Raw genomic sequence first — 71,813 nt, 5'->3', positions numbered from 1 at the left:
GAAAATAGAGCCTCAAATCAATAATGAAGAACACACAGACAGTCCTGCTCATCCCACTGATTGATATAAATGGGAACTTGCACTTGAGAGAGAAAAAAAATAACTAAAATGTGGAATTTTTTAATGTGGAGATTAGGTTTAAAATAGAATTAAAGCTTGCATGATAAAAATAATTAAAAATAAATCCAGTTGGATGTATAGGAAAATTTTTAACTGTAAAAAACTCTCATTTGAATTATATACCAAAAAATTATTATGGTCCCATAAAAACCTAACAGATATGAAGGAATCTTAGTTAAAATTCTACCAATATCTTTCAAACCCCATTAAAACACGCTAGTGAAGAATCAATAACTGCTGCTGCTCCTGCTCTCACTTCAGGGATGTTTCAAGCCTCTTTGCCAGTGCTGACACCCTCCAGCAGCAGCTTTTAATAAAGCAAACATTTCCCCAGCAAGGCTGGGACTCCTCCCTCGGTGCCTAAAACGACTTTTAATTTATACAGGCTCTTCACTTCAGCATTTCATTGCCTTCCTTCAATTCACAGCAGTGCTTTGGATGCTGAGATCTGTGGGATTATCCCTGCAATTCCAGGAGGATCTGGAATTGCTAAAAATGCTGTTGGTTATTGTCTCTCCCAGCTCCCAGTGTGCAGCTCCTCATGCCAGGGCTGGCTGGAGCACCCCTGAGGAGCAGGGGCTGAGGGGATCCCTCCTGCCCAGCACAAATCACATTTCTGAACGGTCAGGGGTTTTCCCTGTAGGCTGGGGAAGGGTGGATGGAGGAGCAGGAGGCACCAAGGCCAGCCTGGAGCAGTGGGAGGTGTCCCTGCCACCCTGGGGTGGCAATGGGACAGCTCTGAGCTCCTTCCACCCCAATCCATCCTGGGGATGCAGGGGGTGATGGCTGCTCCTGGCTTCAAGGCTAATTCCTTCCCTGAGTGGAATTTGGCCCCTCAGGAGGCTGAGAAATCCACCTGGGCTCTGGGTGACTCCAGGGGACCTCTGGGGTTATGGAACAGAAATCCTGCCCGTGAGTGTCCCACATCCAGGTGATATCCTTGCTTATGGAAAAGCAAGAAATGGGGAGAAAATGCAAACTCTGGGGTGGGGATTGGGGAGAGGAACTCCACTGCAGCTTTTATTCCAAGTGCTGACCAAGGGAACACAAAGATCTGCTGTCCACTCAGCCTGGGGACGTCTGCATGTGGCAGGCACAGCAAAAACTGTGACAGCTCCAGCTCTCCCCATCCATCATCATCATCATCATCCCTCTGACACCCTGAATCATCCATTAGCACCTGCCAAACCCACAGCACGCAGCTCCACTCATCATTTACCCAGTTTTGGCCCCAGAAACCACTCGTGGAGAGGGAGAGAATAAACATTTCCCTGCAGGAAGGGGATGAGCCTGTGCCTGGAACACCCAGGGAGGGAAATTCCCTCTGGCAAGCTGCTGCGTGGACTTTGGTTTAACCAGTTTGTAATTCTGTTTGTAATCAGGCCTGCAGAGCACTGCCTGGCTAGTCACATCTTCTGGAGCAGAGTTTGTTCAGGATGGAAATGTCTTCTAACTCCATGGGAAGAAAAACTCTTTAGCTGGAAGAGGGATGGAAATGTGCTTGGACCTAATTCTGCCACAAGAGACAGAAATCATCTCCTCTGCCTTTCCCCTGCCCTTGAAAAGGCCATTTCTGTTCAGAACTTTGTGTTGTGGCTCCACAGATCCATCAAAGTTCTAACTATGCAGCTACTCCGTATATTTATTTCAAACACAAACATTCAGGAACAGAATAAACTGAGGATTCAGAATATTTCAGCAGTTAAGGAATCATTTCTCCCTGGCAGCTGAAAGCCTGCCTCGCTCACACATTGCAGGAGTGGAAAGCAGCAATTTGATGTTTCAGCAGCTTGGCTGTGAAAGCTTTTTGATTTTGTTGTGCTTCCAAAATAATCCCTGAGCTTAAAAGGTCTTCTGGAGGTTAAAAAGGAGCTCACCTGTTTCCTGTCCAAAGAAACATTCACTTTATTGCCCTGTGCAGAGAGAAGAGGTCACAAAGCTCCTGGGCGTCCAAGGTCAGCTCTCCTTGGCTTTTCCTCTCCTGGTTTGAATTCTCCAGGCAGGATCAATATTTGCTGTGAAGCCCAGCCCAAAGCAGTGGTTCTGGATGGAGTTCCGTGGATTGGATCCCCCTGCACCCCCTGCTCAGATCAGATCAGATCAGATCAGATCAGACCCTGGCGCTGGCTGAGCCCGCAGCGTTTCGGGTTTGCTTTCAGGATCACCCCGCAGAAGTGACACTCCTAATTAGCAAACCAGCAATCAGCTGAGCTCAAATTCCTCTCAGTCAGCTCCTTACAGCTGATATTGGATGGCCCAGCCTGAGCAGTGTCAGAGCACCAGGAAACTCCTCAAGCATCAGAAGGAAAACTTGGTCAACACTCAGTGAGTGCCAGGGGAGGGTCATTACTGCCCTGGAGATTTATTGCTCAGCTCAAAGCAAAAAAAATTAATTATTTATAAATAAAAAATTATATCTATATCTAGATAGATAAATAGATTTGAAAAATATATGATTTCTCTCTTCTCCGGCTTTGTCCTGGCAACATTTTTAATCTCCATCCTTCCCTCACTTTTCCGTTGTTTTGCAGAGATTTTGCTATTTTGCTGTTTGGATTGTGGGCTCACCCAGGGGGTCTCTGGTCGGTGGAAATTCTGAAATTGTGGCAAAACACCTCCAAGAAATCAGGCTGAAGGTGTGTTCTGCCACTGAGAGTATTTACAGCCCCTCGTGCTGCCAGCCCGTTAATCCCTCTGGGGGAAGGCAGCTCAGGAACAAATTGGCAATGCTAAAACTCCAGCAAAGCTCGAGGAAAAAAAGAACTGTTTCTCTGTTAGATGTATAGATCTGCCTTCATCCCTGCTGCAGAAACAGTTTAGGGTTCAATTCCGAGCCAGGAGCTGTAACAATACATCTTATTATGGGATTGGGATGCTGTGCCAGATAAATCTGCAGGGCTCCTCCAGGGCTGCTCCTGCTCCACCCGGGGCTTCTCCCATCCCACTCTGCCCAAGGCCAGTCCCTCAGGAGCTCTGCCCACCTCTCCCCCTTCCAGCCCCTCTGCTCAGTTATTTGTTGAACCATTTCTGTCAGGATAATTGGACTTCCCAGAGAGGGGAGGATTTGCTGTGTCTGAATCAATTCCCCTCCTGGCAGCCTCCCTCTAATAAAAACATTTTTCTCTCCTCACACTTAAAAGCTCATAAATATCTCTTTGGAGGAGGAAGTCTCTGACCTCTGGGGCTTGCAGCTGCATCTCTGTGAGTGACAGAATGAGCTCCCCAAAGCTGCAGTTTTTGGAGAGATGAAGTGTGGATTTCAACAAGTCTGCCTTCAGCATTCCCTTCCTTTCCCTATTTTTCCTTCTTTACCTTTTGCCTCCCTCTGCTCCCCTTCCTCCTGCCCAGAGCATTTCAGAACAGAGGCCAAAACTCCCAAAGTTCTTTTCTCCCTCCTGAACACAAATATCTGCTAATGACAATGTGAATTATCTTTGCTGCTGTATTTTTTTGGGGTGGATTTGCAGGAGTTGGACAAGCCCAGGGTTCATTTCTGTTCATTCTTGCAGCAGCACCTGAGACCTTTTCTGCTTTAATTCCACCTCCCAGATTTTTCATGTATTTAACTCCTTCAAATTGTTGCTGTCATGGATAATTTATCTAAAGAAATAATAAAATCCACAAGAAAAGATTTGAACTCCTACAGCTCCCTTGTTTTTCCTAAAACAAATACTTGGAAAACAATTGTTTGGTGGTTTTCCTTCTGAAGGGACAACGTAATTCAGGCCCTCTGAGTGGAATTTTTCCAGCTCAAGAAGGATTATTTAAAGCAGAAAAGCATCAAGAAATTTTTCATTTTTTTCTGAGTTCTGTCTTTTATTTTCCATTTCCACTCTGTATCAGAGGGGTAGATAACTTAAATCTCCTGATTTTGCAGAAAAACATTTTATTTTTCAGTTATTTCCCCGTTCCCTACACCTGTTGAAACACATACAGTGAAAGCCCTGAAACACTTCAGAAAATTTCCTTTTATGCATTTTTAAGACAAAATTTAGTAAAAAAGAGCAATCAAAGACTCACATTTCATTCAAGTGTTTTTTAAGGGAATAAAAGGATTGAAAGCAACCTGATAAATGTTCCCAAACATGCTTAAAAATATTTAATTTGCAAAATTTGTGTGAATTTTTTACTTGTTTCAGGGACAAAAATAAAGTTTCATTGACCCAGTGGAAGAAAAAAACCCAGTTTTTTGACATTAACCAGTTAGAAAGCAAATAAAGTAAATGTGACAAGTTAAAACAGCAGGAGCTCCGCAGTGCCTGGCAGAATCTGGGCTGTGGTGATTCTTCAAATGAATTCATCAGATTAGCTGTGATTATGCACTACAGGGGGAAATTTTGATTTCCAGAATAAATCAATGCAGAGCAGAGCTCAGTCCTGAGCTGTTACACAGACCCCTGCAGAGCACCTGCAGCTTTACAGGGATGTTTGGGTAACACAAAATATCCATTTTAATGACTCTCCTCATCAGAAAGTGGCTCTGAGAGTGCAGCAAAATATCCAGGAGCACTCTGGGAACCTGAGTGAGCCAGGTGAAATGATGGTTATGGGTAAATCCAAGAGCAAATTATAAAATAAAATCTAAATTTAAAGCCAGCAGCCCCCCTTTAAGAGCTTTAAGTATGAGTCCAGGTCTGCATTATTGGAAAATTAGTATACAAATGACCTACTAGTGGGAATATGGAAAACATTATTTATGGGTGCTTGGTGTTAAGTAAGGAAATATTTCAGTAGGAATAAATTATGTATTATATATTTCAGTAGGAATAAATTGTATATTATATATTTCAGTATGAAATAAAAGAATAGAATATAATATATTTATATTATAAATATAATATAATATCATATATTTAGAATGTATTATATATTTCAGTTAATATAATATAATTTGATACAATACAATATGTATATAATATAATTTGATACAATACAATATGTATATAATATGTATATAATATATTATATATTTCAGTAGGAATAAATTTACTCATTGGAATAAAGAATGATCCCTGCCAATGCTCAGTGAAATTGTGATGCAAACTGAGTCTGGTTTTTTTTCCTTTTTAAGGCAAAATGTTTGTGAAAGCAGATCTGAACTGCCTGCAAAGGTGCCGTGTCAGATGTGTCACACAGAGCCCGTGTTTTCCTGGGGATGGAAAGTTAAGCCCAGCTTAATTTAACATTCCAAAGCCCAGCTTTGGGTCTGGGGATGGATGGGGGAGCTGAAGGGAGACCCCAAGTGATGCAAACCTCACCAAGGGGATGAGTTTGTCAGGACAGGGCTGGGAGCTTGCAGGTGAATTAATTTGTGTGGCAACTCAAATGAAAAAAATGCCAGTTTTGGTCTGTGGGAAGCAGCAAAAGCAGGAGGGAGGGAAAAACCCGAGGTGCCTGCCCAGAGGGGCCTGGAAGTGCAGCAGAATATGAAAGTCAAACACTGGGATGCTCTCCCTGACATTTCAGGGCAGGTTCAGAACTCCCGAGCCGAGCAAATAAAGCATTGCTCAAATGCCAGAGTGATTTTTAATTAAAAAGCGCAGCCAGAGGAGGGAATGGCTGTGCTGGGCAGGGCCCAGCTTTGGGTGGGCTCTGCTCCACACTGGTGGGAGGGGGCAGAAATTCAGAGCAAACCACCCTTTATCCTCCAGAAGGATCACTCATCGCACATGCACTGAGCTAGAGGTGCTAAATATCTTCACCATGCTTTAAATAAAAGTTCAATTTCTCAATTTCTTGGGGTTTTTTTTGGTTTTTTTTTTGGTTTTTTTTCCTTGATTGCATTTTCCACTGGAGTAAAAAAAAACCCAAACCCTATGACACACAAAAAGGAATAAAACAAATGAAAGGTTTCATTTCAGGGCTTTTTAAACCCAAGTCTGTGTATTTCTTTTCCCTGGATTGATCTGGACAGCTTTGCTTTCAATCCACTTTAATTGAAAATATGAAAATGAAACATTACACGTTTTCCTCATAAATAATTCCAATTTGCTGCTCTGCAGATGATTGGAGGGTTGCAGCTTCTCTTGTTCTGGCTGTGTAAAAACCAAATATTGATATGATGTAAATGTCAAGTTTCATTTAAAACAAAATAGATCCTGAAGAGCTGCAAAACCATTACAAATAATTTTAAAGTAGCAGACACAGGATTTTAGGGATTTTTTTAAAACTCAGTGCTGACTTTGGCACGTTGCTGAGGGGCTGAATTTGGAAATGCAAATTTCGGGTGTCTGCCATGGTTTGTGATTGTCCAGCTGGAATTTCCCCCGGAAGGTTTCACACTCATGAAAAGTGAGGGCTGGGCTTGGTTTTTCCCCCTGGGACTACCAGTGAATAAAAGCTCTGAGGGGAAAATGCCAAAATCATTTGTACCATAAATTATTAAGGCGTTTACATCATGGTGTGGCTAAAGCTGAAAGGCCAAGAAACCCTCATAGTGTAATTAAAAAAGGTAACTTCTGATTGTGATGGCATTAATTGTAACATCTCTATTGTCTCCCCCTTGCCATAAGACTGAAAATAAAATAAAAACTCTTAAAACACCTCTCAGTTGCTCCATCTTTGGGTCAGAAAAGGGCACAATCCAACACCACAGCCCTGGGAGAAACTGAATTTTAAACACACTGACTTCTGCTGGGTAAATTCATTTTGTGGCAGCTCTTTGCAAGGAGAGGTTTCCAAGAGAGCAAAAACCCAACGTTGTCCAAGGTCCTGTTTGGAGATCACTTGGCAAAGCTTGGTAAAACACAGCTCTCTCCATGGTCCTGGGAATGCACTGAAGGAGAACAAACCAGAATTAAAATCAAGGAGAATTAAAGGGGAATAAACCAGAATTAAAATCAAAGAGAATTGAAGGAGAATGAAACCAGAATTAAAATCAAGGAGAATTAAAGGAGAATAAACCAGAATTAAAATCAAAGAGAATTGAAGGAGAATGAAACCAGAATTAAAATCAAGGAGAATTAAAACAGAAGGAGAAATAAAGGAGAATGAAACAAGAATTAAAATCAAGGAGAATTAAAGGAGAATAAACCAGAATTAAAATCAAGGAGAATTAAAACAGAAGGAGAATTAAAGGAGAATGAAACCAGAATTAAAATCAAGGTTAATGCAGAGTGAGGGATGTGCCAGCAGAGCTTGGACAGGACTTGGTATTTCCCAAAGAGGACATGAGAAATAAAACCCAAAGTTGTTATTGCAGCCTGTGAAGGATCCAACAGCTCAGGAAATTCCTTGGATTCCCTGGGACATAATTGGGAGAATTGGGCACCCTGGTCTTGTGCTTCCACTGCTGAAAACAAAATCTCTGTGTGCAGGGAGCTGCTCTCTCATTAATTGGGCTGCTTGGGCTCCCTGAATAATTTTATTAGAGTGCCCATTGACATTTATTTAGTAAATCCCCTTTTAATGAGTTTTACACTCATGTCTACCCCAGCTAAAACTTTTGGCCAAAAAAGCAAACTTTTTGGGGGGGGATAAAAATAAAATCAGGAAATGCCAAAAAAGAAAGAAGTTATTTATTTCTAGGATTGGCATTATCTATAAAGATTTCTGCACAAAGCAAAGAGAAGTCAACAACTTCATCATCCCATTTATTGTCAGATGTGTGTCAGCTTTTCCACAATTTAGGACCATTATTAATTACATCACTAGCTTGTAATATATATATATAAAACACATAACTTACCTAAACAATATAGAATATACATTATATAAAATTATAAATATATATTATAAATTACATTAAAATATTTTCTATATATATAAATAAAACAATCCATATATATATAACATAACTTACATAAAATATAGAGTATATATTATATAAAAATTAAAATAGAGAATATATATTATATAAACATTTTACATATCTATTATAATTATATAAAATATTTTATCTTTATATATATATATAAATAAAAATAATCTATATTATATATATATATATGGATTGTTTTCATTTTAAACACTATCTGTGAAATTCAAGGTCCCCTGTTATTTTTCAAAGGCAGCTCTCTGTCATTTTTATGAGGACTCCAGAGAAAATTTACTATCCTGGACAGTGACTGAAGTCTGCAAAAAACCCTCTGAAAATGGAAATATTTAGCACCCCATCAGGTGGAGAGATCTTTTTGAAGAGGAGGTCTCACTGCACAGAGATTTACAGCAGAGTTTGGTGTTATTGGGAATTCAGGACTGAAAATCTGCCTTGGAATGGATTCACCTGAGCTGGGCACTGCCTGCCCAGGGGAGCTCAGCAGCACAGAACTCCCGATGAAAGATTGTTTCTGCAGAAAAGTGAATTGTTCTCCACCCCCAGCACTGGCTTTGCCTCCCCAGGGGATTTTTGGGATCATTCTGGGATTCTGCCAGGCCAGACCTGCAAATGCAGAGTTGGCTCTGACTCAAGGGAACAGACAATGGATGGCGACCAGAGATAACAAAATCAGCTGTCAGAGCATTAAACACATTTTTCCCCTGACTGGTCATCACAAAATATCATCAGATCTGCCCCCGGAAAGGGCAGCCTGTTATTAATGGGCTGATGAGCTGGGGAGGATCAGATCTGATTTATTTGATCATTATCAAAGCCGATGCAGAGTTCAAAGATGCAGAGCTCTTTGTTGTTCTGGGCTTGTTTTCCTCACTTTCACGAAGTCAGGGTGAAATTTTCATACCCAGACCCAGAATATTTCAGGGGCTGTTGGCTAGAAACTCATATTTCACTGACTACAGGAACTTTGAAGGATAACCTAATAAATATCATGACCTAAAAAGCTTTTTGCCTCTAATGAAAGCTGGAAAAGGACTTTGAGATTAACTTTGTTCAGGACTTCCTGGGATGAATATGGGAAAATAGAGAGGGAAAATAGAAAGTAAAAAGGAAAAAAAACCCACTGATTTTTATAATCCATATATAAAACCCCATATAATCCATCTGTAAATTCATGTACCATTCATATTTAATCCACATATCTGTCATGTCTCTCTCTTTACTTGGCCAAAGAAAATTCTTGTCCATCCCCTTGGAGGATTTGTCATTCAAAAGCTGCACAATATTTAATAAAGGCATTAACTGAGTTTGCAGTGCCTCCCTCTCCATCTGCCACCAGCTTGGTGCAGGCAGGACAAGCTCATCCCTGGCTGTGGGACACAGGGAGATTTGTGTGCAAGATTTAAACACCTCCGGAAGCAAACAAACCACTCAGACACCTCACGTGAGGTGAATTTGTTTGCTGCTACAATAATTTAGTAAATGGTTTGATGTTAGAGGGAAATTACAGCCTGCAGATGTTGGATCACTGCTCGGGGCATTTGGACACTTCAGAGATGCATTAAATCCCCTAAACACCTGTAATTAAAGCAGGGATGGAAATTAGGTTCAAATTTATTTGTTTTTGTTGGGAAGTCAGATATATTTGGACATTTTTTATGATTTAGATACTAAGCAGGATGTCAGGGATTTACTTAGTGATGCACTAAGTTCTTTTCTTCAAAATTAATTCAACACCTGTTTGATGGCTTTGCTATGAATATTCCAGTGTCTGGGAGATCCTCAGCTGAAAAATAGATCTGCCCAGAAATTATATTTGGTATTTTACAAATATTGGTAAAAATTCGGTATTTACAAATATTGTGACATAAAACTCCCATATTTTCGCCAGAAATGTTAAATTTTGTGTTCCAAAAGCAGCCCAAAATTCAGCCCTGAAAATATTGAATATTGAAACCTGAAGAATTTATCAAAATTCACCAAAAACTAAAGAATTTATTTTTTATTGCTCATAGCAGTTTAAACCAGACTCTGCTAATTGGCTCTGACCTTGATTAACAGAGGGTTACAGGCCAGAGCTGCTCCAGGAGGATTATCCAGCACAAATAACCAAATGTATAAAGCTAATTTCAGGCCATGCTTTCCCCAGCTGAAAGGGCAGAAAAAAAATCCATATTTGTGCTTTTGCAAAAGCATAAACCCATCACAGTTTGTGTTTTGGCTGTTAATTAATGACTACACATTAATTAGAGACTCCAGCAACCGTGCTCTGAGATGGGAATCACAGTCCTGGGCTGAAAATGCCATTTCCACACTTTTTACTTCAAATATTCATTTCTTTGCCACATTTTTTTTTGCTGCTAGTATCAATTTTGATTAATTAGGAGGAGAAAAGGGAAGTTTTTTGTTGGAGGGAGCCGTGGAAATTTGTACAACCTTGGTGCAGCCGAGTGTGGAGGACAGAAAGCCAATTAACCCGGGGCAGGCTGGAGCAGGGCTGGAGAAGGGGAGGATTGTTCTTTTTCCAGAATTTCCTGCACATTTCCAGCTGGAAATGAGGGCTGGATATTCATCTCTGCCCTCGGAGTAAACTGGAGGCTGCTGGATTCCCCCCTGGCTGCAGCTGGTGAATAAATGGTGTTTTTGGAGGCCTCGTTAAGGCAGGGAAATAACGAGTGAGACTCCAGCCAGTGTGGGAGCACAATTTCCTAAAGAAATGTGAATTTCTCTCAGCGCCTCCATAAGATCCAGCAGGATTTTCCATTCATCCTGACAATGAGAGCAGTGGTCCTCAGATAACCAATGCCACTAAAATATTTTCATTATATCAAAATTTACCCAGTATTATGCGAGACATTTTAACTCAGTTCTCCCTTAGCTTATTTAAACTCTTTTTTTTTCCTTCCTTAAAAACACCCAGCTCTGGGAACACATTCCTGGATCACATCCCAACCTGAGTGCAAAGTGAATACAATTAAAATCAATTTATTTTTAATAAAATCAATTAAAATAAATTTTTTAAATCAATTTTTCTCCCAGTGTTTGGATTACAAGCATGTGAAGGTTGTCTTTTTCCAGCCCTGCCAGCCTGGCCTTGGGAACTGCCAGGGACCCAGGGGCAGCTGAGGAATGTTCATTTTGTTGGGAATTTTTATTATTTGAGTTGGTTGTGGATTAGGTAAGGTATTAATTATGTGTCTGTATTTTTTGCTGGGATTTGTAAAAGCTGAGTTTTGAAGTAGATGAGGATGTGAGGTTTTATTGTTGTGTTTTTTATTGTTTGAGTAAGGTGATTGATGAAAGAGGTGAATGGTTTATACACTTCTTGTTTTATTTCTGTATAAATGTTATCACATAACAGGCAGCCAGAGCTTTTCTGGGAATTCTTTCCCAAAATCCCACCCAGCCCTGCCCTCGGGCAGTCTGAATCCATTCCCTGTGTGCTGTCCCTCCATCCCTTGGAAATCCTCTCTCCATCTTTTTCAGCTCTGGCAGGGACTCAACCAATCCAGGTATGTAAGCAATATCAAACCTGGGAAATGTTTATGTTAAACGTTTATGTGAAAATGCTTTATTCCTCAGCCCTGGTGGGTTTATTCCAGCACCTCTCCTGCTCTCCTCACCCCAGCACTCCCCAAAAAGAGCCCGAGCTGGATTTATCCCAAGGAAACTTTGCACTTTAATCACTCCACCGAACACAGAGACCCTGAAAAAACGGATAAAACCTGATTTTTGTAAACACCCCACATAATTACATCTTCCAGGGCATCCTTTCCCCTTTTGGGGCTGCTTTGTCGGGCTCTGACAGCTCAGCAGAGCAGAGGAAAGGATCGGGAGCCTGGGCTTGTTCCTGCAAATTGAAACGTGGAAATTGAGCCTTCAGGGGCAGCAGCAGCTCCTGGTCCTCGTTGTGTTCGGGGTGGGGATGAAGTGATGGATGGATGTATAATTATAGATGGATAGTGATATAGATGTATATAATATATAGTGATCTATTTAGGGCTTCAGAAGGTAAATGGGAAGTTTATTAGACACGTGTATAGAAGTATATTATATTATATTATATTATATTATATTATATTATATTATATTATATTACATTACATTATATTACATTATATTATATTATATATATTATATTATATTATATATATTATATTATATTATATTATATTATATTATATTATATTATATTATATTATATTATATTATATTATATTATATTATATACTATATATAATATATATATAATATAATTAAAGTATATCTTCTATATATTATATATATTATATATAGCACATTATAGTATAATATCATATTACATTCTATTACATTATATTACATTATATTATATGCATGTATATTGTATTTTATTAGACACAAATTATGACACATTTTTTATAGATAGTTACAATAAAGTTGGATTAGATTGGTTTTTAATTAATGCTTTTTAACACTTTTTATACTATTGCTTTATTAGGAATAATACTTTATTTTATTTATAAATAATAACACTTATATTATATTATATTATATTATATTATATTATATTTATTAGACACAAAATATGACACATTTTTTACAGATAGTTACAATAAAGTGGGATTAGATTGATTTTTATTTAACACTTTTTATGCTATTGGTTTCTTAGAAATAACACTGCATTTTATTTATCAATAATAACACTTTATAAGTAAATAACATGTTTCAAACACTAGTTGTGAAGATTAAGGGTTGTTTCAATTTTTTTTCTGACTTTTCTCAAAGCTTCCTAAAGTAAGGCTTGGGAAAGTTTATCTGACTCTTTTTTTGACCAGGCTTTCAGTTTCTACCTCACCTTACAGATAATTTTGTAGGAAAGGAGCTCCAGAGGGTTTTTATTTAGGAAAAGCACCGAGTTTCTAACCCCTGCACAAGGAAATGCCCCCGTGGCAGGAGCACAGATCAATTCCAGCCCGGCTGGGTGGGGAGAGCTCAGCTCCCCCGGGCAAAGGAGGGGTGGTAAAATAAAAGATTTATTTTATTTCTTTTCCGTCCAGCCCCAGCAACTCTCTTCCTTTTTCTTTGTTTTTTTGAAGTTCTGAAGTTCAATATTGAAAAGGTTTTACTTGTCCAATTTAGTGTTGAACTTGAACATTTCATCACTTCTGTATTTCTCACTCCATGAATGCAAAAGAATTCCAGCAAAATACCACTGAAAACAAACTGAAAATGACCTTGGCTTTCAGGGACTGGCACCGAAATAGAAAAAAATAAAGAAAAAGAAAGAAATCATGAAAAAATAAAGAAATAAAGAAGTAAAGAAATACAGAAATGAAGATATAAAGAAATAAGCCGGGCAGTGATTTTTCAGGCATTAAATTTGGATTTCCACAATATCACAGTGAATAAGGCCCTGCCCCTATCCCTGCCCACTGTAAATTGCCAGGTTTCCCTATTTATTTCTCTTTTTTCTGTTTGGTATCTTTTACATAAAAGACAGAACCACTTCATCAGTTTTTTGAAAGCCTCAAATTCCAACTGGTGGAAGCAGTTCCTTATCAATTCCCAAGCCCTCCTGACTGCTCGCTCTCTAAAATTGATAATTTCACCATTTAGAAAGTATTTATCCATTTTATACCTCTTATCATCCTCTCCCCATACAGAAATCAGTCAGAAAATTGACTGTCACACCTATTTAGGTTCATTTTATGCTTGCTATGGAAGCAATTTTAGCATTTATCTCTATTTTGTATTAGAATTCGTTTATATCCAATTGTGGAACATCCAGGGGGAAAGAACAACCCAAAAATTCAGCTAAAATATTCTCTGCAAGCTCTGTATATTTGATATATTAATCATAGAAATAGATACAAATAGCATAAATTTATATATTTTAATTCTTTTTTAGCCTTACTTCTAATGCAAATGTTAAAAATTTTACGGTAAATGATCTAAAAGCATCTTCCACTATATTCTGCTGAACACTTTCTTCAGGAAAAGATTTTTAAATCAAATATATTTTATCACATCTTTTCTATCATTAACACATTTCAAAACTCCAAAAAGGATTATTAATGAATATTTACAATAATAATCTACAGATCCAATCTAATCTAATAATCTACATATAGAAAAAAAATTTAAATGCATCTTAATCCCATTAAAATTTGCCCTTTTTTGTGCAAATCAGTGTTGACAACTGAAAATCACCATTAAAAACTGTATTAATTTAATTCCTCTGAGTTACTTTAGATGGGCCAAGTGCCAGATCCAACCTCAGACCTTAATTTAACCAATTAATCACCTTTTTTTGCAGGCATCCCATGGAATATCCACTGCTTTGCTCCTCCCTCCCAACTCCTCCCAAAACACAGAATTTTCCTGGTGGCAGAGCCAACCCTGAGATCCTGCAGCATTTTTCAATCCTCACTCCTGATTTTTCTTTATCTCCACACTCTGCAGAGAATTCTGATTTTCAACACCTGAACGTTCCAGGAAGCTGCTGGGAGTGGGGATTTCCTCAGGGACCTGTCTTTATTTTAAACTGAAATTTAAAAAGAGTGAATTTGGATATCTCAGCAACCACCCAGCTCCACAGAACTGAGCAGCCCGGATTTCAATAAATCCCATTTTCTTTGCATTTCCAAAACTGCAGGGCACACCTGGCTCTGCTAATGAAAGGCCAGGAGATTTCAGCAGCAAGGTCAGATTTCAATTAATTCTCCTTGTTCCCTGTCTGAACCTTGCTCACTTACAAGCCTTGAGAGATCAAATACTGAAATATTCCCTGAATTATTAAAGCCTTTCCCCCCAGTGATGACTGCAGTACAAAAAATGAATATTACCCAAAGCTCTCCTCATCATTTGCTGGTTTTAATCAAGCTCTCTTGGTTTTGCTATTTTATTTCTGAAGAGAACAGGTAATTTGTTACTATAAATGAGGGGGTTTGGTATCAAATTTCCACACAAGGAAATTTTCCCATCCCTGGAAGTGTCCAAGGCCAGGCTGGAGCAACCTGGGGCAGTGGAAGGTGCCATGGCAGGGGTGGGACAGGATGGCAAACCCAAAAAAAAACTCAAAGAAAACCCCAAAACTCGATTTTATGCATCAGGAGGGGTTTTTTTGGAGAAATTTAGAGCTCCCAGTGAATATTTTTGTCTCTACACTCGTTGGCAGGTGTTGCTTTGCTTGTTGTGTGAGAACAGCAGAACATCAAGATCCATAAAGAAATCCATAAATCCAAAAGAATGGGATTTATCTGTAAGAAATCCAAAAATCCAAAATAATTGGGTTTAACCATAAGAAATCCATAAATCCAAAAGAATTGGGTTTATCCATAAAGAAATCCAAAAATCCAAAAGAATTGGGTTTAACCATAAGAAATCCATAAATCCAAAAGAATTGAGAAAACCCCAAAACTCGATTTTATGCATCAGGAGGGGTTTTTTTGGAGAAATTTAGAGCTCCCAGTGAATATTTTTGTCTCTACACTCGTTGGCAGGTGTTGCTTTGCTTGTTGTGTGAGAACAGCAGAACATCAAGATCCATAAAGAAATCCATAAATCCAAAAGAATGGGATTTATCTGTAAGAAATCCATAAATCCAAAAGAATTGGGTTTATCCATAAGAAATCCATAAATCCAAAAGAATGGGATTTATCTGTAAGAAATCCAAAAATCCAAAATAATTGGGTTTAACCATAAGAAATCCATAAATCCAAAAGAATTGGGTTTAACCATAAGAAATCCAAAAATCCAAAAGAATGGGATTTATCCATAAAGAAATCCATAAATCAAAAAGAATTTGGTTTATCCATAAGAAATCCATAAATCCAAAAACTTCTGCCAATGGAAAGCACCTGGCAGCACATTTTCAGTCCTAAAAGCACCCGAGAGCTGATTCTCACCCAAAGAATCACAGATGGCACTGGAACAACGACAAAAATCACTGGGAGTTCTTCCTAAAGCTGAAAATCAATTTACAGCTGCACAATGAAGCAAGAATTCCCACTGAATTCACCTCATTGGGATATTTACCCCCCCAAAAAAAATCTGAATTCACCTCATTGGGATATTTACCCCCAAAAAAAGAAATGGAACAACGACAAAAATCACTGGGAGTTCTTCCTAAAGCTGAAAATCAATTTACAGCTGCACAATGAAGCAAGAATTCCCACTGAATTCACCTCATTGGGATATTTACCCCCCAAAAAAACCATTTTATAATCTCTTCTTTTGGGTCAGCAGGAATTTCAGCTGGGTGTGACACCAGAGAAATTCCCTGGCACACCTGAGCCACTCTGGGCTGGGACTTTTCACACAAATGAATTAGAAACAAATGAAGGAATTTGACACAAATGAAAGAATTTGACACAAATTCTGCAAGGTGTCCCCGGGAAAGACAAACCCACCGAAGCAGCTCAGATATTTTGGCAGATGTTTTCTGCCACTAGAAATTCAGAATTCTGATTCCAAGAGTGACACCCTGAGTGCTGGGGACAAACTGGGTGGGGACAAAAGGAGCTTTGCTGGTGCCACACCAAACCCAAAAATTGGATTTTTTGCTAATTTCCTCGTGTTTTCCCTCAAAATCAGGCTTAGAGTTGAGAGCTGGAGGAATTTGACTTTTTTTTTTCCTCGTAATAAGTGATCTGTGTAATAAAGCTGTGGGGAAATTGAACTTGTCAGCGTGTTAAATGCATTTGTCTGCAGGAATAAAATAAACTACACGTGTGCAATTATGGGATTGGAGGCTGAAATTCCCTGTGATTCCAACTCTAATTTATCACTAGTTTTTTCTTTAATCCACTCAAGCTTTACCAGTTAACTCTGCACAATAATTTCATTTGAAATGGAAATGAAACAGAAGGCTTTGAAAACAAACATTGAACATTATTTAAATCAGTGCATTCCAGCTTTGCAGCAACAATTCCAGTGATTTACTGAACAGGACACAGCTGAGAACTGCCAAGAATTTGGCAAAAAAAAAAAAAAAAATATATATATGTGTGTATATATAAAAATACTTGACATTTAAATATTGGTGGGCAGAGTACACTCAGCACTTCAAATATATATTTTAGGAGAGGTGTTAATTTAAAATAACTCCACAGAGCAGTGTGAGGTTTGTCCTTTTGGGGTTTTTCTTCTCTCCAACCAGCCAGATCTTACCTTGAAAACATCACTACAGTGGGAGGAAAAATAGATTTATGAGCTGTTAACCAAAGCAGATTTTATTTTATTTTATTTTATTTTATTTTATTTTATTTTATTTTATTTTATTTTATTTTATTTTATTTTATTTTATTTTATTTTATTTTATAGTTTGGGTATTGCTCAAAGCCCATTTGTCCTTCACAGACAGAGCTGGTCTCTCATTTTCTCACAGTGTCACCCCAACCCTGATTTCCCTGCTCTTTTAAAGAGGATTTGGTTGCAGATTAAGTTAATTTTCACACAATCAAGGCAATCCAGGAGCCTTACAATCCTTGGCTACAGTGACATTCCCATAAATGTGCCCCTCTGGAGCAGCACCTCAAGTAGAGCTGCTGGCTGCAGGGACACATTGCCTGCCCACCAAGGAGCAGGGAAACTGAAAATATTTCTATTTCAACTGCAGCTTAATTAATAACACTAAAATCACCAGTGTGTCCATAAATCCAAACGAATTTTATTTATCCATAAGAAATGGGTAATTTCTTATGGACAGAAATTTAATTAGAAGTGTGTGATATTTATCTGTGTGTAAGATTTAATTTATTTTAATCTGAAAGAAGGACCAGAGGCACAGGCAGGGTCAGAGGGATGGACAAGCCCTTGGTGAGGAGGCAGAGGGATGATGGAAGCTGCCTCAGTTTCCACCCTGGCAGCCCAGCAGGAGGCTCTGAGGGACACAACCTCCAGGATTTTTCTGCCCCTGTCCCTTTGGTGAGCACATTTCAGCCCCAGCCCAGCAGCACCAGCTCCAGCTCCTCCTGCAGGAAATTTGGTTCATAAATAACTTTAGAACATAAGGACATTAAAATCATTGGTGTTTACATGAGAAGTAATTGAATATCAATCAAAACACACTGGCAACCTCCCGACAGCTCCAGTTCTGCTGTAATTCATTGAATTAATCAAGGCTTGACACTGGGAGATGTTATTGCAAAGGCTGAGGAAGGAGCAGGAAATTACAAAGTTAAGAAGAAAAAACAACAAGATAATATTTTTTTTTTTCTTTACTTCACTGTATGTGAAACTTTCAGTGGAGGAGAATAAGGCCATGAAAATGCTGCCATAGTTCAGGTCAGCTAATTTATATTTCAGCCCCAAAATTCCACTAAAATTATGATGAAGGGGTTGCATCAGGCATGTCTTGACTTAATCACAACAAAAATGACATTATGGCACTGGCACATCCTTGGAGCTCACCTGTGTCACCCCCTCTGACTCTTAGATGTGTGTGTCATTCCTTAATGAGGGGAAAGACCAAATTAACTGTATTATATTCATATTCCTCTGTTTCTGACAGGAACACCAGCCAGGGAATGTCCCCTGTGCTGCAGAGTGAAATCATCTCTTGTCGCTGGCTGCAGAACTTTGAAAGACACAACCAGGACAAGGTTTACAAAAATTCTAACAAACACCACTTGGTTTTGATCAACCAGCACAGCTTCTTTGAAGCATTTTAGCCACAGAATTCTACATTTTTAAACCTCTCTCTGGGCAGCACCATGGGCAGGTGAGCACTGAGGTTCTGCTTTATTCCAGAACCACTGGGGCACGGGATCAGGGGGTGTGGGCAAATGTTCCCCTGGGTGCAGGGATTCACAGGATTTCTTCTGCACAGCCAAGCAAAAAGAGCTAAAACTGGGGGTTTTTTGTCCAGGATAACATCCTAACTTCTGTCGTCTCCAATCCCCCCAGGGATTCCCCAGCATCAGCTGGTGGATCTGCTCAGGAGTTCCTGCTGCACCATCCAAGCCCAGGAAGGCCAGCAGAGCCCAGGGAAGCTCTGGGAGCACAAACCCACATTCCATCGTGTCAAATGGGTCACTTGGGAGCACAAACAGGCACTGATAACCCGAACAACCTTCATTCCACCGGTGCAGACACGCAAACACACAGGGGAGGTTTTCCTTCTGAGGCTCTGAAGGGCTGAGGAGAAGCTCTGCTGTGGTGGAAACTTGCAGAAAACCACGGGTTTTCTTCCCCTCTCCATCTCCCCCCTGCTTCTGCAGCGTGAAGCAGAGCAGGTGAGCTCAGAGCAGCCCTGGGGAGCAGGAGGGGAATTCTGCCATGGGATCTCTCCTCCCTGGTGACCTTCAACACCCCCAGCAGCTCCGGCTCCCTGCTCTCCTTTCTGTTTTCTGACACTTTGCGTCAAGAGAAAGGGCAAAAAACTGCCAAGCAGGTTTCAGTTTCTGAGAAGGAGGAGATTTAAAGATCATTTCTGCTGGCAAAGTGCCACAGATGCTCAGGAAATGAGAAAAGCAAGATATTTTAAACCTCACACTCCATTCCCACATCATACAGCAAGGAATAGAAATACCTTCTCCTCAAAGGTTCTGGTGGAATATATTATTTTACTCCACTTAGATTTGTTTTTAAAAATGAGCTTGGTGAGCAAATGTTGAATTTACCCCAGTGGAAAATGAAGTCTGCTTTTCATCCACAGGACAAATCCAGGCACTCTAAAATCAGAGCAGACAAATCTCCCCTGAAGTTCCTCTGCCTTTTGTTGCACCCATCCTTATGATCCAAATTCAATTTTTCCAGTCCTCCTCCATTTGCTCAGCCAGGTGGAAACACCACGTGCCTGATTTTTAAATATGCTTTTCTCCCTCTTTATTAGAAACAGTGAATTTTATACTCAAAAGAGAAAGAAAACACCTGCAATAAATCATCAATTGAGTGGAAATCATTTGTTCTGCAGTCCTGAACTGCTTTCCAGAAAGCGTCCTGCTTTTACCTCTTGAAAAGTTGAAACTGTGGACAAGGCAGAAAGCAAATATTTGAGCAAAGAAGCCATTCAGATAAGATATTTAGGGAGCTGTGAACCTGGGGAAGAATTATGGCTGGGAAATTGCAACACCAGCACTGGGACAGGAGGGCAGGGGGGTCTCTGGCAATCAGTGCTGAATTTCCTTTTTTCTCCAGGTAGGAGAAAAAAAAAAAACAAAAAACAAACAGGGATAAGCACAGCCCACCCTGGGCCTCCTCTGCTGTGTTTTCCACAGCAGTGCTTTGGAATATCAGGAGTTTTGGAGGCAGAAACTCAGGAGATGTTCAGGTCTGGAGGGATATTCCAGACCCAAACCTTCTCACGTGCTGCCTCCCACTGTCAGAAGCTGCATTCAGTGTCCCTGATGCTTTTCCATCTGATGTTGTCACATTAAATACCCAGATCTTGAGTGCCCTTTTAATACTCTGAATTAAAACCTATACTGGGATTTTGATACTAGCAAATATTTTGATATTTGCAAATCTTCCCATTACCAGAGCAGCTCCTGCACACAGTGGCTGATCCAGATCCTGATTTCCTAGGGGTTAATTAGTGCATGGCTCAGGGAAATCTGATGGGAAATTAAAAAAAAAAACAAAAAACAAACAGGGATAAGCACAGCCCACCCTGGGCCTCCTCTGCTGTGTTTTCCACAGCAGTGCTTTGGAATATCAGGAGTTTTGGAGGCAGAAACTCAGGAGATGTTCAGGTCTGGAGGGATATTCCAGACCCAAACCTTCTCACGTGCTGCCTCCCACTGTCAGAAGCTGCATTCAGTGTCCCTGATGCTTTTCCATCTGATGTTGTCACATTAAATACCCAGATCTTGAGTGCCCTTTTAATACTCTGAATTAAAACCTATACTGGGATTTTGATATTAGCAAATATTTTGATATTAGCAAATATTTCGGTATTTGCAAATCTTCCCATCACCAGAGCGGCTCCTGCACACAGTGTGTGTAGGATCCTGATTTCCTAGGGGTTAATTAGTGCATGGCTTGGGGAAATCTGATGGGAAATTTCCTGGGGGTTTGGTTTTTTGTTAAACCTCCACCTGCACATCATTTGGAGATCTCTGCTGAGGAGGGCAGAGGGGCAGCAGGGCTGGGGCAGAACCTGGCAGAGGTGAAGGCACAGGAGGTGTTTTCAGGAGTCATTCTCATCTCCAGCTCACCCACAGACAGGGCAGTGATATTTAATACCTCCAACCTCAATAATACACTCAGCAGCAATTCCTGAAAGAAGAAACGGCTTTTCCTGCAGCAACAATAAAGGCAGATCTCTTGGGAAAGAGGAAATAAAATGTTTTTTGTTTGTCTAAAATATGAGCTGTGAAAATAAATAGCTGTTCCATGCAGAAATGCCATTCAAACAAAAGCCTGCACTTTGCTTTTGGTAGGATATTAAACATGACACTGGCCATGTCTGAGATCCCTGCCCAGCTCCCGTTACCCACAGACACCTCTTGCTTACACACATTTTGTTTTATTGGCCCTCACATGCAATGTGAGTCTGTTCCTGCCTTGTCATTAATTACTGGTACACATTTGCACAGTTCCAGAGCCTCCTCAGGGGAAAGGCTCTGCTACATGTTTAAGAAGTAGATTTATGAGTGCTTATGCAGATGGACCCTCTGGAATAATTTACATTTTGTTGGGATGATTGCTCAGCCAAACACATCTGAGTGGCTTTTGTTTTTTGCAGAGCAAGAACAACAACATCCCAAAGTCAGATGCACAGAAACAAACACAAATTAAAGTGTCACTCCCTGGGAGCTCAAGGAGCAACACTGCCTTCAGTAGTGGAGGTACTCAGCACTGAAATGGGAATCAATCAGATCTATTATTGCAATCTACTTCCCAAAGTCGGAGCAGCTGGTTGGATTGCCTGCTTTGAGCAGTGATGCAGAGGGAGAGAGCTCCCAGGGCCTTTCTTTACCCCTTCCCTGCTCTAACCCTGCAGATAGAATTACCCCAGAGTCCTGCCCTGATTCAGAGCCCGCTGGAATCAGTGCAGCCTTGTCCTCTGGCTGCTGAACTCGCCTGTTCCCTGCACTGAGGCTGCCTAAGGAGTGGAACTAATACAGTTTAAGGGTGCATAATTCCCATTCATGTCAGAAAGGAGAGGATTTCTGTGGAGATCAGCATCTCCTGATTGCATGGCTAATCACTGCCTCCCCACTCCACAGGCGAGGGAAATAAATATTTTTCCTGGGAGTGAATAAATTCCGAGGTGACAGCTGAAGTGAGGCAAGTCAATGGGGAGAGCAGCAATTCAATGGGAGGAGTGGTAAATAAACCCTGAGCTCTCAGGACACCTCACCAAACCTGGGGGACAGGGCTCTGCCCTGCCCAGAGCACCCCACAGAGAGGAACAGGTCACCCCAAAACCAAACAGAGAGGAAAAAAGGGGGAAATCCTTGGAGTGAGAAAGGCTCTGGCTCAGCCCCATCCTTGCTGCACTCCTCGGGGTCCCAGGACTCTGGAGCAGAGTGGAGGAGTCAGCACCTCCTGCCTTGCTTGGGGCATACAGGGAATTTCACCATCTGCTGGGATCATTAGGAGCTCGCAGGAAAGGGAGCAGCAACAGGGAGAATGCCTGGGCAAGCAATTCTGCACCTTGCAGAGCAGAAAAATAAATTTGTGTGCATTGGCAGGACAGCCTGGGGTTTGTTCTTCTGATTAAGGATGGTATTGCCCTCCAAGTTTTACTTTCCAGAAGCATTTGAATGGTTCCATGTTGGAAAACAAGTGGAGAGTGGATGGTGAGAACTGTGCCAGCATAACCCCCAAACAGGCCAGGCAGGTAACAGCCTCACTGAGAGCATCCAGTCACCAAATTCAGAAATCACCCCTCATGTTAAACCCCAGTTCCACAGCTTTAAACAGCTGTCTCACCTTGGTTAATCACAGGATCAGAATGATCTGCTTTTATTTTTCTGTCCCAGCATGTTTCTTTTAATTTTTTTCCTTTCCTGTTCACAGCCACAACTTAACATCTATCTTACCCACAGCTGCACCCCCCTGCCAAGAATAACTGAAGGAGCAGCTGGTTTTAGGTGCTCAGCAATTTGCTGGCTCCAGAGCAGGGTCTCAGCACACCTTCTGCTGGCACCTCATGGTTCCACTGCAGAGCAGAGCGTCAGGAAGATTTGATGTGGCAGGAGCAGGTGTTATTAAATTATTGGCACTCTGCAGATTTCCAAGCTTACATTGCCTTTCATCCCTGGCTAAATGGCCTCATTCCCTGTTTGACCACAGGCAAAGCCAAAGTGCATGCTGTGGGCACAGCAGAGACCAGGAGTGTTTAATTCGTACATAATCCATTCCCTGTGTGGGATTTACAAATCTTTATTCCATCTCTTTTCTTCAGGATGGCAGAGGTTATTTTTTTTCTTTCTCACATGTCCAGCTGAAAGATGCATTGCAGGAATTACACATCCCTGTCATGGCTTTGCTGTGTCCTGCTCCCCACAATTCCGAGAGGGGCAGCTCCTGGCAGCCCTTGCCAAGGACAGGAAGAGCACTCTGGGCTCCAAAAAAATGGGCATTTAATACAGCAACATTAAAAGGCCCTTCCTTGCATTTGTTAAGATTTTTTAAGTTCACAGCAGAATATAAAAGTAGAGGACACAAGGTTTGGAAAGTCAGGCCAGAAATCTGAGAGACAAAATTAAAGCAATTGCCAGATTTTAACTGTGGCTTGGGAGAAATTCGCAAAAAAAAAAAAAGACATCTTAACGAGCACAAGTAATTAAATCTGGTTTTATGTGTTCTTTAACACCTAATTTGTCCAGTAGGACCAGCACCTTCCCTACTCTGTTTTATGTGGTCCTTATCCCATTGCCTCTGAAAATGGCAGGACCTGTACTGCAGGATTGTCCTGGGGACTGCAGGTGTGGCATTCCCACTGTGAGGGTGTGGAAAATTAAATATTACAGAATCCTGGAATGGTTTGGGTGGGAAGGGACCCTAAAGCCCATCCAGTGCCCCCCCTCGCACTGTCCCAGGCTGGCCTTGGGCACTGCCAGGGATGCAGGATGCAAAGAGGGCAGGAGTAGCTCCAGGCTGGGCTGGAATAGAGCCTGGATGCCCAGGCCCAGGCGGGCACTGCTGGGTTCCTCCCCTGAGCCCACAGATTCCTCCCACAGCCCCAAATCCCTCCGGGATCCCCGGGCACTCCCTGGATCTGCGGCAGCCGGGGGACAGGGGATGTGGGGGGTCACAGAGCGGGGCTAAACCCAGGGAGAATTTTGGGGATCTCCTGCCCCAGCTGGGTCCGGGACAGGGCTGGGTGTGGATCCCAGTGCCAGGACAAGGCTGGCATCCCGGGATCCTGTAGCCAGGACAAGGCTGGCATCCCGTGGCAGCCACTGGCATCACGCTCGGCCAGACAAACACTCCCGGCTCCCCCTGCTCATCCCCTTATCTCCTTATTGCCTTATTCCCTTATCCCCTTATTCCCTTATCGGGACTGCAGGTGTGGCATTCCCACTATGAGGGTGTGGAAAATTAAATATTACAGAATCCTGGAATGGTTTGGGTGGGAAGGGACCCTAAAGCCCATCCAGTGCCCCCCCTCGCACTGTCCCAGGCTGGCCTTGGGCACTGCCAGGGATGCAGGATGCAAAGAGGGCAGGAGTAGCTCCAGGCTGGGCTGGAATAGAGCCTGGATGCCCAGGCCCAGGCGGGCACTGCTGGGTTCCTCCCCTGAGCCCACAGATTCCTCCCACAGCCCCAAATCCCTCCGGGATTCCCGAGCACTCCCTGGATCTGCGGCAGCCAGGGGACAGGGGATGTGGGGGGTCACAGAGCAGGGCTAAACCCAGGGAGAATTTTGGGGATCTCCTGCCCCAGCTGGGTCCGGGACAGGGCTGGGTGTGGATCCCAGTGCCAGGACAAGGCTGGCATCCCGGGATCCTGTAGCCAGGACAAGGCTGGCATCCCGTGGCAGCCACTGGCGTCACGCCCGGCCAGACAAACACTCCCCCTGCTCATCCCCTTATCTCCTTATTGCCTTATTCCCTTATCCCCTTATTCCCTTATCCCCTTATCTCCATATTCCCTGTATCCTGCGGCTGGAAAACCAAAAATTCATCTCACCAGCGCGAAAAAATCAGTCCTGCAATGGCTTAGAGCAGATGAACCCCTCCCTCCTTTCACCTGCAAGATTCCCAGAGTGTGGAAAAGCTGGGAAAACACTCATGGGCAAAGCAATGCGCCTGAATGCCTCAGCACCTAATTATCTTTTTTTTGTTTTTGTTTTTGGTTGTCTAAACGTACTATCTGTCTTTATAAGGTTTTTAAGGTTAAAAAAAAAATTACACTTAAATTATTTCTACTTTTGACTTAATAACTAATCAAGTCTGCAATGTGGACTTTTTTGTCTAATTACAACATGCTACTTAAACTTATGAAGAAGAAGGTGAAGGAGAAGGTAAAGGAGAAGGACTAGTTTCTGCCTTAAAGTTTGTATCTTGTATTATAAATATGACTGTATTTTAAAGTTTTCTACTACATGATATTACACACTTCTAATCAAACCACTTGTAATCCCAGCTCTATCCATCAACTTTGGAAGACTTTTCCACAGCCTCAGGTCAAATGTAGTGCTCTTCTTCTGGGGGTCAGAGTTTGTCAGCACAGAAAGTCTCAAAGTCTCAGTATCCAGATTTCCAGCCTCAGAACCCAGAGGCAATAAAAAGCAACCACAAAAAACTTCTCCCTGCATTTGTAAATCCAAAGCGTGGAGCAATCAATAGAGCAGAGGCCTGGGTTCTAATCAGAGCCTTCCGTGTGAAACCAGCTTTTCTTTAAACACTGCAGGCTCGTGGTGGGGGCAGAATATTCCCTAAAAACCGGAGAATGGTTCATTAGTGCTCACGGGAACAGAGGATCAATCTGCCCTGTGAAGGTTAATGAGTCCAGCAGATTCCACATCCTGGCCCTGATCTCTGTGCCCGAGGCTGCAGGGTTGTTAGCACTCCCCAAACTGCTCAGCAGCAGGGCTCAGCTACAGCTCTCCTCGAATTAATTCCATCTGTGTGACCATTTAAATAATTGCCAATCTGCCTGCAAGTCACAAACTTCTAGAGATGCTCACCTGCTTAAATATTAATGAAGCTTTTCTGCTGTAAGGTGCAAGGGAAAGGAAAACTAAACACAATTATAAGAATAAGAATTGACAGCAGGGAAAGCTGGAAAAATAAAAGGTGTTTCACTCAGACAAATGCTAAACCAACCCGCTTCAATCACTGCCTTCCCTCAGGGAGGCAAAAATTGCTTTATTAAATCTTGATCAATAAACAAATTGAAGATCTCCCTTATTTAAGAAAAAAAAAAAGGTTTGAACTATGATAAAAATACCTCAACGTTTTGAGCAACTTTTAGCAAGTCCTGGTGCAAATCCATGTCCCTTCAAACGGGAATGGAGATGATGTGACCCATCCCATTTCTCCCAGCAGCACCAGGATTTACTTCCAGCAGCTGTGTTGCCCTCTGTGCTATTTAAATCATGCCACTTGCATTTTGTTACCTGCAATAAAAACATCTACAAAAAAGAAACATAATGGGAAGACTTGATATTAGATTTTTTTTTTTTTCTCATTAATTGATTCCAAGGTTGGCATTTTAGGACCATTACCTGCTGTGGTCTGGACTCTGTCCCTCTGTGCTATTCCAGTTTGTTGGGTCAAGAACTGGAATAACTTCTCAGCATGGATCTGAGGAGCTCCACCCTTCCTCCCTGCTCCCTTTTCCCTTCCCCTAACACATATCCTTCCGTCTCCCCTGCTCTGGCCTGCAGCTGGATTTTGTGGGATGAACAAAAGGGCCCAGGGGTTCAGCATCTCCCTGAGGCTGCAGGATGTAAACGGGCCAAGCTGGAATCCCGTGGGGCAACTGAAAGCAGTCTGTAAATTGTTTTTTATTGTCCTTTTTACCCAGAGCCCAGCCCCTTGGTGAGGGGCTGTTTCAGTGCAGGGCAGACTCTGGAGGTGAGGAATCCTCAGGGATGTGGCACCCACTGAGCCCTGGGGCCCAGAGCCCCACAGAGGGCTCGCAGCACATTTCTGAGTCCATTCCAGCCAGAAGCACCTGCAGGATCCCCTGCAGCACCCAGGGAGCCTGAGCAGCCAGCTCCAAACCCAGGGAGCCCTTCCCACTGCCAGGAGGCCATTCCCTCCAGGAGCAGCAAATCCCCTCGTGCCTCGGCTGTCTGAGCCAGCAGGGATGGGAAATAACTCCATGTGCTGCTTCCAAAAATCAGACCCAAGCAGCTTCTCCATCCTTGCCATCCCCACCCAGTGACTCACAGCAGAGTGAATCCCAGGATGTTTCCCAGCCTTCCCAGGCAGTTTCACTGGCAAGAATGATCTCAGAGCTGGTTGATTTAATGACCCTTCATTTAAAGGCCAAGGTTAGAGGGGTTTTTTTTGGTTTTTTTTTTGTAATTGGAGTGTTCAGCCACGGATAGCTGTGTTCCATCAATCACTGCATGAGTGAAAGGTGAATAAAAGCATTTACTGGACTGTCATACCCAGATAAAACAACAGCTGCTGCCAGGGAGGGGATGCATCAGCAGAAGCAAACCTGGAGGATCAAGACTTATTAGTCACAACATGCCTTTCAATCCCTTCTTGGTGTGAGCAGTTCAGCTCTGGGATCAACAAAATCCTTATTTACAATAAATTAAGCTTATCTTTGCACTGTGGGGCACCTCCCACAAGGATGGCAGATTGATTTTACTTCCTTCAGAAACACATCTGCCTGCACCACCCTCAGGGTTTGGCTTCCCTGAGAGCCTCCCTCCCCTCCAGCTCTGTTCCATAACATTCCTGCACATGGAAATGCAGCATTTACCTTCTGCTATTTTTAACTCCAAGTCCCAGACCGTGATTCTGGCCTAGAAGAAAATTAGCTTGTGCTAATTGAGTGACAAAGTAAAAAAAAACCCAAACACTGCACCACAAATTGCATGGGACTTTTTTTATTTTCAATGTTTACAGAGATGGAAATAAATACAGGAAAGAGGAGATTGTTTTAAAAGAAATCAATCAAGTCTTCAAACAGGAAAAATTGTATCCAAGAGCTGCTTCAAACTGGCCACCATTCCAGAGATCAGGAACAGGGTAACAATGATGGGAATAACTGAAGATAAGCACTGCCACAAACCAGTGTCAGGAGACAAAATAACCACACTACAGCAGGAGTCTCACATATTTACAACATACCTATCATACAAAATCGGTGGGAAGTGTTCAGGGAGTGATTTCTTCTCTGCCCAGTGTATATAAAAGATACACCAGAGGGGTTGGTGGCTTGGTTCCTCTCCCCAGCATCCACGGAAGGGTTTCTGCTTTTGGCAAAGTTTAAAAAATCCTTTGTATTGCAAGAACTTTTCATCCAGGCTGAACTTGTGTGCGTTCCCAGCAGCACTGGTGTGCCCTGGGGCAGCTGGCCAGAGGACAGAGCTGGAGGAGCTCTGCTGGATTTCTATCGGGGCTCTGACCTGCAGGCTGGGAACGTGTCCGTGCGGTGCAGCTTCAGCGGGCTGGAAACACCTGCAGAGAGCCAGGAGAGCACAGAGCAGCCCAGTGAGACACAGCATGGCTGACACACACATCAATTAATTCACTCTCACCCTGCTTGATCTGCTGCTCCAGCTCAGAAATACCCACGCAGATTTTCTTTACCCCTTCCTTCAGAATAGAAACTTATAAAAAGCAAATTAATTTTGTTTTCAAAGTTCTGGCTTGCATTTAAAAAGTAAAAATGCTCTTTTAGATCCTTTCTTCCCAATCTAACAAGCAAGATGCTTTTTTAAATATAAAACAAGTGCTTTGTACCCCTGCAGTCTATTTCTCTCGTGCCAGCTCCATGCTGGATCACTGATTTAATAAATGGGTTTGTGGAAGGGCACAGCAGGGCCAGACTGTGCCACCAGCAGCTCCTCCTGCCATCCATGCCCCGTGCATGGAACAGCTCTGAGCAGGCAGGGAAGTGCTGCCTTCCCCTCCATCCCTGCTCGGGATGGAGCTTTGCACGGGCTGCCTGCCCCCTCTAGTGTTGGAAAGGAAGAACCGGGAAAAACATTTCCTTTAAGATTTTTTTGGGTTTGTTTTTTTTTTTGGTTGGGGTTTTGAATTCTGAAAACAAACACAACTCCACGGTGCTGACTTTGGCCCAGCTCCTCTGAGGTCTGAGCATCTCCTTTTATTCCCCCTCATGTCACAGCTCTGGGGGACGTGGTTGTTTTGAATTTTAACAAGTCACAAAATGAATAATGAAGGATCTCAGCAGAAGGCAGCCATGCAGAGGGAGGGGAGCCAAGGGGCACAAAATGAAGAGTTTGGGGCGGGTCTGTCCTGAGCCTCCTGTGCTCCAGGACAAGCACCCCCAGCTCCTCACGGGATTTGTGCTCCAGACCCTGCCCAGCCGTGGTGGCCTTGCTCCAACACCTCAATGTCCCTCCTCAGCTGGGACACCTGTCCTGCTGCTGCTGGCCACAGCCTCCCGAGCTCTGTGCCAGCAGGGCACGCCCTGTGCCCAGAGAGCTGGGCAGGGTTCAGGTGAGTGCCACCCCTGTGAGTGCCACCCCTGTGAGTGCCATCCCCATGAGTGTCACCTCCATGAGTGCCATCTGCACATGTGCCATCCCCATGGAGCAGAGCAGCATTCAGGCTGAGTGTCACCCCCACGAGTGTCACCCCCACGAGTGCCATCCCCATGAACGCCATACCCACGAGTGTCACTCCCATGGAGCACAGCAGCATTCAGGCTGAGTGTCACCCCCTGTGAGTGCCACCCCCAAATGAGTGCCATCCCTGTGAGTGTCACTCCAATGAGTGTCACCCTTATGAGTGTCACCCCCATCAGTGCCACCCCCATGGAGCAGAGCAGCATTCAGCCTCAGTGCCACCCTGGGGCAGTACCACAGTGGCTCAGTGCCACCCTGGGGCAGTGTCACACAGGGCTCAGTGCCACCCTGGGGCAGTGTCACATGAGACTCAGTGCCACCCTGGGGCAGTGCCACAGTGGCTCAGTGCCACCCTGGGGCAGGTGGCAGACGTGGCTCAGTGCCACGTGGGGCAGTGGCCGGCTGGCAGTGTCCTTACCTGGCAGCCCCAGCAGCTGGCCCGTGCTGTGCTGGCGGGTGATGTGGTGCCAGTAGGCGCTGCGGGGCAGGGGCACCACGGTGCCCAGGGACACTGCCCGCTCGCTCCTCCTCAGCTGCAGCTGCAAGGCAGACACGGTCAGGGGCTGTCACCACATGTCACACAGAAAAGCAAGGCACAGTTCTTCCCAAGAATATTGCTGAGATTCACACTGTCGCCACATGTCACACAGAAAAGCAAGGCACAGCTCTTCCCAAGAATATTGCTGAGATTCACTTTCTCCCAACCTCAGAGGAAGGGAAAGCACAATTCTTATCTCTTGCTGTGCCAGGGTGGAGTGCAGATGTTTTACCCAGTGAGGATGTTCTGTTCCCTTGGCCTGTCAGAGCCGTGTGTGTGTGTGGGACTGTCTGCCACGAGACAGAGAATCAGAGATGATGCAGCTCTGTGCTGCTGTGAGCAAGGTGAGTGCGAGGCAGACTCAGTGTAGATGAAATGTACATATTATAGAATAATAAAATAATTATTTAGCCTTCTGATAAGACAGAGTCCTCCTCATTGTCTCCCTTGGCCCGTGCAGTTCTGAGGGCCAGCTGCAGCTCGGGCCAGCACCCCCAGGCACAGCAGGGCCACAGACTGCCCTGGGGCTGGCAGAGCTGTGTGCCCGGCTCCTGCCTGCGGGCACGCGGCTTCTCCTCACCGGGCACTTTGCTCATCCCGCCCACAGCCCTGCTGCTTTATCCTTGAACAGGAATTCCAGTTATACACATTGCTCTAAATGCCATAATCAAGCAGAGTATTATAATAATAGTAGTAGGAGTAGTAGTAGTAATGATAAATTTAAGAATAATAATAAATTTAAGAATAATATATAGTAATATACACTTATATAGAAATGTAATATACACTAATAATGACAATAATAAATTTAAGAATAATAATAAATTTAAGAATAATATATAGTAATAGTAATATACAATAATAATGACAATAATAAATAGAAGAATAATAGATTTAAGACTACTATATAATAATAGTTATATATATAATAATAAGAATGATAATCATAAATTGAAGAATAATAATAAATTTACAAATAATAATAAATTGAAGAATAATATATAGTAATAGCAATATATGATAATAACAATGATAATAATAAATTTAAGAATAATAATAAATTTAGGAATAATAATTTAAGAATAATAGATAGTAACAGTAATATACGATAATAAGAGCACTAATAATAACAAAATACAATTACACCGATAATGACGACTACGATCACAACACTAACAATCCCCTGAGGCCGCCCAGCCCGGGTGGTGCCCCGCGTCCCCGCGTGTCCCCCGTGTCCCCGTGCCCCTACCATGGCATCCTTGGCGCTCTGCAGCAGCCGCTCGTGCTGCTCGGCGATGGCCAGGGCGGCCGCGTGCACCTTCTGGTAGATGGCCTCGCCGTGCCGCGTCTGGAAGATGAACAGCCCCTCTCCCGTGTCACACATCCTGCCGGGACGAGACAGGGGACACCAGTGGCAGGGGGAATGCAGGCCAGCAGAGCCAGCAGAGCCTCCCCGCGCTGCCCCGAAGTGTCCTCACACAAGGGGGGAGCAGCAAATCATGGAGGGAACAAAATTATCTCCACCTCGTTTCTGCCTTTTCTCAACGTGGAAATGGAACTTGGGGTCATTTTGTAAGGAGGTAACATAAGAGTGGATCTTTATGTGGAATGATGTCCTCAAAAGCCACCCCACAGAGGTGCACCCAGAGCCAGCAGAACCTCCCCGCGCTGCCCTGAACTGCCCTCACACAAGGATGAGGAAATCAGGAGGGAACAAAGTTACTTCCACCTTGTTTCTGCCTTTTCTCAACGTGGAAATGGCCTCCCCGCGCTGCCCTGAACTGCCCTCACACAAAGGGGAGCAAATCATGGGGTAACAAAGTTATCTCCACCTTGTTTCTGCCTTTTCTCAACGTGGAAATGGAACTTGGGGTCCTTTTGTAAGGAGGTAACATAAGAGTGGATCTTTATCCAGGGGCAGTTGTGGAATGATGTTCACCCCCACTGGGGTGCACCAGGAGCCAGCAGAGCCTCCCCGTGCTGCCCCGAAGTGCCCTCGCACAACAGGGAGGAAACCAGGAGGGAACAAAGTTATTTCCACCTTGTTTCTGTCTTTTCTCCATGTGGAAATTAAACTCAGGATCATTTACTTTATCCAGGGGCAGTTGTGGAATGATGTCCACAAAAGCCACCCCACTGGGGTGCACCAGGAGCCAGCAGAACCTCCCCGTGCTGCCCCGAAGTGCCCTCGCACAATGGGGAGCAAATCAGGAGGGAACAAAGTTATTTCCAGCTTTTTTCTGCCTTTTCTCAACGTGGAAATGGAACTTGGGGTCATTTTGTAAGGAGGTAAAATAAGAATGGATCTTTATCCAGGGGCAGTTGTGGAAAGCTGCCCACAAAAGCCACCCCACAGGGGTGAGGACATCTTATAGGTTTTAGGAAATTAACATAATTAACAAAAAGCATCAGTCAGGAGGACAAGTGGTGATGGAATTTTGCAATCCCCCAGGTCAAGCCCCTTCTCTGGAGCCCCCCTGGCCCTGGCTGTGCTCTGCCCATGAAATATCTCTGGGAGCTGCTCTCAGCTTTGGTTCCCAGTGAGAACCAAGCGAGCACTGGGGCCCTGTGCCCCCAGGGCTTGGAGCTCTGGAATTAATTTTGATTTTCTGCCAAGGGAAAAGCCATGGAAAAGCAGCCACTGATACCACAGGCCACAGAGCTACAAAGAATACAGGGAACAGGGAAAAAAAAGGGCAAAAAATCAAGGGCAAAATTTCTGCCTGTGTGCAGCCCTGGTGCATTTACTGCCCAGGCTGTGCTTGGGTTGCTCTCTCCAAACACTCAGCTGGTCCTTCACAAGTGCCAAAGCTCTGCAGAGTCCTGCACAAACCCAGATTTTTATATTTAGGCTCTATCTGGAATCTGTGCCAGGCAGGATTAATTTGTCTTCCCCTTTTGGACTTTTAATGAGTTATGCAGACTTTTGTCTTTCCCTTGAAACAATAAATACAAATTTTATTTGGTTTTTTTAGGGGTGTATATTTTCTTCAGTATTTTAACTGGGCTGCATATTTGTTTTAGTATTTCAATTCGGTTTTTTAGGGGGGTTATATTTGTTTCAGTACTTTAATTGAGGGTTTTTTGGGGGGGAGGGTTATATTTTTTTCAGTATTTTGATTTGCTTTTGGGCGTTATATTTCTTTCAGAATTTAAATTTGGTTTTTTGCGGGGGTTATATTTGCTTCAGTATTTTAACTGGGTTTTTTGGGAGGGTTTATATTCTTTTCAGTAGTTTAATTGGAGTTTTTGGGGTTTATACTTGTTTCAACGTTTTAACTGTATTTTCTAGGAGAGGTTATATTTGTTTCAATGTATTATATGGTTTTTTGGGGGGTTTATACTTGCTTCAGTATTTTAACTGTATTTTTTTGGGGAGGTTTTATTCGTTTCAGTATTTTAATTGCATTGTTTTGGGAGGGGTTATATTTCTTTCAGCATTTTAATTTGGTTTTTGTGCAGGCTTATATTTGCTTCAGCATTTTAATTTGCTTCCTAGGGGCGTTATATTTGTCCCACTATTTTAACTGGGCTTTTTTTAGGGGGGGATTTATACTCGTTTCACATTTAAATTCCTTTTTTTTTTTGAAGCCATGGATCCAGGCTGTTTTTATACTCGTTTCACATTTAAATTCCTTTTTTTTTTGGAGTTATGGATCCAGGCTGTCCCCTGGCTGCAGGTCAGCTCCCACAGCCTCGGGCCCCCTCTGGAGGAGGCTGGGGCACCCCAGGAAGCAGAGCAGGAGCAGAGGGTGACCTACCTGCCTGCCTCGAAGGTGAACCAGGCTGGGTCCCGCCCGTAGCGCCGCAGGGCACTGAGTGGCCACGAGACCAGTTTGACTCTGGGATTCTGGATGTCCCAAAGACAGATATTCTCAAATGTTATCTGCAAGGTACATTCCCCATGCACATCTAAATTAGGGGATGGCATCAAATACACATTGAATCTCTCTGGGAGAAAAACAAAAGGTTAGTCTAAAATCCCTGCCCAGCAGCACATCTGCAAGTCATTCAAGGAATTTCCTATTTTCCATCTCTATTTCCACTACTGCTTCCACTTAAAACATTCCCACACAAAGAATTCCTTCCTGTAGCTCTGTAAACCCCACATTTTGGGGCAGTCAAATGCTGCACCCAAAGGGCATCAAATATTTGTGTGTGCACTCAGAGCCTGAGGAGAAGTGCACCAGCATAATCCTGGTATCTGCAAACAGCTCATAAAGTTGTGAGCAATTTGTGAATAAATCCATTGCCTGTGCAGGTAATGAGCTCATTTGCACAGGGAAGTGGAGTAGCCACGGGCTCAGGTTTTGCATGCAATTACTGTTATTTATTGTTCTCTTTACAAAGCCTCAGCCACCGACATCACACCAGAAAACCACACAACAAATAGTTCCCATCTCCAGGAGCAACTAACTCATCTGAGAAAGGGAAGTGCTACTCCAAAATAATTCTAGATAACTTATTTATTATCTCTGGTAGCAAGACCCAAAAATGAACCCCCAACCAACCAAAACCAACCCCCCAAAACACCAAGGAGCGCTTGGAAAAACAGTTTTGCTCCACTTTATTTCCAATACCCATATGTACACTCTAACAGGCTTGAAATTAATGCAATTAAAAGTTCAAAAGGTCGGTATTTCTGTACCTACCACTCTGCTCCCTCTCTACTCCAGATGCCAACAAGTCAGGCTCTCCAAGGCTAATGTCATTAATTGGTGTTCCCAGGCACTCCATCTGCAGCACCTTGCACCACTCATCTGCCTCAAGCTCTGCAGAAACGCCCAGAAAATCTGAGTGTAGGTACATCATATCCACAATGTCACACTCGGGGCTCTCAGGGCTCCCAAGGACCCACCTGAGTCACAAGCAAAGGTCCTGGAGGTGTCATCACTGAAATAAATGCCCACTGCGTGTTTCTTGGTGCTTTTGGGCAGCCTCGAGATATTCTTCACGTTACTGAGCTCCGTGACCTGGAAAAGCACAATTCGGGATTTTAATGAGGAGCCTGGCAAGAGATCTGTCCATTCTTGGCTGGGCAAGGGGAGGAGAGAAGGGAAAAGAGAGGGAGAGAAAGGAGAGACAGCAGCAGCAGGCTCTGAGTGTCTGTGGTGGAGATGCAGCCCGGCCAGGAACCACCTCGGAAATGCCAGGGGAAATTCCATCCTCCCCTGGCAGATGCAGCAGCCACGTCCTCCAGCTCTCCAAGACATCAGTGTGACACCATCCTGAGGGAATTCTGCAGCCCAGGGAGAGGTGGAAGCAAAGCTGCCTCCAGCCTGAGCACTATTCACAGGAGGGGCAGGAGAAACACCAACCTGGCGCAGCAGAAGCAAAGAGAGGTGGAGGTGGAAACCCAAGGGATTCACCCACGTGGAGCTCCAGCACTGCCAGGTCCAGCACGGAGGGGAAAACACTGCTGAAAAGCTGCTCTCTGTATTATTTTTTTAATTGAGCATTTGTTAGACTGGTTCACTTCAAAAAAAAAGCAAAAATAAAATCAGAGTTTTCGTTATCAGAAAGTGTTTTAGTGTTAAAGATTCAGAAGCAGATTTCTGTTGTTTGGGTGTCAAACAATTATTGGAAAAATAGCTTTTACACCAAAAAATATAAAATTGGTATTACCTTGTGCACAGCTTTAGTAAATACACAACACAGTGATTTCATTTTCTAACATGAACCTTTCACCCTCACAGCCCATGAGCAATGCTCTGAAATTTGGCTGAGGAGCAATTCTTTATTTGGAATAATCATATTTCCACAAGCAAGACCCCAGCAAAGCTTTCCCTGCTGTGAATGGGAGGCACAAAGAGCAGTTCATGGGCAGCATCTCCCCAAAATAAAAACAAATAACAGAGCCAACATGCCATGGGCAGCAGCAGCAGGATGGAATGGAAGGAGCATCCCAGGGGGAGCACCCAAACCTCCAGCACAGCTGCCAAATCTGGAGCTCAGCTTTTTGCAGCCTGCAGGTTGAAGATTTGGTGAAGTGTCACAACTGAGAGTTGATCATTTGGTTTAATTCTGCACCAGGGTTTTGTTTTCCCCCTCTTGCAGGAAATGCTGTGATGGGAGCAGATCCCAACTCTGGACACAAATCTGTCACAAATTCATGGCACAGGGCAGGCCAAGCTGCCACTTCCACTCCAAGGCATTTTTCTCAGATGCCAAGAAAGGATTTAAATGCAAGGGGAAATAAAATCAGATTTTCCCCATTCAGGACAGCAGCCACCCTGACATTTAGGCTGAGCACATTTGCATTTCCTGCAATGGAGACTGCAGATTCCCCAAGCACTGTTTATCTTCTATCTATTGCCTTTGTAGCACTCACAAAGGTCTGTCTGGCTTTTCTGGGAGATTAATTCATCTTTATAAGTAAAAATTCTCTCTCAATGAACACAAGAGCAGAGGGTGAAGACAGAGCACAGAAATCAGGCACTGCCAGTAGTTCACTGCATCATTAACTTCACCAAATCCTTTGGAATTTGTGTTTGAGCTCTGAATTTTAGGGGGGAAAAAAAGGAATTTATATGTGGAGAAATGCTTGCATTTGGCAGCTCCTGGCTCATTTTGTGCTGCAGTGGCTGCCTGAGAGCTCCTGTGTGATGGCATTTCCCAGGGCAGGGAGTCCAGGTCCCCTCCTGCACTCCAGATTTCCTGGCACCACCCAGAGCTTGATCCAAGGAGCAATTCCTGCTGCACTGCCAGGGGAGAAGCCAGGGAAATGACTCTGACAGGCCAAGGAACACTTCAAGTCTACTGTAATTAGGAAATAGTTGGCTTCTGATTGTAACAGCATGAATTATAACATCTGTACTGTCTCACCCTTCACATGAGACTGAAAATGGAATAAAAGCTTTTAAAACACCTCTCAGTTCCGCAGCTCTGGGTCAGGAAAGGGCTTAATCTGACAGAAGCCCTCTGGAAAAATCAGAATATCTGCGCTGCTGAGGCAGCCAGCGCTGCCCTCCCCAGCCCCCCTGGCACCACAGATGGTCCAAAGTGCCTGGCACCTCCTCCTGGAGCTGCCACTGCAGCCTGCCAACACCCCCACGCTCCTGGAACCAGCACAGCAGGCACCAAACACCTGCAAATATTTGAGGCTGAAGTTTGGGTTTTTTCCCCTTTTTCTTTTTTTTTTAATTTTGCATTTTAAAATAGCTCTCCTCCTGCCAGGCTCTTGCAAAACAAATGTTTTCATGGTTAGTCTAATTCATGTGCTTTTTAGTTATCTGAGATCAAAACTAATGTACATTTATCAACTTAACTCTAAAATGGGGGTTACACCACAAATGTCAGACCTAAGACAGTATTAACAGAGAAATCACAAGAATGACATTCTGTTGAGGTTTAAAAACCTCTCTTTGCATATTTCCCCCTTCCTTCTCCCTTCCAAGCCTCCTTTGGATTAAGATGACAACCCACAGAAATGAAATGCATTTGATTAGATTAAAAACTCAAATTCCTGCAGAGCTGTGCAGTGAGGGAGCTCTGGACCAGCAGCAGGGATTAATCCATCAGTCATTTCCCAGCTGGCAGGACAAGCAGAGCTCCAGCCTGCCACATCCATTCAGCCAAAATCCTTCCTTCCATCCCTCCCATTCCCACCAAAAAGCATTCCAAGAATTGATCCCCAGCATTCCAAGTATTGTTTGAATTAGTGCAGAATTCTCAGGTACAGGGAGCATCCAGAGCATCACACCAAGGATTGTATTTATTGCCTGCACAGTGGTTCCCAAGCACCCCGGGTTTTAATCTTAATTAAGGATTCATGGCTCTGTCTTGGCTTACTGAAAATTGCCCCCATGATGAGAACAGATAAAACATTTCCCAGGAAACCCCAGGGGAACATTTAATGGAAACTGTTATTGCTCACTCCTGCCTGCACATCTCTAACCTGCTAAGTATAAATAACAGATTCAATTTTATACAAAATCATGGAAGGGTTTGGGTTGGAGGGAGCTAAAAGCCCATCCAGGTGAAACTTCTCTTCTCTTCTCTTCTCTTCCTTTTCTCCTCACAAGCATTCCACAGAATTCCCCTGGGTGGAATTTCAGTGCAGACACCAAAACCCCCTGAGAAGTTTCTTTAACTCTCCTGAATCCCTGAACCTGGTGCCTCACTCCCAGCTCAGTGACAGCAATCCTTAAAATAAACGTTCAACAGCTCCTCCTTGGCAGAGTGGTCAGACTGGAAACATTTCATTTGCAGTGATACAGTTTTGCCTGGAAAACAATTACAAGTCCCACAATCCAATTTTCCAAACGGATTATTCCATAAGCAGACAGAAAAGACTGTTTAAATGACTGGCTTGAAATGAATGTTTAAATGACTCCTGCTGTTTCAAGGCAAGATTAAAACAATGGGATTAAAACTCAACCCTCGAGGGCTCAGTGTTTTCCTGTCAGCAGGACACAATTAGTTCAGTTTTTATTGGAATATTGAGGATTCTTCTGGCACATCCCTAAGTCAAAAGAAATAAGAATTTCTTCCTTCCTCTGGTATTATTTATTCAAGAATGTGACAATTTGTGGTAGCTTATCTATTTTTAACAAGTGAAAATCAGACACTCACCTGAAAAGCAACTCTGTGCAGATTTTGCAGCCTGAATTCTAATTATATTCCCTCCCTTGTGGGACCAAAGGAATTAGGTGGGCAATTTCCTTTGTGAATGCAAATTCCCAGTTCACTCCATAAACCCCAGCTGACTGTTCCCACATTCCTTTATTTTAGGGCACTGTGACCTTTCTACTTTTAAAAAAACAGAGCAAGATTAGATGAGAAAGGATTTAAAGGTCAATATTACACAAAAAAGGTGCTTATTTCTGTTTTACACCTCCGTGGTGAGGATGTCCAGACCCAGACCCTGTGCAGAGTGCAGACACACTCAAATGCAAACATTTGGGACTCCCCAAAATAACAGAAGCAGCAGCAAGACAGTGCTGGGCACCCAAAATTCAAATGGAGAAGGAAAGGAGCTGCATCCTCAACAGCTTGGAATTGGTGCCACCACAATCAGGGCCCTGCCAGCCCCTCTGCACCAACAAACCAAGGAAAACCTTGCACTTTAATCCAGAAAAAAAAAGGACAAAGCCTCAGAAGGGAACTCTTGAGTGAAGGAGGCAGGTGCTGCTGAGAAATGAGCTCCATTCATCATTTTCCTTTTCTCCCCTTCAGGGTTTCATGATGGATTAAACCTCTCCCAGGACTGATGGGCTGAGTGAGGGCTCTCCAGGTTTTGTATTGTTATCAATTATTGCATCAATAATTTTAGGTTATCGATGATTTTATCAATAATTAACTATGATTTCCATGAGAATCATTCAGCTACAGAGCAGCAGGGACAAGTTCTCTTTTTCCAGCAGCTCATATTTAATACTCTCAGAAGCTCCATCATTCACATTTAAATTTCAACACATTTACAAGGCTTATTTAAAAAAAATCCTGCATTTTTATCCACCTGTGCTCTTTACAAATGAGCACATTTTGCCCAGAAATGCCATTTAATATTCATTAGCTCCCCCTCAGGGAGGCTTGTTAAAAATAAAGGAGTCAGTCAGTCTGTCAGTTTGGAGAGCTGATGACTCTAAACCAGAGAACAGCCTCTCTCAACATCCCATCCCAGCTCCCTCTCTGCCTGAAAATATTCTCCAAGTCCAAATGAAAATCAGAATTTTCCCAATTTCATCACCCTGGAAGTGTCCAAGGCTGGGCTTGGAGCAGCCTGGGATAGGGGAAGGGTCCCTGAGGAAGAACTGGGTGACCTTAGAGGTCCTGTCCACATGATTGGCAAAGTTCTGCTAAAAACCACACCAAATTTGTGTGTTAGTTCTCAGGGACTCAGTTTGGACTTTGACCCTTGTCCATTCCTGTCAAAAACTAGAGAAATCCAGAAATTCAATTGGTAGGAGAAGAGATCGTTTGAAATGAAGTAAGTGTTAAGTAGAGACAAAGCTTGGCTTAAAATTTAAAATACCTCTGTGGGATTTTCAGTTTTTTCATGATTTTCATGAAAATCTGAACTAGATTTTCAGATTTTCCTGAAAATCTGAACTCAATTTTCAGATTTTCAAGGAGCCAGTGAGGCTTTCCATGGTGCTTTGCTCTGCACATCCAGGCTGTGGGTTAAACACGTGCAAACAGGTGCTAACCTGTGGAATTTCATGAAAGAAGAGAAGAAATTCCAGCCTCATTCAGGTTCCTCTTGGATTTCCCATCCACCACCCAAGTGCTGCTCATATATTGCATTGACACAATGGGAAAAACAGAGATTTGCATCAATAATTGACAGAGTTATAGCAAAATAAATGCAGTGTTGCACACAGGGCTGAAGTTCTTGCACACACTGTGCAGCCCTCCCACAACAAAGAGAATAAAACCTCACTATTTCTGCAAGCTGCCTAATAGAAATGTGAATTATTTCTGTGCCTGACTCATTAGAAATAGCCACGGGTTTTATGGCAAATCAATTCCAGGTTCTGTGGCATTCAGAGGCAGGATTCCCCCAGGATCTCCTCCCAAATGTCTGTCAGTGAGTGCAGAGCAGCCTCCAGCTCCTGGGAATTTATGCCCACAATTCCTAACCTGCAGTTTCTGCCTGCAATTATTATAAATTAAAAGGTTTCTTATTTCCACCTCCACGCCCGGGAGAATGACACATGGGAATTCTCAGGTGAATGTGAGATGTGCATCATTCCAGAGCAGCGGCTGGGGGGAAATTCTTCATTCTTTTAACAGAGCGAATTTAGCAGAGCTCTTCAGTGCTGTAAAAATGTCCTTCATGTCTGCAGCTGCTCCCTGGCTTCCCACAGGGGCAAAATCCCATGAAATGGGAACCTCCAGGGGCCTGTGGGATTCCCACCTTCCCTGGGATGGCTGTTCCTGAAAACATGAAGAGCAGGAGCCACTGCAGAGTATTCCAGATGTGATTTTAAAGGGCTGAGGAAAGGCCAAATGCTTTAACAAAAAAGTCATTTTCCACTTGCTTAGCAAGACATTTCTACAAACAACATTCATTTTGCCTCTACTTCACTGAATGAAAGCACACACAGAGGTTTAGGACCTTAAGAGTTTAAAAATATTTCAATTTTCAGGCTAAGCAATACACAAATGTTAGATTTTAATAAGTAATAAAAGTAATCAAGTAACAGAAGTTTGAGAGAGCCTCGTGCCTTACCTTGTGGTAGCACCTGAAGTAAGCAGCTCGTTCATCTGAGAACTTCTCCAGCCTCTTGGGCCCTTTGCTTGAAGCCTTTTTGAACACTAACCAGCATCTCTGGTAAATCTGGAGACACAAAAGAAAAAAAATTGGCATCTCCACTGAGCTGAACATCACCAATATTCACAGGGAAGTGGAATCCTGAATCAGCTGTGGACCCTCAGGAGTTTAAAGGAACACAAGCCCAGGCTGCTGGGCAGCTCCATCCTGTTCCCTTGGTCCAGCCAGAAATTCCAGTGTGTGAGGTGAATTTTTGTGAATTCTGTATTTGTGCATTTTGTGAGTAACACAAGGGAGCAGGAAGTGAATAATGGCAACGAAAAAAGCAGATTTTTTATCTGTAGAACCCAGCACCACCCTGACACTTTTGCTCCCGGGGTCTAACTGAATTTAAATCCAAGTCACTTGGGGCAGGCTCTGTGCAGAGTGGTTTTTAAATCACCTTTTCCAGCTCTCCAGCTCCTGCCACCACCCCTGCAGGCCTCCCAGAGCTCTCAGCTGAGCCCACCCTGCAAAGGCACAGTGCAGCCCTGCCAGCTGCTCACAGCCCACTCCCCAGCAGCAGCTTCAAAATAATCCCAACTGCCACCAAAGTTAGGGGGGTTTCAAGAGCAAAACAAAAAAATAGCCAGACAGGCCCTCAGCAAGTGGTTCACAGCACAAATTCAGTGATCAGTGATCACAACAGCCCAGTCATCAGACCTAGATACCATTTATTCAACTTTTTCAAGTCCAAAAAAGCCATTCTCAGCCTATTTAGTCGGTTTACCAGTAAACAATCAACCAATATCACAAAATATTTCTCCAAATCTTTCACAATTCATTATCAATCCCACTAAAAAATAGAATAACTAAACCAAATTTCTCCCTAGAAAACCCTATGAACCTCAAAATTTAAAATTATATTATATTGTGTTAAATTGTGTTGTCATATTATGTTATGTTATATACAATTATTATATTATATTATATTATATTATATTATATTATATTATATTATATTATATTATATCATAGTATATTATAGTATATTATGTATATTATATATTATGTTATGTTATATATTATGTTATATATTATATGTTATGTTATATTATATTACATTATATTATATCATATCATATCATTATATATATTAATTATATTATATTAATTATATTATATTCATATCATTATATATATATATTATATTATATTATATTATATTATATTATATTATATTATATTATATTATATTATATTATATTATATTATATTATATTATTCCTTAGTATGGTTGAGTGAAATGGAAAAAACTCTTCTGATTTTCTCAGCTTTGGGGTTTGAGAACATTCTCAGGGAATCTGAAACCAGGGGCTGCTGTGCTGGGAGATCACCCCAACCCTGGAGCACCCTGGAAAGGAGGGTGGCAGGGAGACCTGGCAGCCCTCAGCTCCTCAGTGAGCACAGCACCACCAGCCCTGCATTTCCTAAAATGCTCCTCCTTATCTATGAAACACAAATTATTCCACTGGTGAGCATGGAATAGAATATTCCACATGATAAGAGAGAGAAGATTTGAATTTGGAAGTTAAAATCTGCATTACTGTGACCCAACCCTCATTATTCTGTTCTGTATAAACATCTGAAAATGGCCCAATATGTAGAAATTGGAGGGGGAAGGTTGTTTTTCACATCTTGAGGGGGGTTAAAATGGCTGTTTGAAAAATTAAGATACATGGCTTCCACCACACTCCAGGAAAGCAGAGAGATTTTACTACTAATGCAAACAATTTTTGTTTGTTATTTCAGAGCGGCCCAGAGGTCACGAACAGCAGCACAAAATCTCATCTGGCCAATTCCTCCTCCGAGGACAAGTGGAGCTCCAGGGGAAGCTGCCCTGGTCTGTTCCTCTGCTGAGTTTTTTCTACACTTTGCCCTAAAACCAAGAATTCCAACGAGCTGCATTTCCAGGGACACTGACCTTGCTGTCAAACAAACACAAACTTTGCTTTTTTTTCCCAAAGCAGGAGCTGCAAGTTCTCCCAAGCAGCTTGGGATGCCTCCAGAAACCCTGGGACATTGCCAGGATTTCATTTTGTGACTCTGGTAACCTCCAGAAAGAGATAAACCAGTAAAGGCACAGCACAACGCTCGAGAAACTCCTCAGTCTCTTCTCAAATTTGCCTTTTTAAAAATTTTATAGGGAAAAAAGTGCTGCCCCTTTCCCCAAGGCTGGTAGAAGCTCTCACCCTGAAGGCTGCAGGAAAATCATTGGAGTTTTTGTTGGACTTTGGCAGGGAGTCTCCAGTGGGCTGGAATTCCAGTCCAAGGTCCTTCCAACAGGGAAGTGCACACAGGCAACCAGCCAGGGTTTGGATCTGCATTCTTCTATTTAAGGAAAAATGACTTCACTTGTCACTTCAGGGTCCAAAGGTGGGAAACGAGCCCTGAAATCATTCCCAGTGCAAAGGAATTTTGGGAGGAGCTGGGATGAAGCCGTGCCAAGAGGCAGACTGCAGCTCCTCTGTGCCATCCCACCAGGAATCTGCTCCCATGGAGAGCTCCAGGGCTGCTTCCCACAAAGAGCTCTGGTACCACCAGCCCTGCTCTGTCTGCCATCTGAACAGGACTGGCTGACCCCAGAGAACACCCTCAATCTTCCTAAGAGTTCACAAACTGTTCAATTGGAATTATTTCCTCCATAAAATTACGGCTTGCCTCTCCTTCTCCCACCCAGCAGCTCCTTCAGGCCAGTCTCACCCTGAAAACCCACAACAGAAGCATGGAACAATGACCAAGAGATGGATCACTGCAAAAAAAAAATAAAATCCCTGGAGGTGTCTGACTGGAATTGTGTCCAGCAGGAGCTCGGTGATGCCTGCAGAGGGGACCAGGGGCTGTGTGGAAGCAGCAGCAGAGCTGCCCACGTGCTGTCTGTAAGGCTGCTCCTGGCAGCCAGGCAATCTCCCTGTCCCAGAGCACCCATTCCGTGAGGCAGGAGTGAGCCACATCCCTGCCCCAGCTCACCGTGACTGCATCCATCAAGGCTGCTTTGCATCCTGCTGTTCCCTCCTCCTGGGCACCACAGAACATCATCTCAATTCTCCTTCCCCCCCGAGAACACATTTGGGGAAGGATGAACCTCCCTCCTTCCCCACCATCAATATTTTACAGGCGAGCCAGCCACAGCTGCTAACAGGGAATGAGGCTGTAATTTTGCTTCTGATTGCTCTCGGAATGCACAGTGCTACTCACAAAGGTTTTTTCCTCAAGTTGCAAACCCAGCTTTGGCACTGGCCAGGCACAGAGGCCAGGGCACAGAGGAATGCCTGGCAGAGCCTGAGGAGTCTGTGCACCTCCAACTCTTGGTAATGCAAGTCACAACAGATTGCTCCTGCTCTGAAGCATCAGGCACTTGAGGTCTTTTCTCTTCCAAAGCTCTCCCCTCCCCAGCTGGAATCACACCAGCCAGAAGTGGGAATTTTGGTAAAGGTTCAGGCTCAAAACCCTTTCTCCAGCCTCAGCTTCAAACACCAAGAGCTGCATTGGACCCACAGATGCATTCCTGCTTGACACCGTAATCAGAAGGCAGCTTTGTCCTACATCCTCATTTATTTGGGGTTTTTTGGTCCCTCAGGGGTTGATTCCACAGAGAAGATTCCCTGCCAAAGCCCCGGAAAGTCTGTGACATTGTCTGAGGCACGCAGAGCTGGGCAGCATCAGCCAGGCTGCTGTCAGGAAAGGGTTTTTACTGAAAGGGTGATGAAGTACTGGAACGTTGCAGAAAGGGAGAAAAATCATCAAGAAAGGCTCCATAAAATCAGCCTGCTCTGCCTGGCCTGTCATTTCTTCTCAGGCAAGCTGGCCCTTTGCAATTCCCATGTGAAGCAATCCTGGTGTGAGCAGTTGTTAACATAACAATTACTCCTGGGTGGAAACAACCTGCACCTGTGTAAACTGGTTTTACACCGTCAGAAAACTGAAAACTATCTCTCACAAACAACTTTCCCTGCACTACACACCAGGGTCTGAGTGACCAATCAATGCAGGATAACAACTTGTTACTGACCCATAAAGTGATTGGCAAGAAAGCTACTGACCCACAAGGTCTGTAGAACTGTACAAAAACCAGTTATGTGAATAAAGAATGGGCTTTTGGGGTTTTTTATAGACCATACACAGAGCAGGTTATAATTCAGGGCTGCTTAAGGCCATCAGGGGAGAGAAGAGCCATTCCAAAAGAAGAGCCAAGAAGCATTTACAGCAGAAACCCTCCCTTGGCAGTGACAGCTGAAAAAAACCTGCCAGGCTGGAGCTAAGTATCAGATTTGGCTCCTTGAACATCTGCTGAGCTTTGTACATGGGCACAGTTAATTCTGGGCATGAAACTGGATAGGAGAGAATCAGCCTGGGACTGGAACTGGGGAGGAGAAATAGTAAAGGCTCCCCTGGAGGCTAAAGCTGGGCTCTGTGCAGGCAGCTCGTGCTGGATTTGCAGCTGGATTTGCAGCTGGATGTGCTGCCCTGCTGGAACCAGCCCTGTGAGGGATCAGGGAGCTGCACAACCAGGTCTGCAACGACTCCTTTGTGCCACAGTGTCTGATTGTCAGTTCCACAGGCTATGGGGCACTGCTGCAGCTCATTAACAGCTCCCAGAGCTCACTAATTAGGACATGGGACGCTCTGGGTGACAGCCACCCCAGCTCTGCCAAGGACAGACCTGCTGAAGCAGGGCAGCAGGGTGCTGTCCCCAGCCTGGACTCGCTCACAAATCAGCTTTTCATCCCCCCACAGCACACAAACACCTGTGGGAGCTGCATTTCAGAGCTGCACTCGTTGCATTTCAGAACTGCACTCGTTGCATTTCAGAGCTGGCTAAGGAGACCCAAAAAAAGGGCAGAAGTAGCACAGGAATGAAGCCTTTCTGCCAGTAAAACAATTTTCCCAGCACTGAGCTGCCAGCATCCAAAGCCAGCCATGTTGCATTTCAGAGCTGCACTCGTAGTGTTCAGATGACACCTAAGGAGACCTCCAAAAAAAGGGCAGAAGTAGCACAGGACCAAAGCCTTTCTGTCAGTAAAGCAATTTTTCCAGCACTGAGCTGCCAGCATCCAGGGAGAAGGGCTGCAGCTGCTCCATCCTTGGGTTGTACCTGAAAACAGAATAAAAACCTGAAAACAGAATAAAAACCCTGCAAAACTCGGGTAATGATGCTTGTTAGGAGCTGCCTGGAGAGCCGAGGTGACAAACGCCCTGCGAGCATCCCACAGCAGATGGGATAATGGGAATAACTTCCCACTGCTGGCCTGCTGTCCCCCGCTGCCATCCACCTGTGAGCTGCAGGAAGAGCAGAGCAGTTTCTGTGCTAAAAGCAGCTCCTGCCATCCCTGCAGCCAGCTCCAGGTGTGCAGCTGTCTCAGCACGAGGTAAATCCATCCCATTCCTGCCACGTTTCCCCTGCACTCCTGGCATCAAACCCTGCAGGTGATCCTGCCCCTCTGACCAGCCTGGGAGGCACATCTGGAGGGGTCCTGCCCCTCTGGCACATCTGGAGGGGTCCTGTCCCCCTGACCAGCCCCATGAGGCACATCTGGAGTGCTGTGGCCAGCTCTGGGCTCTTTTCATTTGTTTGGGTTTGGTTTTTTTTCCCTTTTGATTCAGATGAATGGACCAATACTGACTTAAAGAAAATGAATGAAACAAGGATTCCAGAGCCAGCATTTCTCTGTAGAATTCCAAGGGTTCCAGAGCCAGCATTTCCCTGTAGAACTCCAAGGGTTCCAGAGCCAGTATTTCCCTGGTGGAATTCCAAGGATTCCAGAGCCAGTATTTCCCTGGTAGAATTCCAAGCATTCCAGAGCCAGTATTTCCCTTTTCCACAGGCTCCTGCAGCCCTCCTGCCCTTTTCCACCGTTGCTCCATGGACAAACCCAGCTCATATGAATTTCTCATGTCCCAGCTGGGTAATTAAAGACAGAGTTCAGGAGTTCATTCACATTTAGGAAGATTCAAACTGGAGAAAGCTGCATTAAAAATTCTATAAAAGCTTTTCACTCCTCCATTTACCAGGGAGTAGCCACTTGTATTTTACCACAAGCACCATGCCAGGAGTCTGCCACTCAATGGGATGAGCTCATTCAGAGCATATTAATTCAGAACATCAGCAAACATCCCCCCTCACCTTCCTGGAGACATTCACAGGAAATTTTCCATTGCCAGACACAGAGAATTCATGGAGAGTTCCCCAGATAAACATTACTTGGCAAGTAAAGGGACAATTTCACCTCTTATATTGACATTACTGAGGGGAAATACCGCTCTTTTTACCCTATTGATCTTCTGAACTGAAACAAGTGACATTATCAGGAAAACAAAAAAAAAAAGAAAGAAAAGAAAGAAAAGAACCACCAATATTCATTTCAACAGCTTGAACTCTCACTGGTATTTCTGACAGCACTTGATGAAGCCAGACAAAAAGATAATGGAACAGTCCATCATCTTCCCCAGCATTCCTGAAGCTACACAAACACCAAATTAAGATGTCAGGCTCAAATTAAGATGTCAGTCTCAGGAGCAGCCCTTGCATCTGTTACTTTCTTTCAAGTGTTTCCACAGCCTCTGCAAAATGTTATTTATCCCTGATCTCACTCCAGGGCAATGCCCCTGCACAGCAGCGGGAGAATTTCACACTGGGAGAGGAATGATGATGAAAAGGCACCAGAACCAGCACAGAGTGAATTTCACCTGTTTATTATTAGGTTTTCTTTCTTTTCACTGCCTGTACAATCATACCTGACACACCCTGGCAGGGCTGGGGCTGTCACCTCCAGAAATCACAGATTTTTCTACCAAAGAAAGAGCAAATAGGGAAAAGAGAGCCAGGATCCACAACCAGCAGGTCAGGGAGGTGTTTGGGAAAAAGGAAAAAGGGTCAGCTTTGCTTTAAACTTGTTACAATAAAAGATATATCTTAAACAAGATAGCAAATGGGTAAGAGGCATTTGTTTAGGAGTCAGTTCAGCCCATGAAAACATTTGGAATTGATTGCTTGACTTCACAAACTCAGCCCATCTTCCAAAGAACACAGAAGGAGATTTATCTGAAAACAGGCTGAAAGCACAAAAAAGCCATTCCTCCTCCTAAAACGTGCCAGCATCAAAGCAAGAGTTTCATACTCCAAATCATGATCTGCACAGTGTTTTGGGGGAAAACCAGGAGTAGTTCTGAGGTTTTTTCTTTCTGGGTTTTGGTGGGGTTCTTTGGGAACAAATTAAGACCCTCATCACTCCATGCTGTTCCCACAAATCAAACACTAAAAGAAACAAAATGTAATTTCACCACAGGAGCTGCAAAACTTCCCTTTACCTCCTCCAGAGCCAGGCTGAGCACCCTGACCCCCCAGCACAGGGGTGACACGAGGTGACAGCACCCAAAGGATCCCAACCCTTCTCCAAGCCCAGAGCTGACCCCATAAGGACACAGACCTGGCCTCTCACCCCAAACCTCTGTGCCACAGAAAACCCAAAAAGTTTTCTGTCCCAGTTCCCAGAGGGAGCTGCTCTGGTCCTTACTGGGATCCCTCCCCTCCTCAGCTCCAGGAAAATGCTCCAACTTCCCCAGGAATGTTCTGGATCCCATCCCTGCTGCCACTGACAAGCTCCAAGCAATAAGAAATCTTAATATCTGTGAATATATTCTAACACCTTATCTGGCAGCTCGGGAGAACTCTGAATTTCCAGTGGGATTAATATCCTGCAGGTTGCAGTTGGTGCCTGAGAAATCTGTTCAGTTTTTCCCTCTCTCCAACTTCCAGACTGAAAGGAGCTGCAGAGGTGAACGGAGTTTTATTAATAAAGCTGCTTCAAATGGAGATACAGGCAACTTTTCTCCTTCTCCTTCCCCCTTCCCCCAGCCTTACATCATTCTTCTTCCCAGTTTTCACAGCTCAGGCTCTAAAATGCTCATATTAACTTGCTGGCACATGTATTCAAGCACCAAATCTCTCCCACCATATGGTTCCAGTCCTGCAGATTGTCTCTCCCCCACTCTACCTCTCCTCCCACAGGGTTTCACAGCATCAGAGCTGTGCAGAACTTGTCAAAGTACATGTCACAGGCAACGTGCAGCACCAGGCTCCTCAATGAAGCACTCACTCTAATTAAAACCAAGCCCAGCAAACCCTGAGAGCTTGAATCTCTCCGCAGCTTTCCACAATCAAAGGTTTCTGCTGAACTGGACAAGCCCTGAGCTTTGTGCAGGAGTTTCTCCACGTTTCTAGGCACGAGGCAGAAGTTTTCCCATCCAAACAAGAGTGTGCAGCCAGCGTGGTGCTCTGTGGGAACAACCCCCAGGACAAAGGTGCTGGATGCTCCCAGCTCAGCCTTGCACAGGGAACTCCTCACCAACACCCAAATAAACACAGCAAGGCTCCACACCCTCCTCACTTCAGGTGAAAGTTCAATACTGCCACTAAATCACCAATCAAAGCAAAGCAGGCAATCCAGAAAACGAAGAACTATTTTTTTTATTTTTCTTTTTCGCTGAGTTTTTTAATCCATCCAGAAACACTTGAGCACTGCTGGCACCACTTCAGCACTTCCCAGGAACAAACAGCTGGCTGCAGAGCTGAGGCAGCCTCAGCTCCCTCCTGTCACAAGCTGAAGGCTGAGTTATTACACACCCCTACAGGGGCTGCCCGAATGCTGCAGGACACCCCTGACACCACATTCCTTGCCCCTGATGTGATGAAGATGTTTTGGGCCAGTCAGGCCCATCCAGCACAGAAACCTGACCCCCTCAGATCCCATTTCTGTCCTCAAGGAGGGTCACACTAAAGAGGGAACAGCTCCACTGCTGTAGTCCCAGCAGGCACATCTTCCACCAGAGCTCAGGAGTGGACACAGGAAGGGGGAGTTCAGCCCAAAAAGTGAGCCTGGAAGCAGCACAGAGCACTGGAGCTTCTCACCCTCCACAGCTCCTCATGCTCACCAGTGCTGCAAACCCCTCCAGCTCAAAGATCTGCTCCTGTTTTGATTTTAATTGCTTTTTTTAATTGAGCCAGCCCAACCTAAAGAGAAAGCTCAGGTGTGTTCACATGCCCCCACCCCAAAAATGGAAAGGCAAGAACAGGTTTTCCATCAGAGAAACATCCCCACGATGCACTCCCCCTCAGGAAGGTCACACCTGTACCACAGAATGAGGCATGAGCTGGAAATCATGAGCACAAAAAGGACTTTTTAGACAGAGAAAAGCCCTGCTTCATGCATAGATATAAATCCCTTTATCAGCTACAAAAGCACTGGGTGTCCTCCTCCCCACACAGGGCTCCTGGTGGTCCCTGACAGAATCCCTCCTCCCAAGGCAAAGCTGATTTTTTCCTGGTTTAAAGAACTCTGGGAGGTGGTGCTGCTGCCCTGTCAGCAGTTCTGCAGCACACAGCCTCCTGTGTGTCACTGCTAATGACACACCAGCCCCACTGGCTGAGGGAATTATTTTCCTCCCTGTAAGGGTGGAACGAGCGGGGAAGAGTGAGCTTTCTCCTGAATATATCTGGCTCTGCAGAAGACACATGTGATACAAATGTTGCTATGGAAACTATTCTATTAAATAATATTCAATTAAACTCACACGTTTGAAGCGTGCAGAAAGAGTTCAGGTGCAAAACTAATTAGCCTAAATTCAATTTTGGAATTACAAAGCAGGGCCTTCCAGAACTATCACGTTCCTTTCAGAAGAGGTTGGGATTTGAGCAAGCTGCTTCCCTGCACCCCTTTCACTCCAAAGGTGGCCCCTGCACCCCAGCTCCTCAGCAAAGCCATTTCTCAGGTCATTTGTGCTCCAGGCCCTGCTCCCAGTTCCCCTGGAGATGGAATCAGCACAGCACCAGAGAGGCAGAGGCAGAGCTGCATCCAGCCTGGAGGGACAATGCTCTGGTTACAGCACAGGGATGGATTTCAGTGACTCCCACTCACGCCCTGCACACGGAGGGGGTGCTGAGACCCCTCTCAGTTGGCCAGGATCCTGCACAGGGCTGCAGCAGGCTGGTCCCCACAGCGTGGGGAAGTTCTCTGAAAGTTACTCTTTTATGTTCTGAAGTATTTTTTTCCCTTTTCCAGCACCTGGGTGTCCCACAGCCCTCCCCAGCACAAAAACAACCTGCTGGTATAAATTCCTCATCCTCTGAGGGAGCCAAGCTCACAGCAGCCACTGAGTGAGAGTGAATTCAGCACTTGCTCGAGGCAGGAGCTCAGCCAGCTCCAGGCGTCCCACCACACCTGCACCAAGGAGCAGGGACAGGCTCCAGCCCTGCCTTTAGAGACCCCAGACTGATCTAAAATACCCATTTCTGCTTGGCTGCTGCACATCAGGGCTGTGAGCAGCTTGCAGAAAATGCTACAGGAAGAATCTGCAGCCACATCTGCCCTCGAGTTGTGGCCAGCACCTCCCAAGCTGGAGACTAAGCAGCCCTGAATTATAACCTGGGTAGGGTCTATAAAAAACCCCAAGCCAGCAAACCTACACTTTGTAGGCTGCAGGTCCATGAAAAAGAGGGAGAATATTTCAGAAAATGCTCTTTCTAATGATACCACATCCAGCTCATCAGTTTTGCAGGGAGAGCAGGCTGAAGACTCAAGTCTTGCTTTTAATGTCTTTTAGGGTGATTTAAGAAGCACCTCCCAGTGTGCTCTGAGTAGAGGAGGGAGAGAAATTACTCTTACAGCTGTCACATGCACATTTCCTAAGAGGGCATCCAGCATTTCCTCAGCAGCAGCACCCTCAGAGTGGTCTGGAAAGCCTTAAAAAAGGAAAGGCACCAGCACTGACAGCATTCACAACTACTGGGGTTAGACAAACCTTATTCATTGAGCTTGCTGTTACAGCGTGGACAAATGCATCACAGTTTAATCTCACTCATCCTTTATGCCAGAGCAAACTGAACACTGACATGTGCTCAGTAACGAGCCTGAATCAGGACACAATTGTGCCCAATTCACGGCAAGTGCTCTCTGAATGACATTCCCCCAAAATGTCACAGAATCCCATGGTTTGACAGAGTGAGCTGTGCCTGCCAGTGCAGGGATGAGAAATCCAGACTTCTCAATCCTTCCTGTTTCCAGAGCAGCCAGGGAGACACAAGTTCCCAAAACTGTGGAGAAGTCATTGCCCACGGGTACAGCAAGAGAAGGGAACTGTAATTGCAGTGGGGCAGCAAAAGCTTTCAGAGGACCACAGACACTCCCCCGAAACGAGCAAATCCCGAACGGCCAGCCCAGGAGCTTTTAATAAACACAACAAATCAGTTTCTTTCCAGTCCTGAGGGGCAGATACACCAACTGAAACGCTCTGTGCACACAAAGCCTCGCTCCAGGTGCATCCCCGTGGGCCAGGCTCTCTCAGGGACACGGAGCTCTCCTGTCCCATCCCCTGCCGGCCCGGGGAGCCCCTGGAATTCCAGCGCTCATCCCAGCCCAGGTCCTGCGGGGAGCTGCCCTGCCACTCCCGGCACATGCAGCGCCCACAGCCGGGAACGCGCCACGGCAGCAGAACAACCTGGAAATAACTGAAATATTGAACCAGCAGCCGAGGGCAGCTGCGGGAATTTTCATTTCGCGCAACGCAAGCGACTCTAAAAGCCCCGAAAACACCGCAAAGCTTCGGCTGTCCCTCGCAGGAGCCCAGACCCTGAGTGCAGCAGGAACAGGAGCACCCGAGCGGCTCCGGGAGCCCAGCCCAGCCCTGCCCGGAGCTCCCGCAGCCCCGGGTCCCTCCCGGAGCAGCGCTCGGAGCGAGGGGCACGGACGGCGCTGGAGGCAGCGCAGCATCCCCGGTCCCGACGGGAGAGAGAGGAGAAAATAAATATATCCATCCACACCTGTATATAAGACGTATTCAGGTGCCTTCATTCCTCTCTCCCCATCTTTTGTTTCTTCAGGAAAAACACACCCAGCTCAGTTTGCAAAACAGAGGACAAAGGAGTGGCAGGGAAAAGAAATAAACAGCAAAATGCCCAACCCTGGGCAGGCTCCTCCAAGCACTCACCCCCAGCCGCCGGCTCCGGATGCGCACGTAGCCCTGCTTGACGATGTCGTTGAAATTGGAGGCCATCCTCGCCCGGGACAGGCGGCGGCGCCGCTCAGCCCGCCCGCATGGCCGAGCGGGGCCGGCCGCGCCCGGGAGCACAGAACGGCGAGAGAACAGCAGAGAACAGCAGAGAACAGCAGAGAACAGCACCGCCCGGGGAGGGACAGCGAGGGGACAGCACCGCCCCGGCAGGGACCGCACCGCCCTGGGAGGGACCGCACCTCCCACCGCACCGCCCCTCCGAACGCCCCGCACCGCCCCTGAGCGAGTGAACCAGCAGCCGAGGGCAGCTGCGGGAATTTTCATTTCGCGCAACGCAAGCGACTCTAAAAGCCCCGAAAACACCGCAAAGCTTCGGCTGTCCCTCGCAGGAGCCCAGACCCTGAGTGCAGCAGGAACAGGAGCACCCGAGCGGCTCCGGGAGCCCAGCCCAGCCCTGCCCGGAGCTCCCGCAGCCCCGGGTCCCTCCCGGAGCAGCGCTCGGAGCGAGGGGCACGGACGGCGCTGGAGGCAGCGCAGCATCCCCGGTCCCGACGGGAGAGAGAGGAGAAAATAAATATATCCATCCACACCTGTATATAAGACGTATTCAGGTGCCTTCATTCCTCTCTCCCCATCTTTTGTTTCTTCAGGAAAAACACACCCAGCTCAGTTTGCAAAACAGAGGACAAAGGAGTGGCAGGGAAAAGAAATAAACAGCAAAATGCCCAACCCTGGGCAGGCTCCTCCAAGCACTCACCCCCAGCCGCCGGCTCCGGATGCGCACGTAGCCCTGCTTGACGATGTCGTTGAAATTGGAGGCCATCCTCGCCCGGGACAGGCGGCGGCGCCGCTCAGCCCGCCCGCATGGCCGAGCGGGGCCGGCCGCGCCCGGGAGCACAGAACGGCGAGAGAACAGCAGAGAACAGCAGAGAACAGCAGAGAACAGCAGAGAACAGCAGAGAACAGCACCGCCCGGGGAGGGACAGCGAGGGGACAGCACCGCCCCGGCAGGGACCGCACCGCCCTGGGAGGGACCGCACCTCCCACCGCACCGCCCCTCCGAACGCCCCGCACCGCCCCGGAGCGATCCGCACCGCCCCTGAGCGAGCCGCATCTCTCCGCACCGCCCCTCTGAACGATCCGCACCGCCCCGCACCGCCCCTCTGAACACCCCGCACAGCGCTGCGGAGCGATCCGCAGCACTCCTGGAGCGATCCGCACCGCCCCCCGAGTATCCCGCACCGATCCGCACCGCCCTCTAGTGTCCCGCATCTCTCCGCACCGATCCGCACCGCCCCCGAGTGTCCCGCATCTCTCCGCACCGATCCGCACCGCCCTCTGAACGATCCGCACCTCTCCCGGAGCCAGCCCGGAGCGCTCCGCAAAGCCCCGCACCGCCCCTCTGAACACCCCGCACAGCGCGGCGGAGCGATCCGCAGCACCCCTGGAGCGATCCGCACCGCCCTCGAGGGTCCCGCATCTCTCCGCACCGATCCGCACCTCCCTCTGAACGATCCGCACGTCTCCCGGAGCCAGCCCGGAGCGCTCCGCAAAGCCCCGCACCGCCCCGGAGCGCTCCGCTCCGCTCCGCTCCAAGCCCCGAGCACCCCGAGCTCCTGTCCGCACTCCCGCTGTCTGAACGATCCGCACCTCTCCCGGAGCCAGCCCGGAGCGCTCCGCAAAGCCCCGCACCGCCCCGGAGCGCTCCGCTCCAAACCCCGAGCACCCCGAGCACCCCGAGCTCCTGTCCGCCCTCCCGCTGCCCCATCCCGCATCCTCTCCCCATCCCGCATCCTCTCCCCATCCCGCATCCTCTCCCCATCCCGCACCGCCCCGCAGCCGCAGGTGCGCAGCCGAGGCCGCCCTGAGCAGCCCCTCCGCGCTGGGCCGCCTGCCTCGGAGCTCTCCCCAGCAAAGCGCCGATCCCACAAAGTCTTTCGGGCGCCTGGGATTCAGGCGGGATTCTCCGGAATGCCCTCCCAAGGACGAGGGACGGTAACCCGAGCTGCTGCCCCGTGTCTCCCAGGAGCCTCAGCCGTGTTTTTGCGGTGCAGTAAGGACAGACCTTGCTGGCACCGGGCCCTGGGGGTGCCTTCTGTGGCTCCAAGTTCTCCTTTTCCAGGAATGTGCAAACAGTGCCAAGAAGTCCAGAGATGCAGAGGAGAGGGGCTCTGGTGGCTCCACATGCATTACCTGCCAGTGCCACGCTATAAATACCATGGCCTGGAAAAGGGACTGCTCAGCTCTGCCCAACAGCTTTTAATAGAGCCACAAATGCAGCCCAAGGAGGTCAGCCAGACACAGGGCACTGACTTTGGGAATTACCCTGAGGTGGAAATCAGAAATGGGACAGCAAAGATGGCAGAGCAGGGACACACCACAGAGCACACCAGGGAGAGCAGCCCCAGCTGGGCTGGGCTGTGGGGAAGAGCTGCCCATATTTAATCAGGTCACAGAATCAAAGAATCATTTGGGTTGGGAAAGGCTATCAAGGCTAAATCCACCTGTGCTGGAAGTGGCCCCTGCCTGGCTGGGATGTGTGGCTCCTCCAGGACAGGTGTGGTGGCAGCGTGGTGCTCACTTGCTTGAAGAGGTGATCATGCTTTGTGAGGCTTTGTGAAATATGAATTGATGGAGTGGATTTTGGAGGGCTCTCCAGCTGAAGGACTGATTCACTGGGGACAGAGGAGGCAAGTCTGCACTCCTCACTTTGGGATTTTACACTTCCCGCTCCTTTTCACGGAGCTTTTTTTACAGAATACATAAAATAAAACAGCTCCACCCAGAAAGAGCAGGACCTTCCACCCCCATGCACCAAAACACACCAGAAATTAGAGGAATATTCTGGGGTAAGCCTGGAATATGACCTTGAGGCCACCAGGCTGATCATTCCACCCCCATGCACCAAAACACACCAGAAATAAGAGGAATATTCTGAGGTAACTCTGGAATTTGACCTTGAGGCCACCAGGCTGATCAGAGGGATGGAGCATCTCTCCTATAAGGAGAGCTGGGATTGCTCACCTGGGCAGGAGAAGCTTTGGCGTGAGCTCAGTGTGGCCTCACAGGGCCTGAAGGAGCTGCAGGAAAGATGGAGAGAGAGTTTGGACAAGGGATGGAGGGACAGCACACAGGGAATGGCTTCACACTGAAATTGAGGAGGGTTACATGGGATTTTGGGAGGAATTCCTCCCTGGCAGGGTGGGCAGGCCCTGGCACAGGTGCCCAGAGCAGCTGTGGCTGTTCTGGATCCCTGGCAGTGCCCAAGGCCAGGGAAGTGGAACAGCATGAGCTTTAGGATCCCTCCAGCCCAAACCACGCCATGAAATCCCCACAGAGCAGCTGCTCGTGGCAAAGCCCAGGCTGCAGAGTTACCCAGAAATGCACTTTTGTTCAGCACTGGTGCTGGAAGCATTGAGCGACTTCTAAGCCCAGGATTAAAAAATTACAATAATAAACAAGCCCAGAGAGGCTTGGCTGCGTTTCAAAGACATTTGGAGCAGGGAAGAAATGACGGGGCCACTTTAGATGGCTTTTCAACAAGTTTAGACGTTTCTTCTAATCCTGGCAGGACCTGTAAACACTCACTGCTGGTTTCATCAGTCACTGGCAAATTCCTGCAGGTAAACACATTCCTGAGAGCTTGGCTAAGTCAAGGTGGATTTAAGCCTGTGCTTATTCTTTGATGAATGAGGATATTAGAGGCCACTTACATCTTCCCTTTGAACGGCATAAATCCCTTACACACGCCATGGTTCAAAGAGAAAATGCACTTTAATTCCCATGTGGGCAATGCATTCCAAGAATGTGCCAGAAAATCTCATTGTTCAGGTTTTCCACTCGGTGCTATCTCCAGAAAAAAAAACTTGTTTCCCACTTTTTAATGTGTAAGTGTGGGCCCTGGTTGTTTTGACAGGAATCCTTTCCTTTCCCTGGGCTCTGCTGACCATTAGCCCTCACCACAAGGAAATGCAGCACTAAATTTATCTTCATCCACATTCCAAACTGTCAGAAACCTCTTTAATAAGCTGTCACTGAAGCTCTTTTCCTTTTAATGCCAATATTTTTGCTATTATTTCTGGGGAAGATAAGAGCCAGGGGTCACTTTGAAGCACCAGCCTGTTGTTAATAATTTAAGTGGATTATTGTTATATTTTAATCTCATCAAAACTCTCATTGTGCTGCCCTACAATGAGCTCGTTGCTTTTGGCTCCCTGCAAACACAAATCACAAATTTTAACTCAGTTTTCCCCAAAATGCTGTCCTGACATTTGAAAAGGAAGTTACATTTCTCTTTTTTATCTGCAGCATGAAACCCTTGGCTCTTCCTAAGAAATAACAGCAATAATATTGGCAATAAAAGGAAAATAATTTCAGGATATTATTTCATTATGGCTGAAATCTGCCAAACATCTCTGGGACTTCCCAAATTAAAGGATAAAAAGCTACTTAATTTCAGGAAGCAGTATTTGCCATGGAAGTCAACAGGTAATGAGTGAAATAAGAGACTAATTCTTTATAAAAATGGATGGGTTTTCTCATGTTCCTGCAGACTTAGAAATCCCTTATTCTTCTTCTGCAAACTGCTGCCTTGAATCATTTAATTCTGGAGAAAGATAAAAAAAAAAAAAAGAGGAGTTCATCCCAAATTCATTTCTTTGAGAATGCAGAGATTTGATTAATTTTGCCTCGTGACTGTGGCTTGTTCTCCTCTGGTGCAAACACTGGATCCTCAGCATAAAACTGCTCAGAAATTCCTTCCCCACTTATGTGTCATGGTGCTAATTAATTTTGAGTGAATGAATTCTGCTGCAGTGAAGATTTCTCAGGTACTTTTCCCTGCTGTTCCATCTCCTCCTGTACATTTTTCTCTGTACATCAACCACAATCTGTTTCTAACACTCAGGCAATGTCCAGCTCTGTCAGGCTGAGCAGTTGTGTGCTGGGTCACAGAATTTAGGAAACACCCATAAAACTGGGCATAAATTCAAGTATTCCCTGGTAGAGTGAGGGCAGGACCCTTGGTTAAAACATCTTCATTCACTCTGGGGATTTTTAAATACACCAGGTAGAAAACTGCATTAGTGAAATGCACACGGAATTACTATGCAGATGTCAGTCAGTGCCAAAACATGAAAATTCATGGGACTGAGCATTTAAGTGATAAAAAAACCCCATCCTAGCAGCAGCAAGGCACAGAGCTCGTTGTGCAGCTAGCAGGGAAGTGCCTGCCAGCAGGAACCACTGATAATCAATATTTAATGACAATAAATAATCAATTAACAGGGCTGCCATATCACTGTGCACAGAGCAGGACTCATCCCAAGAATTCTGCAAGGCAAATCCTTCTCCTGCTTCAGTGCAGCTCTTAGCATTTATTGCTACAGAAAATTTACGCTTGGAATTTTGTTTTTTGATCTTTTTATTGCTGTTAAGTGAGTTGGGGAAAAGGAGATGTTCTAACTATAGTCCTTGCAGATGGCATTTGGAAAAGACACCCAGCAGTGCCAGTTTACCAGGCAGTTTGTGATTTTGTGCTGCCTTAGGAGCAGATTTGGGGGCTGGATTTCGCCATTTCCTTGGGCAGGGTTAAATTTGCACGAGCATTCGGGCTAAATAAAATAAATAAATCAAAGGAATGAATTGGAGAACAAAGAGCATTCCCCAGGCTGCAGGTAGGAAAAGCCAAAGCTGACCCGACCCCTGGAGCTTGGGAAGATGGGAAGAGTGGATTTTGTCTTCCTCCCTTTGCAGGAAACAGGATTTTGGCAGAGTGGATTTCAATTCAGTGCCAGGTCACCCCAAAGCAATGCACAAACTCAGGGGTTCTCCATCCCTTGGAAATCCTCTCTCTCCATCTTTCCTGCAGCTCCTTCAAGCCCTGCAAGGCCACAGTGAGGTCACCCCAAATCTCCTGTCCAGGTGAACAATGCCAGCTCTCCCAGCAGAGCTGCCCCATCCCTCTGCCCCCCCTGGAGCCTCCTCTGGGATCTCTCCAGCTGTCACATTCATATTTTCTGGAAAAAATCCCTTTGCCCAGGATTTTTCTCCTGGGAAGCTGAGAAGCCTCAGAGAAAAAGGAAAACAATTCTTGCCTCATTTGCTTCTCCTGTGTTTTGCTCCTTTGGAATGTGTTTGGGGATTGTTCACCCACAGGTGATTGTTTCATTGGGTTCTGCTGTGAGTTGTTTTGACTCTTTGGCCAATCAGTGCCAAACTGTGTCAGGACTCTGGGGAGAGTCAAGAGTTTTCATTATTATCTTTTTAGCCTTCTGTAAGTATCCTTCCTGTATTCTTTAGTATAGTATAGTATAACATTCTTTAATATAATATAATATAGCATCATAAAATAATCAATTAGCCTTCTGAGAACATGGAGTCAGGTTCATCATTCCTTCCTTCACCTGGGAACCCCACAAATACAACAGTCCAGCAGCTCCAGGTCCTGGCAGGATTCCAGGTGGGCTCTCAACACGTGGAGTTCCCCTCCTCAGTCAATCTTTCCCTGCAGGAATTCGCCCAGGATGGAAAATGTTCCTGCAGAAGGTGGGGACACCAATAGTGACATCCAGGCTGTCAGGGCCACTCCTTTGGCCCCCAGAGGGACTTCCTGGTCAGCAGTCCCCTGGATCTGGAGGGATGTCACCCACTAATCACTTTCCTGGCAGCTCATTCCCTCTTTTCTGGCCATCCTGGAGCAGCACACGAGCCAACAGTGATCCCTGGGTGAAAACAGGGCTGACTCCTCTCATGGCACACACGGAGCTGCTTGTGGCCCCTGGGGACACTTTGGTCACCCATGGCATGGCCAGGCTGCCGTGAGAGGATCAAGCAGCTCCTTGGTTAACTGGGAGGGTTAATTGGGAGGGTTAATTGGGAGGGTTAATTGGGAGGGTTAATCTCCCCTGCGTGGTGAGACACGTGCCATTGGATGGCTCAGTCAGGATGCAGTTCCCAGCTTGGTTCAGCTCAGGACAGCTCAAGTGATGCTTGGATGGAGCCAAGGCCACAAATCAGGATGAGGGTTTGTTTCCATGGCACTGGAGCTCTGCTGTCACCCTGCTCCCACCCTGGGACACTCCATTTTCCTGACACCAAATTTTAACAAATGTTATTTCCTCTGATGAGAACCAGCCCTTTCTGTCAGCCCTGCTTTGGGCAGCTTTGCTAAAAAGCATTTCTGGGGAATATTTAATGTTGCCATCACGTTTTCTGCTTTGTTTCAAGCTGTTTGCCACTAAACAAAATGTATAATTGCAAATCTAATTACACAGATTGTCTTTATAAATGTGCTTAGCAACTCGGTGCTTTAATGAGCAAAACACAAACCTATTATTGCTATTATTCAAGGTTTTGTGACATTTCTTACTTTAAAAGTGTAAGCAATTGGTGATTTGGATGGATAAAGTTCTTTAGTGGCTTTTCTCCTGCAGCTTTTTTTCCTATATCCAACTTAAATTAAGGAATTTGACTCCACTGCATTGTGACAAAGACTTGAAACCACTGACAGGAAAGAATAAAATTTATATCCAGTGGAATCTCTCCGTGCATTTTAGATACATCCAGGTATTGTTGCCACCTCTCAAAACTCAAAAAGGTGAAAATCTGATTTTTTAAAGCCCCAGCCCCTTTAACATCACCAGTTTATTTTTATTAATTTTACAGGGATTTTAATTTCAGAATAACAACAGGACCCTGAAGAACAGCTTGGTTTGAAGCTAAAAATCAGAATATGTGAGTGGAGTTTTGATTTAATCCTGCTCATTCCTTAAAGGACATCTCAGCCCAGACCACCCCAGCAATCCCAGAAAACATTTTGCAATAGATTCACTGCCATTTTTTGCTTGTGCCTCCATTTCTAGAAGAAAGGCAGGAAACCTTTTTCTATATAATTCTGTTGATTTTCCTTTCCTGGCTCTTGTTGTGGTTAATGCTGGAGCTCAGCAGGATGAAAACCTATCAGGGCTCAGTCACTTCCCTGAACTTCAGCAGAAGCACCACAATAAACTCCTCTCACATGAGCACTTTTTGCTCTAAAACTCCTAATCCAAAAGGAGGATTATCCTTTCACTCAACAAGTGGCAGTGCAGAAGATAAGCAATCCTGCCAGCAGATTAGAAAGGCTCCAAAATCTCCTTGTAAAATAAACTATTAAAGGCTTTGATGTGTCCTTATCTGGCAGGGAGAGATTTCCCAAACATTCCAGATCAGAAACAATTGCACCGCAGGACTGGAAGGCAAAGCTATAAACTCTGGGTGCACTTTTGGAGCTGAGTCAGTAAAAAAAAAAGCAGCTCAGACTTTAAGGAAGCACAAACCACACATTAAAAAATTTAAAAAAAAACCCCCAATATTAAATAAAATATACCTTGCACATATGGGAACTAAATAGCTCCTTGTAGCTTAATGCAAAGGACTCACTGAGTTGGGAAATATTTTTACTGATAAATACAGGAAAGTGGGGGGGGGGAAAGACCTCCTAACAGCTCAATAATATAACAGAAATAATTTACCATATACATATATATGTTATATATATATAAAAATAACATAATTTATACAAAAAGTATAAATTAAATCAGCCTATATGAACTTTGCAGTATTTTCAAGGATATTTGGGCAAAACGGCTGCTCTAAACTCATGAACCAGAAGCCAAAATCCAGTGTGGTGAAGCCAAAAGGCAGGCCCTGAAAATATCAAAAAGATCAAAAGGTTTATTTAAAAATCTGCTTAATTGAAAGTGAATAGCTGCAGACGGCCACGCTGGCAGAGCATTTCATCCAGAGAAGGTTTCAGATGGTTAATGGTAATTATAAAATATGTGACAAATTAATTCAAAGCAAGTGAAGATATACATGACAGATAAAAGCAAATATTACAGCTCTGCTGACAGCTCCTCAGTCTTTCAGTGACAAGAATTTTAGAATTGGTCAAAAAGTACTTGAAAAAATGAAAAAAAAGGAAGATAAAAGCAGTCATTTGGAAGATGAAGCCACTGCAATGGAACCATGCAGCTTGATGTCCCCAGGCACTGAGGGGCTGATCAATCTTCATGGCTTTGGGGAAAATTAGGAATTTTTTAAAACACCAACCCAACAACCCAGTCAAAAAATCATATTTGTGATTCACATTCCTCCCTGGAAGTCTGCTTCACTGTCCCTGTCAGGGCTGGGAAGAGCCCTCGGCATCTCCACTATTCCAGAGCAGCAGGAGCTGAAGTGGCACCTAAACCCCAGTGTCCTTCCTTTCTGCAGCCCCCCTCACAACATCACATTTTCATCATCATGAAGTGGTGGAATCTCAGCTCTTCTCCTGCCCCTGGCATGTCCAACCCAGCACAAATTCCAACAAAAACGCTGCTGCCCTTTGGTGCTGTGCCAAAAGCACTCCTGGTCCAGCTCAGCCCCTCACAGCAGCCAGGAGGAGGCAAATTTTGGGGTCTGCCACCCCAAAACGTCCCTGCAAAGAGGTTTGGAAATGTCCCCTCCCTCCCTCCAGCCCTCCTGGTGGACTCTGCCTGGTTTGTGCAGAGCAGGTTGGATTCAGGAAACATCCTTGCCTGAATTGCTGCCAGAAAAAGGAGCACGAGACAATTAAAAGCACCCTATGTTAAAGACCCATAATTGTATTAAACCCCATAAAGCTCTGCCACGTAGGTGTTGGGGTTGTGGGCTTTGGGGGCTGTCTTTTCTTTGGTTGTTTTTTATTAATTTGGTTCGTTTTTTTGGTGTTTTAAATTTACAGGTACTGAAACACAGGTCTTTTCTTTGGTTGTTTTTTATTAATTTGGTTCATTTTTTCGGTGTTTTAAATTTACAGGTACTGAAGCACAGGCGAAATGTTAAATCACCTCTTCTTTTTTCAGTCCAATTTCAAAATGTTAAATCACCTCTTCTTTTTTCAGCCTGGTTTCGAAATGTTAAATCACCTCTTCTTTTTTCAGCCCAATTTCTCTCTTCTGGCGTTATCCCAGCTCTGCAAACGATGCTGGCGGGCAGACAAGGAGCATGAGGAGCACGACACCCAGCCCAGACAGCAGCTGGTGGAGGCTCTCACCTCTCCCCAGCAGGGAACAGAAGGAAAAGCAGCAAGAGGAAGGAAAAGCATCCAACACACACCGGGAGCTTCATGGGGTTTGCATCAAACCTGCAGCTCGTTGAATAAAAGAGGAAAAAAAATAAGACAAAGAGCTTCATTTGTCTGCTGGAAGGGAGGAAAAGAAAATTCCAGTGATGGCATCGCTGGGAGGGAAGAGCAGGGTAGGAAGGAGAGCTCAGGGTAAACATGTGAACAACCCCAAAGCTGGCCATATTTTAGTGAGCTAAATGGAGATCTGCATTTCCCCAGGGGCAGGGAAAAGCTGAAGGTGGCGGGGATTTTTCCTGTGGAAATGTGAGCAAGCACCGAGGGAGGGACGGGGCCTGGCCCAGGCAGGCCTGCCCCAAACCAGGCCACCCCTGAATTAAAACCTTCCTTCAGTCTTGCTCCAGTTTTTCACCTGGAACTGCAAAGAAACTTCCACCACCACGTCCTGTTGATGCCTTTTCAGGCAAAAAACCAGATTCCAGCATAATTATTGTTGTATTTATTGTAGGGCCTTCAGGTACATATAGGGCAGATGAAGCCCACCAGGGTCTACACTCAAAAATAGATGACAGGTCATGGGTTTGCACACTTTTATAAGTTTGGTTCATTTGCACTTTGGGGGTTCATCTGTTCCAATTACAGCTTCAGCTAATGAAGTCATTGACCCCAAGTTTGCTGCCCCCAACTCCCTTTTTTTCCCATCTCGGGGCCTGAGGCAGTGAAGTGTCCTTGGTTCCCAGGAATTGTGGTGTCTGCCCAAAATGGGGAAGCAGCAGCTCCCACTGTGTGTGGAGTTTAGAGTTACACACTAAAGAACTGCAGGGTTACAAATGTATAAAAAATATAGAAGGTAAAATCCTACAGCATCACTGTGGGAGGCTTTTACTCCTGCTCAGGAGCCAGAGGTGGTCCAGACCCAGGGAAGTGCCTCAGTGCAACATCTGTGAGTGACCCCTTTGTGCCAATGTGCAGTGGGGGATTTAACCCCAAAATCTGGATTTTCTACAGGTATTTAATGTGGCAGAATTAGGGTGGACTGTCACCAAACAAGGTCACACAAGAGCAGCCCTTTAATTTGAGATCTGCATGGCCACAAGTGTCACCTGCTCCCACCAGGGGACCTAGAAGCTGTTTTAGTAGGGAAATCAGTCCTGAGGATTGTTGTGATTCCTTCAGAATAATCAAAAGCATCAGTGACATGGAAGTAGAAGAGGAACTCATCTAAAATTAACAATTATTGGTGTGGTATGATGGCACAAGGTTAAAGAGATGTCTCAGTGCAGACAGCTCATGTTTGAAAAAATTCTCATTAGATTTTACCCTGGAGTAATGATTTATGCAATTAGGATGTTTCCTTCAGCTAACCTCTCTCCCTCTACCCAGGTTTTCCAACCATCTTCATTATCCTGGAGCACCCTCAATGCAACATTTATAGCAATGATCAAATCTGCAGCAAGCTCATGTTCAGGGTTTTTTATTTTTCTTAAGTGACTCAGATTGAGGACTGAAGACAACAAAATCATTTCACTGCTCAGTCTTAAAAATGTTGGAAGGACTAATCTTAAATCAATCCATGGATCCCTCTGGTCCATCACAGAGACCACTGACAGTGATGCAGAAATGCTGAATTTCTGTAATGCTGCAGCTCAGCCACCTTCCTGGATTCCTGAAGGATCATTCATTTTTGTTTTCCAGGCCATTTAAAGAAATTCTTCTCAAGCCAAATGTATTTGTTCTCCTCCCCCTGTTTGATTCTCAGTCCAGTGCATGTTACACAGATCACGTTATACTGAAGTGAATCACAATAATCTGATTGTTGCCACCTCCTTTTGATGCATTTGTTCATGAATATGTACCAGAAACCCGGAATTTGCCTTTTGGGCCCGAACTGATCCTCCTGTGGCTGTCACACAGCAGCATCCCAGACCAGGATCTCACTGAGAACGGGTCCAGCAGCATCTGCCAGCACCTTCCCAGGCTTCCAGAGAACAGAGAGGCTGCATAATTAACAAGTCAGCACCCTGCAACCAGCCCGAGGCAATGCGAGAGCTAAAAATGACTGGAGAAACGCAAAGAGTGGCAGAAGGACTCGTTCTGCTCGTTCAAATAATGAATTGGCTTCAAAGAATCGAGTGGAGCTGTTGTCTTAGTAACCCAGGCCGAGAGAGAAAATCTTCTGGGAAGTTGGCAGGCAGAGCCTGGAACATCTGCACACCCAGGCAGGCTGGCACATCCAGGTTCTCTGGCGATACCTGGCAGGAATTGTGCTGGAATTTAGCAAATGCTGAATTCGACAGAACAAAAGAATTTGGTTTTGCTGCCCCTATGGCACTCATTTCTTCGCCCCCCACCAAAAAAAAAAAAGACAGAAAAACTAAAACTGGCAGGTCAGCTCAGGACACGCCTCATTGGGATGTATTTGGGGTTTTAAATAAATGCAAGCCCCAAATGCCACTCAGTCAATAAAATTCACTAGTGACCAAAGTTGTGGGGTGAGAGCATTTCCTGCCATCCCGTTTGAGAGGATTGTCAGCGCTGTGCATTTGGAGCTGCAAAAGAGAGTTATCAAAACACGAACTAAAATCAGAAAGTGTGTTCAGGCACTGAGCTGTGCACGAGCTCTCTGCCTTGGAAATGCGTGCTGCAATTACAGTTTGTTCAAAATTCATCATTCCCTCGGGCTAAACCATCTGCAGGGATTAACTCACCTTCCTGGACAAGCCAGGATTCCATCGACCTAAAAAACCAGAAAAATTGTATCAAAAAGAGCGTGGCCAGCAGGAGCAGGGCAGGGATCGTCCCTCTGTCCCTCTGTGCTGGGCACTGGGGAGGTGACAGTGGCCAGCTCTGGCCCCTCATGAGAGGGACACTGAGGGGCTGGAGCGTGTCCAGGGCAGGGAATGGAGCTGGGAAGGGAATGGAGAATTCCTGAGGGGGCTGGGAAGGGAATGGAGAATTCCTGAGGAGCTGGGAAGGGATGGAGAATCCCTGAGGAGCTGGGAAGGGGCTCAGCCTGGAGCAAAGCAGCTCAGGGGCCCTTGTGGCTCTGCACAGCTCCACAGGAGGGGACAGGTCCCAGGGAACAGGGACAGGAGCAGAGGGAACGGCCCCAGGGGAGCTCAGGGGGCACCAGCAGGAATTTCCCCATGGAAAGGGGGGCAGGAATTGGAGCTGCCCAGGGAGGGTTGGAGTGCCCATCCCTGCAGTGTCCAAGGAATTTCTGGAGGTGGCACTCGGTGCTCTGGGTTGGGGACAAGATGGGGATCAGGCAAAAGTCACAAGATTCTGTGATTTACAGAGGAAAAAACCTCCAATCCAAAACTCAATCTACAAAAGCAAACCACTCTTTTCCCACCCCCACTGTTATTGTAAAAGAACAATTACTGTGGCAAATAGAAAGATTTAACTGGAGTTCCTGCCATGATCTCTCCTGAACAATATTTGGTAACACGCCTGTATTTCGTGGGTTTGCTCTGCAAACAGCAGAGAACTCTGCAAGTCACACAACAATCAATCTTCTGCAGCATCACTTTGATTTTTGAGTGATCTGAAGTGAGGGTGTAAGAGCCAATAAAGCATTTCAGATCAGCCGGGATCCCTTGCTGGAATTTTAAATGTGTTCCTCAAAGAGGAGAGTGGTGCTCATGAGCCTGGAGTTCAATTGGCTTTAGTGGTTTAAATGCAAAAGAAAGTTAATTAGTCATTTAAAAAATGCTCCATGATAAACATGGCAGCTCAATTTGTATTCAAACATGACTTTTCTGGTCTAAAATAGAAAGCAAAGCAATTAGCCTGCAAAGGCATTAACTGCTGGGGTTATTCAGTGGATAATGAGCAAATGCAGCCACCCGCCACTTCCCTCTGCAACGCTGTTTGTCATTGCCTTTAATGCATTCCTAACATTAGGGATTGTTTACCATTATGGTGATTAACAACAGGATCAAACCCCGCTCTCGGCTGCCTTACAAGACCAGGAAATTCATGGCAGGAGCAGCACTTGGCCCACAGCAATCCTTGAATTTCAACCACAGCTCAGCAGAGAAGCGATCTGAGCGCTGAAAAGCCTCTTCAAAGTGTGCAGGAAGTGCTGGGAGCTGGACTTGGTGGCTTTTAAAATGTAAATAAGAAATTATCAGAGATCTTCAGCTCCCGGAATGCACGGAAATCAACAGTGTTTGCACTGAGGGAAACACAGAAGTGATGGAAACAACCTAGGAGAGAAGCAGTGGGCAGCCCAGGGCAGAGCTGGGCAGGACAAGGACGCTCAAATAAACCCTGAATCCCCTCCTGGAGGCACAAACAGGCAGAGTTCCACTGCAGCTGGACATCCCACGTGCAGAACGACACCTTCAAGAGGCTCCTGAGGGGTTCAGAGGGAGGAATCCCAAATCTTAAGTGATTTAACCTGATTTGAATTGCATTACTTTTCTTCTCCCTTGCGGAATATTAATTGGGATTTTTGACAGATCAGTTTGCTGTCGGTGAGATGAAAGATATGCCTGTCAGGCAATGTTTACAAGGCAATCTTCAAGCTGAGAGAGAAAATTAAAACCATTACCATGCCACTAGTCTGAAGCCAAATTTAATATCATACCAAATATTTTGCAATTAAGCTGAATTAGAAGAAATGAAGGGAAGACTCCTTCACCTTGGCTGGAATTGGAGTTTTTACCTCAGCAAATTGTCCAGTCACACTTCAATCACAGATTTGAGGAGAGGGGAGAGGGAAAGTGAGTCCACCAAAACATTCTGTGTTGTAAAATCATGTTTTCAGAGTGTTCTTACTCCAGCCCTCCAGGAAGTTCTGCTGGGATCAGCTGGAGATGGAGCAGGGAGTGGAATCTTCCGGAATTTCTGGATTGCTCCACTGAATAACCCCAGCAGTTAATTGTGCAGGTTAATTGCTTTGCTTTCTATTTCAGACCATAGTTGAATCCAAACTGGGGTGCCAGAGCATCCTGGGGATGTTCTGGATTGCTCTGGACGTGTGCAGCCAACAGGAATTGTTCTCTCTGCTGCTTTTGCCCGAATTCTCACCCAGTTCTGCCAGAAGCACAATTTGAGCCTTATCAAGAATCTCCCTCAGCTTCCTCCCCTTCTGCCTCTTCCTCACGCAGGGGAGGCAGAGTGGGATCAGGGACAGCAGGAGGGGGCCTGTGCCCACCCCAGCACTGCCCAGGGAGCATTTCCCTGCTGGTCCCAGCAGATTCCTGCCCAGGACAAAGCCTGGATTTCCCAGTCACTCCCGGGATAAAATCCAGAATCCCAGTCAAGGATAAATCCCAGATCCCCAGCCCAGGACAAAGCGTGGATCCCCAGTCCAGGGCAAAGCCTGGATTCCCAGTCCAGGACAAAGCCTGGATCCCCAGCCCAGAACAAAGCCTGGATCCCCAGTCACTCCCGGGATAAAATCCAGATTCCCAGTCAAGGATAAATCCCAGATTCCCAGTCCAGGACAAAGCCTGGATTCCCAGTCACTCCCAGGATAAATCCAAGACTCCCAGTCCAGGATAAATCCCAGATTCCCAGTCAGTCCCAGGACAAAGCCTAGATTCCCAGTCAGTCCCAGGATAAATCCCAGATTCCCAGTTTGTCCAGGACAAAGCCTGGATTCCCAGTCACTCCCAGAATAAATCCCAGATTCCCAGTCCAGGACAAAGCCTGGATTCCCAGTCAGCCCCAGGATAAATCCCAGATTCCCAGTCACTCCCAGGATAAATCCCAGACTCCCAGTCAGCCCCAGGATAAATCCCAGCTCAGCTCCCAGTGAGGAATGGTTTATCTGGGGCCACCACTCCTGGTGCTGGGCAATGCCTGATGAGGCAGGAGGAGCCTGGGCTCTTCCCCAGGCCCACGGGAGCCCTGAGGCAGAACAAAGGGGATTTGCAGCCTGGTTTCTCTCTCCTGCAGTGCCCGTGGTTTGCCAGCAGTGACTCAGTGCTCCTGACAGCTACAAAGGTCGATTTTCCCCTCCTTGAGCAGAGGAAACTGAGGCTGCTGACTCAAAATCACATTTCCAGCCACTGCCTTGGCTGATTAATCATCAGTTTTGTCCCAGCTTGAGCATGAAAAGCTGGAGCTGCTGGGAAGAGTGAATTGGGATTTCAAATGCTCTCAAAAATTAATATTTGGTGTCTGTTTGAAAGCATTCAGAGTAAATGGGAAGGGCAGGTAGGGAAGGACAACACCGAGGGAAGGGAAGGACAACACCGAGAAATCTAGTGAGGTTTTAGCTCAGAAAAAATCCTCAAATCACAGAATGGTTGGGTTGGAAGGGACCCTAAAGACCCCCCAGTCCAACTCCCTGCCTTCCACCGGCATATTTTGTATTTTTGGCTATTGGATGACATTCCATTTAACCAGCTCCTGTTCCTTTTTCTCCCTTGTTAACATTTCCTGGGCTGTGTTGCCACAGATTTTAGCAGATTCACAGTTTGATTGCCACAAGACTTCCCAAAGTGAAAAACAAAGATAAAATCCCTCCCATAAGAGCTCAAGGCATTTAAAGTCTGTGTTGCAGCTCTGAATACTGATATAAAAATCCTTTGGAACATTTTGGAAACATGGAGCAGAAAACACAGTCGATATCTTTTTACCTCAATCTTGGCAATTTTGTGACAAGAGCAGGGGGACATTTTGTGGGGTTTTTAAGAGCTTGTTCGGGGACTTAATTTAAAAAGGATTAGCTACCACTACCCAAAAGGTGGTTTAGAGGGAGGAATTTGGGGGTTTAAGCACCTTCATGCCCCTCGTTCTGGAGCTCCAGATCTGAATCAGACCCAAACTGAGCTGACAAAGTGATTTTTGCACTTGTTCATTCTGTGAGCAGAGCGGGTGAGCCCCACCCCAGGCTGGCCCAGAGCAGGATTCTGCTCACCCCTTACAACCTGCTGGGACTTCACACAAGAGTATTTGATAAAATATATATTTTATACAATATATATTCTACACAACCTGCTGGGATTTCATACAAGAGTATTTTATACAACATATATTTTATACTATATATAAATATACAATAGATATACTATATATATATACAATATATATTTTATACAGCCTGCTGGGAATTCATACAACAATATTTTATACAATATATATTTTATACAATGTGTATTTTATACAACCTGCTTGGATTACATACAATAAATACTTTATACAATAATTTTATACAACCTGCTGGGAATTCATGCAACAATATTTTATACAATATATATATTTAATATAACCTGCTGGGATTTAATACAAGAGTATTTTATACAATATATATACTATATATATATATATATACATAATATTTTATACAATATATATTTTATACAACCTGCTGGGATTTCATACAGCACTATTTTATGCAATATATATTTCATATAACCTGCTGGGAATTCATGCAACAATATTTTATGCAATATATATACTATATATATACACAATATTTTATACAATATCTATTTTATACAACCTGCTGGGACTTCATACAGCACTATTTTATGCAATATAGATTTTGTCCAGCCCAAGGCAGCACACTCCTGCTCTCGTGCCTCTAAACCTTCCCTGCAGCTCTCTGGGTGGCTCAGGAGCTCAAAAACCAGGCCAGACAATGCCAGTACTGGAACAGGTGGTGATTCCTTCTCCAACCTGCTCATTTTAAACCATTCCAGCCTGGATGTTTGCTGTGGGCATGCAGGAAACAAAAAGGGACAATCCAAATTCCTTGTGCCAGTGCCTCATGCATTTTCAGCAGCCAGCACAGGAACGAGTTCATTTGGAATTGAAATGAGCTCATTATAATTTCTTTTATTACTGGCTCCTGACCAAGCAAGGAGATGCTTTCTAATATTCAGAACATGCTGTACAATTCACTGCTTTACAAACAATTGGAGGGAAAAAAAATATTGTGATCAGAAAATGGTATTCTGGTTTGGGTTCAGTTAGACTAGGAACAGGAGTTGGAAAACATAGAGAAAGTCACAGATTTTGGTGAAATTATTCCATGAGATTTGTGCTCCCCATGCTACCTGTAATATTTCAGTAGTAATTAATGCAGCAGTGCTTTATGAACCTCCTTGCTTTCCTCTAATTAAGCTACACTGGCACTGCCTGTAAAGAAAAAAAAAAGAGAGAGAGAGAGAGAGAGAGAGAAAAACACTTTTAAAAAACTCCAGAAAAACATTTTGCTTTCCACTGCAACATGGCCCGGGTGAGATTCTGACTGAAGAAAACAAAATTTGAATTTCTGGAGGGAATTTCAATGAAAAAATGGCCAAACCAGCAACCAAGGGGCTGGGCACTGCAGGGAGAGGATGGGAATAGTGACCTGATTTTCCCACCCGCATTCCCTGCCTCCCAAAAAAACAACACCTGCAG

At 45.1% G+C, this 71,813-nt stretch overlaps 1 protein-coding gene across 5 annotated transcripts; it reads right to left on the bottom strand.

Moving 5' to 3' along the window:
• Positions 1-27,832: 27,832 nt before the first annotated feature.
• Positions 27,833-54,722, bottom strand: DOK5 (docking protein 5). Of its 5 annotated transcripts, none has more exons than XR_005628684.1 (9): positions 54,439-54,722; positions 53,336-53,637; positions 41,273-41,380; positions 34,955-35,069; positions 34,749-34,868; positions 33,858-33,982; positions 31,346-31,481; positions 29,977-30,097; positions 27,833-28,422 (listed from the first exon to the last, which is right to left on the bottom strand). XR_005628684.1 is itself a non-coding variant. In XM_039719384.1 (9 exons), exons 2-9 carry the CDS (start codon positions 53,399-53,401, stop codon positions 28,355-28,357), a joined length of 885 nt encoding a protein of 294 aa, XP_039575318.1. In that variant the 5' UTR covers positions 53,402-53,637; positions 54,439-54,514; the 3' UTR covers positions 27,833-28,354. The 5 variants fall into 5 exon arrangements, 4 of the variants coding, with proteins under 4 accessions (XP_039575318.1, XP_039575317.1, XP_039575320.1 ...); XM_039719384.1 differs by having other exon boundaries at positions 33,858-34,008; positions 54,439-54,514; XM_039719383.1 differs by having other exon boundaries at positions 33,858-34,047; positions 54,439-54,511.
• Between the last annotated feature and the right edge of the window lie 17,091 nt (positions 54,723-71,813).

The sequence above is a fragment of the Passer montanus genome, unplaced genomic scaffold (genome assembly GCF_014805655.1).
Source record: "Passer montanus isolate IOZ18808 unplaced genomic scaffold, ASM1480565v1 scaffold41, whole genome shotgun sequence".
Lineage (NCBI taxonomy): Eukaryota > Metazoa > Chordata > Aves > Passeriformes > Passeridae > Passer > Passer montanus.
Note: the sequence above shows the minus strand (reverse complement) of the source record. Positions and strands in the feature narration are given on the sequence as shown.

What these genes read in the sequence shown, in the direction of transcription:
- DOK5 (XM_039719385.1), bottom strand. Translation starts at nt 54,473, where the DNA reads ATGCGGCTCGCTCAGGGGCGGTGCGGATCGCTCCGGGGCGGTGCGGGG. An exon ending in ACTTCAGGTGCTACCACAAG is followed by an intron (nt 35,070 to 41,272) that starts GTAAGGCACGAG and finishes GTGCTTTTCCAG; the next exon opens with GTCACGGAGCTCAGTAACGT. An exon ending in AGAGCGCCAAGGATGCCATG is followed by an intron (nt 30,098 to 31,345) that starts GTAGGGGCACGG and finishes TCTGCCTTGCAG; the next exon opens with CTGCAGCTGAGGAGGAGCGA.